This window comes from Phacochoerus africanus, chromosome 2 (assembly GCF_016906955.1).
Source record: "Phacochoerus africanus isolate WHEZ1 chromosome 2, ROS_Pafr_v1, whole genome shotgun sequence".
NCBI lineage: Eukaryota > Metazoa > Chordata > Mammalia > Artiodactyla > Suidae > Phacochoerus > Phacochoerus africanus.
In genome coordinates, this window is record NC_062545.1 from 53,787,379 (window position 1) to 53,859,467 (window position 72,089).

Sequence of the window (72,089 nt, forward strand, 5' to 3'; positions counted from 1 at the left end):
GAGGCAATGCTTTTTTTTCCTTCCAAGGTGATATGTTGCAGTATATTGCATTTTGCCAGAAAACCAGCATTTCAACTTTTACAGGGCATTTGAAGATATCAAAAGTTTTTTTCACCGCAATACCCTCAAATGTTTAAAATAATGCCAAAGTAGATACTTAATAAATATGTATTGATTGAATAAATATTGAAGACAGCAATAAAAATTTCATGATGTTTTGAGAGCCTCTTACTTTCCCCTAAGGCACTGAAGGATGTAGAATTATTTACCTAAGAACAACGTTTCAGGTGTATGGGGAGATGTGGTAGTTTCTCAAGCACTATTAAGTTTATACACCCAAAAAGCATTTTAAAATGCACTTCTGTTACTACTACTTCCACTAAGAATGTGAAAAGGCAGATTTTAAAAGTTCATCTAAATGTCTTGGCCCTCATAACAAAAGTACAAGCAACAAAAGAAAGAGATAAATTGGATCTCTTCAAAATTAAAACCTTTTATGAGGCAAAGGACATCATCCATAATGTTAAAACAGAGCTCACTAATAGGAGAAAATATTTGCAAGCAACGCAGCTAATAAGACTTGTATCTAGAATACATAAAGGACTTTTAAACCTCAATAATTAAAAGACAACCTGAATAAAAATGGGTGAAGGAGGAGTTCCCATTGTGGCTCAGTGGTAATGAACCCGACTGGTATCCATGAGGATGCAGTTTCTATCCCTGGCCTCCCTCAGTGGGTTAAGGATCCAGTGTTGCTGTGAGCTGCGATGGAGGTCACAGACTGGGCTTCAATCCTGAGTTGCTATGGCTGTGGCTGTGGTCAGCAGCTGCAGCTCCCATTTAACCCCTAGCCTGGGAACTTCCATATGCCATGAATGTGACCCTAAAATGACAAAAGAAAAAAAAGATTGGGTGAGGGACCTGAACAGACATTTCTCTAAAGAAGATATACAAATGGCCAATAAAGCACAGGAACATGGGCTCAACATCATCAGTCATCAGGGAAATGTAAATCAAAATCACAATGGTACACTATTCACACCCATAGGATGGCGCTACTCAAAGAGTGATAATAACAACTGTTAGAATATGCAGAATTTAGAACCTTCACGCATTGATGGTAAGAATGCATAACGGTGCAAGCAGTTGGGAAGGCAGTCTGGAAGTTCTACAAAATATTACGACAGGATCTAACAGTTTCATTCCTAGGCACATACTCAAGAGTAATGTAAGCGTATGTCCACACAAAAAATGTGTACACCAATGTTTTTGCCAGCATTATCCATAACAGCCAAAAAAATGAAGACAACACAAATGTCCATCAAGGAATTGATAAAATGTATTGTATACCTACAATGGAATATTATTCAATAAGAAAAATAAACACTGGTGCATGCTACAACCTTGAAAACGTTATGCTAAGTAAAAGAAGCAAGTCATAAAGGACCACAATTGTATGATGTCACTTACATGGGGTGCTCCGTACAGGCAAATCTCTGCATAAAAAGGAGATGAGTTGTTGCCTAGGACTTTGGAATAAAGAAAGAGGAGAGGAAAAAGGGAGGTGACTCTTAATGAGTATGGAGTTTTTTTGCAGGATGATGAAAATGTTCTAGAATTGAATGTGGTAATGGTTGCACAACTCTGATTACACTAAAAACCATTGAATTTTTCACTTCATGACTTGTCCATTTTGTGAATTATATCTCAGTAAAGCTGTTATTTAAAAAAAAAGTCTCTGATTTATTATTAGGTTTTTCAAGTGACTCGATTAATATATTTTTTTAAATTTTAAGTGAATATTTTTTTTAAATTGATATAATTTTTAAATCTTTAAATATAATTTTAAAAATGAACAAGATGACAATGTTGATCGAGTCTTGCATAAATTCAATGAGCTGCAGAGTAATCAACTGTTTTATGTTATTGTATATGAGTCCCAGTATGAATAAAACCCTTCAAAAAGACAAATTCAAGGAGTTCCGGTGAAGGCTCAATGAGATCTGTGGCATCTTGGGAGTGCTGGGACTGCTTGGACACATTGTGGGTTAAGGATCCAGGGTTGCTGCAGCTGCGGCTTAGGTTGCAACTGTGTCTCAGATCTGATCCCTGGCCCAGGAACTCTATGTGCTGCCGGGCAGCCAAAAAAGTAACAACAACAACAACAAAAAAGACAAATTTGAGTGTTTGCTCAGTGAAGATTTAAATGTATTTTGAATGGCTTGGAATGATCTCTAGATGTCATACTTATTTCACTTATTTCCAAAGTGAAACAATTTTATGCCAAGCAATTAAAAGCATCATGAAAAAGAAGCTTTATTAACATTTTTTTCTGTTCACCATAAAATAGCAGATACATTATTAAGTGCAGCTTCCTTTGAATAATAATATACAAAAATGCATCCTAAATATTATAACTAAATAAAGCACAGTTTCACTTTAAAGTAATCCAATGAATTTAAAATAATCCTGGTGGCGTAATGTTCTTTGTAAAGGTAGATGTATATCTAAAATAGTTTTATAAAAATACATCTTTTGGAACTATGTATATTCAAATATATGTATATATCTTCAAAAGATATATTTATATAAAACTATTATCCTACTATTAAACTGAATATTACACACCAAGGTCATATGAATTTAAACCTGAAAGATTCAAATAATAATAACAATTCTCATCCCTGACACTCTTTTCAGAAATAAAAAAACTGAGACTTAAAGTGGTCATGTTTTGTCCAAAATCGTGATGGGGATACCCATGGTTTGAAACTAAGATTTCTAATTCTCAAGGAAATGATATTCTCAGTGTCCAAAAGTTCCAAAAAAAGAAAATTTATGATCCTAAAAGCTAGCAGCATGAAGATAGACACTAAGTTTGTAAACTTCTTTTGGATGTTTCTTTACTTGAGAATGTATATATATGTATACAGGTTCATTTCCATCACTGACAATGTTTTCAGGCTTTGAGCTCCTAGAAGGCTGTAATCATGTACATCTGCTTACTTTTCACATATTCAACCTCACCCATAATTTATCTGAGCATCTCTCTTAAGGAATACTGGTCAATGAGATTAAAATACGATGTGGTAATAATTTAATAAAATGATTAAATTTCCAGTGGAAGGCTTAAGTAAACCTCCATGTAGATAAGTCAACAAACTCTCCATGAGGAAACCCAGCAGAGTGACACTTTGAAATAAAGGATTTTTTATAAACCTGTCTACTTAAAGACAGCATGGCATAGCATCTACCAACTTGACCATGAAAGAAACTCATGAAATTATTCTTAAAGGCTTTATACCAAGTTTGGTTAGAAATCAGTCTTCTTGCATCTTCTCCTTTGCATCCAAATCTTTCCACAACTGTTCTACTCTAAAAATGACTCATTTCTCCTAATGGAGCCTCCGGCTAGCTCTAAAACTTCTGTTTATCTATTTCATACTAAGGTGTGAATTGCTAATATGTTTAAATCTAGGGAGTGAGGTCTCAAGAGAAATTCACATTTTAAAAGTTAAGTGCCTTTTGCTAAAAATTTCACTAAAGAGTGAGTGTGATCCTTTGCTCTATCCCTGTGCCCCAACCTCCTCTGGGGGCCACCAAAGTCTCCTGACCCCCTACATTCCAGAAATCAGGGGTCAGCAACTGGGCGCCCGATTGCGAAAAACTGTTGACCTCTGGGAGGGAGCTTGTATGGAAGCAAGTGTTAATTTTCAAAATGTGACTGGTTGTGATAGCAGCAACCTCACCTCATCACAATGTCTCTTGGAATGTTTTCTGAGCAAGGGGTCTAAAAGTGATCTGTCATCACTGGTCAGTGGTACAAGCAGCTCATTCTTATATCCTTGCCCTTCCCCCCACCCCAGACCTGAAACAAAATATACCACTCTGCCTTCCTCTTCTCATATTTGAATTTTCATGTGTTCAACATTTGTCAGGGCTTCACCTTCAATGACATGGTCAAGGCACCAAGAAATTATATTTAACACATGAAAAATGAATACCAGGCCCATGCCTTGTAATCATAAGCCACAAAATTTGTGTTTGGGATATGCATGTGTGTGCTTATTCTTGGAACAACATTTATAGACACTTCAAATGATTACCCTCCAAAGCCATAAAAGGGTTTAGTAACACACTTTAATATATAATTTCTTAAGCATTTTTAATAAAATACAGATATATAATTATAATTATCAATGTATGTATGTCATTTAATATAATAATAAAAGGCTAGCCTTTGAAGTGACATGATGATTAATATTTACAGTAAAACCTAAAGGAAATAGCATTTGTAAAATATTGCTAAATCAAAAAGAAAAGATTACTTAAAAATTCTACTCGTACTGTGGAGTCATCTCAAATCACGAAGAACAAAAAAGGAAAATTCTCGTCTTATTAGTACATCTAGGTATAGATCATTACTTTCCATGCTTTCTCAAGATGGAAAACTCTTATTCTCCTTAAATTATGCCAAGCTCTCAGGCTGAGATGTTCTGTTCCCAAATCTGTGTCAAGCTATTAAGACCATGCACAAACATCTTACACAGATCTACCTATTGGAAAGATGACATGTGCCTTTGTGCTAATTTTAAATTTAAAGATCAGTGCTGATTTGATGAATGGTTACAGAGTCCATGTAAATTTGTTGGTATTTATAAACAGTCACATCTGTGCAAACTGTTCAAACAGTAATCCCCCTAAATATGTAACCGTCACACTGTTTTAAAGTAAAGAGGCAAATCAGGAGCTACCTCCTTCCCCATCTAACCTAGGGATGGGTTAAATGGGGAACCTGGGTTAAAGCAATTCTGTTTAAGCACTGAAAGGAAACCACACTGCTTTCATTTGGCCAGCACATGAATTGCAATGAGTCAATGCACAAGCACATAATTTTAGTTTCTTAACAGACATGCAGTAATGCTGTTCACCATGCAATCGTAGCCTTTCCAACTCATCTCATGATGCTCTATCAAAGGAATGACTTGTTTTGAAATGGTGTATACATCATTGAAGGAATTTTTTCAAAATAATGCTGCGTTTCATTTTTTTTCCACTTTTGAGGTTAAAAATGATGTTGAGGTTAAAAGTTTTACAGCGCCTTTATCATAATTGGTATCTTCCTCCTTAGTCCTCCAAGAGGGCCTTCATAGTAATGGGCTTTGGCCTTTGCACTGCAACCCCCAAAAGACAGATTGCCGGAGATAACCCCCTGAAATTCCTTACAGTGTCATTTAACACCACGAAGGCCTAGAATCTTTCTGTTTTGAGAATGACTCAGAGGCACAAGGTTCAGGAGGCGGGAGGTTTCAATTTGTAGGAGTTACAAGGCAGAAGTAAGTAGCATGAATGCCTTTTCCCTTACTTAGAGACCACGGATCAGGAAACTCAAAGCAAAATGGGAAAAAAGAAAAAGAAAAAATCCTGAATGAAAAAACCACACTGTAAAAACCTAAGGGATAGCTGACAGTATTATTCCTCTTGATTTAAAAAGTTAGATATTTCTCGCTGGAATCAAAGAATTTGAGGTGGATTTATTTTCTTTTTGCCATTCCACACATATCATATATTCCTTCCCTGGTGAAAACTGGAATTTAAAAACGTTTACAGGGCATGCTTAAATGGTCTCCTTGATACTAATTAAAATGAGCAAAAAAATCCTAAATACTGGAAATCTATTCTCCGCAGATGAATAAGTACCTCTTATACGTCCAATGGAAAGTGAAAAAAAATCACAAACCTCTCCATCTTTCTGAAGAAAATAATTATTGTGGGTTATGAATTTTTACAGAACCAAAGTCACCTAATATCAAAGTTAATCTTCATGATTACAAATTCCTCCAAACTAATGCAAAGATTTCAACTGGCTTTTACATTTTAGGTTCTCACACGGTGCCTAAGAATAACAGACATCACAAGACTCTGTGTGCGCTGGTTATTGCTGGTTTTCAACACTCAAGTACAAAACTGGGTAGAGCATTTTTCTGAAAAATTAAGTTAAAAGTCTTAGTCTGGTTAGTATCATTGCAAGTTTTAAGTTTGCTATTTGTTTCTTTTAAAAGCATAAGAACTTTGGTTAAACATACTACATGTATGCCAATATTCTGTGCAAATGGATGAACCAGGGGAAATAACAAAGAGAGGATGTGATTTTGCAGGCTGCAAAACTCCACATGCCATATACAGTACACGTATATACCATAGATAATTACAATCTCACCATTAGAAAGTTAAAAAACTCAGGGAGCCTTCTTTTTCTATTATATGTACATTTTATAAGCTACTGATAGTTTCTTTTCATATTAGTTTCCAAAAGAAAAGAAAGAAAGAAAATACATCAGTCGGATTTGAATGCAGTTTAACTTAAAGGCTTCATCAGACCATATGTGCAGACACTTGAGATGATGACAGAGTTAAGCTTCCTAGGGTCCTAGAGTCAAAGAAACTCTGTTGACCCCCACTGCTAAGCAGGTGCACTCCTTCCACGGGGGGCAACATCTGCCGATCCGTCATGGTCCCACTCGGCGAGGACCCCAAGAAACTTCCTTGGGAAGAAACAATTTTCTCAGGACTGGCAGCCAGTTTGGGGGATGTAGAGAAGTTATATCCATACAAGGCACAGGGGCTGTGTAACCTGAACGTGTTGTAGGAACCCTGGTGGGTCTGGTTAGCAGCAAAGGCGTTGCTGGAGGGTGAAGGCATGATGTACTGGAGCTGGGGAGACATGCCAGAAATCTGCATGGACAAGCTGGTCTGCGGGCAGCTGAAGGTGTCCCCATCCGTGCCGGCCATGGACATGTTCACCGAGGCGCTGCTGCTCACGCCCACGTAGGAGGGAGTCCTGGGCGGGGCGAAGGTCTCGCCTGTCTGGTTGGTGAGCCTGTTGTATGTCTCCGCCAAAGATGTGCTGTACCGGTTGAGTGTGAGACCCGAGCGGGCGCAGGCGGAATAGTCAGCTGGGGCCAGACTACACAGCTGGCTGGTGTTGGGACCCAGATGGAAGGCGGGAGATGAGCAAGGGGAGCCGGACAAAAGATGAGGGTGGGTGGCCGGAACACCATTCCCAGAACCTTGGAGTAAGGTGGAAGAACTGGTATTTCCTACAAAAGAGGTTAAAATAGAGAGAGCATCTTTTTCTTTCCATTTTGTAAGCATGAGCAACACCACTTCTTACAAGGGGCAGGTACAAAGACAAAAAGGAGATGGTCTCCACTCTCAAGGAATTGTAATATAATTGACTTCAGACTGAAATATTTTAAACATAGATTCTCTCAATATTTTCAAGGAAAATTATCTCCCGGATTTTTTTTTTCTCTTCTCTCTCTCTCTCTTTCTTTCTTTCTTTCTTTTTTTTTTTTTTTTTTTTTCGGAAGATAGGACTCTACCACATAGAATTTTCAGTTTCTCTGTCAATTAGCTTTCTCTCTCCAAGTTTTCTCATTTTTACTCTGTATCTTGTTCCAAAAGTATAACTATCACCTCACTTCTACCCACCTTTTTTCTTCAGCAGTCTGCTCTGGATCAATATATTTTCTTGCAAGAAAAAAAGGGAATTCAAAGAAAAGAGCCAAACAGCTCAAAGATACATCCTGCCTAAAACATACTTGCAACTTCCCACGGACAGCTTGTGTGTGTCAATGACTATACCACACAGGGCTGCTGCAATAAAGCAACTGTCTAGAACTTCGAAAATCTCATTTCCAACCAGAAGACAGGTTGGTGAATCACATGCTCACACAAGAGCAGAGGTCCAGCAAATAAACAGCCCTGTACAACAGAGAGGGTGTTTAACCCTGCATCCAATCAATAATGTGGTGGCGACTGACTCCCCCCTTCTAGATTTGCTGGCAGATTGATGTTTACAACTTGACGGAACTTAGGGAGAGAGAAGAATTCCAACAGGCTGGACAGGTTGTAAAACCTTCATTGCTCTAGCAACAGTGTTTTATATAGCTTCTCAAAATAATCTAAAAGCCCAGTCTGCTCAGTGATAATCATCTAAAACCCAGCAGGCCAAATTCTCACCGGGGTGCTGGACAGGATGAGGCATAAACAACCTGAGTGTAGGAGTGGGCTGTGAGCCCTACCTACTGAGTAGACAAGGAAGCATCAATCCTTTCCATGAAGCTCCCCCTGAGGAAATATCAGCCCTGAGCTTGTAGGAAACACTCAGAGCTGAGCTCAAGGAAGTCTGCCTCACCGTGGCTGATGTTCTCATCATATATCTAACAGGAGAACCCTGTTCAGAGGCAATTCTACTGAAGGAAGAGTAGAAAGAAGCTGGCAAGAAAGGGCAGATGGGGACCAGCGTCGGCAATTTCTTGTAAGGTACACCTGGTACCAGGGCCAACCACTCTACCTCTAATTTTAATAAGAGATTTAAGGGTAAAGGAAAGGTTATGAAATACATAAACAGCTTACAACATCCAAGATGGAACCTATGGCCACAAGAGCCATTTTCCTGGCCCACCACACAGAAAAGAGAGGGACCCTATAATAGGAGAAAGTTGGTAATGAGGTCACCATTTTAGAGGCAAGTAAGGACTTGTGAATTTTTCTGTGCTTGAGCATCTAGGCAGGCCCTGGCTGAATACATGACCTGGCAGATGCTGTGATTTACCTTGCTTGGGAATTCCAGGGATATCTTCAAAGGTGAGAGTCCGTAGTGAAGGTCTCCAAAACGCATATGACTCCACAAGGGCTTCCAAGCCCATTCTAGATGGAAGGGTCAGGATGGGGGCGAACAAAAGAAGCCCAGTTAGCAACAGCCAGAGTTGTAACCAGTAATAAGCAGCTCCGAAAATACCACTGGTATTGACAGTGCCCCCCACATTGGCAGGTTAGAGGCTTAACACAGGCAGAAACAAAGCTTCAGAGATGAGCTACCATCCTGTTGCCAGGAGCACAAAAGGATGAAAACCAGCCAGGATGGTTGAGAACCTGTTAACGGTTCTCAGAAAGCTCTGCAGACCTTGGAGGCTAAAAAGCTGTCCCCTGGGGCTAAGAAGCTGAGGTAAAGAGCGTCTATCCTGACTGATGTGAGTCCAAGGCCTGCTGGGTTCTGGGACCCACCCTCCCTCCCTGTTACATTACTTCCCCCTCTCATGAGGAAGGCTCTGCCATGAAAGCACTCCCCTATAAAGAGGCATTTCTGGCCATCCTTTGGTGCCTGGGGCAGCCGGATGAGAAGAGCACTCATCTAAAGGAAACTCTCAGGGGGATGATCTCCACCACACCTAGGACAGCCAGCGTCAGCTCAGGGGCAGCCCTAGCTTCTCAGCCCCGCATGCAGAAGGATTGCAGGATGGTGATCTCACGGTGTGCCAAGGTCTACAGAGCCAGTATTAGCATCAAGCATTATTTCAAAGCCCCTATATCCACTTAATGAATAGACACTTAAAGAAACAGGATAACTTCATTATGGGCTACTTGCAAGATATATGTATTTCAAAACAAAGGTGACTACTCTAAATACCTATATAAATGTATGTATCTCCTACTGTAAGTGATTCAGAGTCATCCCTTCCTTATAGCAGAAAACTAAGTCCTCTGGGTTCTGGAAATGAGGCTGTTCACTCAACTAGCACATTCTTCTTCTCCCAACCATCTCAGCCCTAAGCAGTTGGTTAATCTAGGTTAACATTTGTGCTTTTCATGAACCACACAGCCCGACTGCAGGCAACGCCTGCTTCCTGAACATCAAACAGTGCTCGGACATCTCTTGTGATTATTAGATACAGTTTTAGGTAGTATAGATCATCTGTACTTAAGGCAGATATCAAAGATACTCTACGTGCTGCTTCCTCTGGATTCCCTGCATCCCCAGGTCATAAACCTTTATGAACCAAGACTAGAGTAAACCACCCCCTGTGCAACACAGCGAAAGCTCTCTGAACACTGTATGTGTGGATAAAACCTTCTCCCACCTGACTTTTCCTTATTCTTTTTTTTTTTTTTAATGGCCTCACTCATGGCATATGGAAGTTCCCAGGCCATGGACTGAATCTGAGACAAAGCTGCTACCTACACCCCAGCTGCCGCAACTCCAGATCGTTTAACCCACTGTTCAGACCAGGGAGCAAAGTGACACCTCCATGGCGACCTGAGCCACTGGAGTTGGACTCTAAACCCACTGCACCACAGAAGGAACTCCCTGACTCACCCTTCTGTTGCAAGGCTTTTCACTCTGAATTTGCTTCTTGAGCATGTTCAGAGTATAGACTCCCTTAATTTGCTGATTTCTGTCATGACTCCAGGAGGCCATGACTACCCCATATTAGTCACAGAAAGAGACTCTCTCTCTCTCTCTCTCTCTGTGTGTGTGTGTGTGTGTGTGTGTGTGTGTGTGTGGCTGGGTGGTAGTGCATGCCCAGGATGCATAAACGAACCATCCTCACATGAGTCCACATGTGGACCTGACCTATTTCTTAGGTTGAGGTTGGGGGTGGGGAGTGGCACTGCTCTGGGAGCACAGCAAGAGCTGTCCTCAGCCCACACAGGTGCTGGCACAAGACTGCACTGCCTCACTCACCTGGGCTACACTGAGCCTGAAAGACAGAGTCTGGTTTCTTCCAATGGAATTGGTGGGCCCCAGAGAGAGGACTCTTTAGTGGTAAGGACACTGGACTGAGGGTCAGAAGAACTGGGCTGTGACTAAAACTCACTGAAACTCATTACGTAACCTTGACTAAATGTTTGACTGCAATTTCCCCACAAAAGTAAGGACTGGAATACAAAGCTCTGAATCCTCTCCTAGCTCTAAATTCATTTGCCACTAAGTGATTTTTTTCTCAAACCAATTATCGTATCTGTGGCTGACTGCAAATCAGAAACAAGATTACTCAATTCAGTAATATTTTCTGTACATTAAAGTATTGATTGGGGAGAAGGTCGGCAGCCTGGTCAATCCCAAAGCCCCACATAATCTGTAGGTCACACTTAGTATTCAACTCAATGAATGGTAGGTGCTATTTACTCTATTTTTAGCTCATACTAATACTCAATTGTTTATGACTTCCTAGAAACAAGCTTTTTTAAGTGAAAGAAGTTAGGATGCGGTTTTGTATAAACTGCTTTGTTAAACCACAGATGAGTTTTCATAATTGTAGTTTTAAATATTAAGGATACCAAAGTAGTTCGGGGGTGGTCTCAAGGGGAATTCACTAAGAGGTAATTAACGAGCACCTACAGAACTTAGAAATTTATTAACTATGGAGATAAGCATCCGTGCATTATTTGCTTTAGCAATGTATTTATTAGACTTCAAATACAAACCCAGAGACCAAATTCTTAGGGAGAAGTTATTGATCCTCACAAACATCTAACCCTAAACGCTAAAGAGATGCTCTGAAGGTGACATACCTACAAGTGATCTGATTTAGAGCTACTGATATTTTTCTTGAGGCTGCTGTTTCACACTGCAAGTTCCAGAAGGGATTTCAGATATTTTGCAGGAAACAGTTATAAAATATTTATTAGCTGAATCTGGACTATTTTTTTAAAAAGCCTTCATTTTCTCCATTAATGGAGACTTTTCCATCTAGTTAAAGAAAAGATAAAAGGCACCTCCTGCAGGAGTGTAGCCAAGGCGATAATTTATACAAGATGCCTTTGAACAATTTCCACGTTTTATCACCCCCCTAATTTATGCTATCAAATGGCCAAGTTTATTTAGTAAAATGGTTATGTTTTTCCTGACGTATTTAAAGAGAAGAAATTTTTGTACCTTCCTGAGTAAAAAATTTTATAGGGTCAACCCTAAGGCCTAACAGAAGAATGAAACTATTCTCAGCACATAAATTCTCCTTCACGTAGCAAATGTCCTGCAGGAGAGCTTTTAAGGGCTGAAGCTACTGATTCCTATAAAATAGGCTGTGGAACCATAAATAGCCAGGAAGGTATAATTTTTAATTAAAGCAAATTGTTTTATAAAGTTTAAAAAATCCCAAGTCCAAGTTTATTTCTTGTCCTGCATAATTTGTTTATTTCATGTATAGGGAAAAATAAATACAGAATGTGTATTAAAAGGCAGTAACAAGACTACAACAAAGCCGGGAGTATTCAGGAAATATTTTGAACTTTTTCTCATGAGCTTTCTTCTCTATTAACATATGAAAACATACCATCCCTCCCCAAGCCCTCAGTACCAGGACACCCTCCTAGTCTCACAGATAACCTGGGCTCTTCTTCTTCTTTTTTTTTTTTTAAGGAAAATAATACATAAGTCAGAATCTTTAAAGCTGACTAGATTTTCTCTTCTCCATGAAGGTGTCTTTTGCCTCTATCAACGGAAAATGTTAAAATCAGATTATATTTTAAACTGGGAATATTGATTCATAGATCGTTAGCATCCCAAAATGAGCACTGAAGACCTTATCAATGAAAAACAGAAGTCATTTTAATGAGGGAAAAATAATGGAACTATTCATTCCACTAGCAAGGAAGCTATGTACAGGCTCGGTATTTTTTCTGCCACTAAGATATTTGAACATTTGGAGCAAAACAAAAATTTTAACATCATTTAAAAAATTTTAACATCATTTAAAAAGTGTTAAAACATAACTCATTATTTTTGACATTTCCGTTACTTTAAAAGGCTCAGAGTCAGGAACTAAATAGTAGCAAGCACCACGGATGCCATGCTTATATACTTCTGAGACAGCCAAAGGGAAGAAAAATTCCTATCAAACCCAGCATTTTGAGCTCAGGACACCAGACAAGAGAATCAGTGGTTTATTTTCACCAATGCCTCTGATTTTTTTTTTTCACTGATCAAATTAAAAAAAAAAAAAAGGCTTTTTCATTGTGCTGACTTATCTAGAATTCTTCCTGAAAACTTGTAATATGTGTCTTATCATTTCACTTCTACGCACAGGCTCATTCACTATGACTATGACCCAAAATAAACCTTTAAAATATTTTTAAAGCTATTACTTCAAAAGTGAACTGATAGGTCCTGCCGTACAGCACAGGGACTCTATCCAATCACTTGGGGTAGAACATGATGGAAGATAGTTTGAGAAAAAGAATGGATGTATACATGTAAAACTGGGTCATGCTGCTGCACCGCAGAAATTAACACAATATTGTAAGTCAACTATACTCTAGTTCTTAAAAATGTTGAGAGTAAATCCCAAAATTAAAAAATGAACCGATAGTAATATACAATATGATAAATATAATTAACACTGCTGATTGTTATATAGGAAAGTTGCTAAGAGAGTAAATCCTAAGAGAGCTCATCAGAAGGAAAAAATTTTTTTCTATTTCTTTCATTTTGTATCTGTATGAGATGATGGACATTCACTATACTTATTATGGTAATAACTGCATGATGTAGGTACATCAAATCACTATGTGTACACCTTAAACTTGTATAGTACTCTATTTCAATTATATCTCCATAAAACTGGAAGGAAATAAAACCCAACGGTGTACAAGCAGTGTGATCCCCCAGGGTCAACAGCAGTGAGGTCTTTCTCCTACAGGAGATCTTGGACATCCTTCCTGGCTGTATATTCTCAAGCCTCAGTGCTACCTTCCTGGCATCTCAGAAATTTATTCTCTGCTAATAAAATAAAATAAAATAAAATAAAAACCCTAAACTAATGCAACCTTAAATGGATAAATATTCTTCTGCTGTAAGCAAAACCACAAGAAGGTTCCATCAAATTATTTGTGATGATAGAAAAGAAGTCATCCCACTGGCTCCTCTCAGACACCTCACCAGGACCATCTCAGCTGCTAAATTATTCAAATTTCAGAAGCTTTTCTGAAAAGTGATGTTAACCAGGAAGTCAATGGAACATAACAAAAACCAAGCAAAGTTCTTCTCCACAGTGAAAGAGACATCTAAAAATGACAGGATCATTGCAACACAGCAAACAACGAATAGTAGGAATACTTGCAAATCTTCCTACAGAATGAAAGAATTTCAGAAGGAAGCCCAGTTAGTCTGTCTTGTTGACCCACCTGTGCTAAGTTAAAAGCTTCTCTATTCATGTTACATTTTAGTTCTCACATCCATCCCATGGTATTTAAATGAACCACTGCATTTGAAGATGAAATCAAGTCTTTCTGCAAGCACTTGATTTATTCTGAAATAAAGGTCTCTGTCTACACCTACCCCGCCCAGTGAATCAGCTGAAAGAACAAAGTCCAGACCACTACCTGATTGTTTCTCTCTACAATTTTAAGTGAAGTTGTCCCTAAAATAAGAAAATTGGGGATTTTGACCACATGTGGAAAGAGCCTATCAATACCAGGTTTTCAAGGAGTATAATAATTTCTGCAGTAAAGTGATCAAAATGTCTCAGATACTTCTTTTTAAAGACAAAATGCTTTTAAAAACATTTAAGTCAAAGCCTTACCCTGCAAGGGCATCTGGAGAACATTAGTCTATTATTACTCTCTATTACCACCAACAGTTATTTTAGAAAATGTTGTGCCAAACTGTACTGGAATAGAATCATACCGATAAATTCAAAAACTCCTGGCACACAGACTAGGTGATCTGCTTTTTTGATAAAGGTAATAGAGTGGAATTCATCACTGTAGCTCTCCCACTTTGCAACACCATAAAATGTGACACTGAAAAAATAAACAAGTGTGTGGCTGTCAGTAGATCCCAGACGAATTTAGAAACTAAAGAACATCAGCTGTCTTGGCTGTGGGGAGAAGTTTCACATTCTAGTTGAAAATCTGATGGAGAACAAGCGATTCTGTCATATTTTGAAGACAGATCAATCGATTGTTGTGACATCACTAAGCAAAGTCTAAACCAAGAGCAGATGTAGAGAGGATTTTGACTTGGGACATTGAAGCCCCTGGGTCTGTAAGGACAGTTTTCCACACGGCCCCTTCGGGGCATGTACAGCATGCACTGTACACCCTGAGAACTTGCATTTTCACCCAGCATCACACATCAAAGTTCACCTTAATGAGCCACAATGCTACATCCAAAATAAGTTTCATCCAAGACCCAATGGTATTAACACATTTAAATCCTCTTCAGCAGTGATTTCAAAACTATGTCAAGTAAATTTAACTGTTCACTTTGTAATGAAAATTTCACAATAAAAAAAAAATCCAATATATTTATCACAGCCTGAAAGTTCTTCACTAAGACTCACCTGTTACGCCCAGAGTCTCGGAAGCCTTTGGCAAAGGGGTTCCTATCTATCTTCAGGCGAGTAATCTGCAAAGTAGAAAAAAAATCACACTTTGCAACACCATAATTGCCGAGGAAGGTTATTAGAAACGGAAATGATGGAAGAACTATAGGTAATTCCAAAATGAACTGTCAGAAGATTCTATTGTGTTCCTCTCCCCTATTTCTCAGGTATTTCATTATCTTAGGAGCAAAGCTACAAAAAAAATTTCAGAAATTATCTTGACATTCATCTGATATGAAAAGACATTCCCCTACCTCTAGTCAAGCTCTGTAATAGATTAATTTTGTTTTGCTTTTAATATCCCTGGAGAAGGAGATTCCAAATCATCTGTTGATAATTTGCCCTTTGTTTGACACTCTCCTTGAACTAAAGTTTTTTTCCCTTTAACTCTGGGATGTGTGTCTATTTGTCCTGCAGTAGTGGTGTGGGGAACAGCTAATACCCAACTTCTACTGAACAGCCATTTGGATGCTTTAGTATTGTTAACCTATTCCTCTCTTCTTCAAAAAAAGGTAACATACACTCCTTTAACTTTTCTGCCTCCCTATTTTTCTTTGTCTCTCCTTGAATCATCTCCTCTTTCATCTGTGATGAGATGTGATTCTCGTCATCTCTTTCATCTGTGGAGTTGTGACCGGGTGAGAGCACTACAGTGAATGCCTAACCAGAGGTAACCACTACCGGAATATTGAGATTCAATCTTATACATGTAGAAGGAATAAATACTGTCTTGATTTTAACTACACTTCTAATTTGTTGACTCAAAGCTAGATTTTTGCCCAATGAGACCATAAGATTTGAGGGAAAAAATTTACAAATGGTCTAATTGTCTCCATTAAAAACAATTTTTTTAGTTACGTCATCTTGAAATTGACACTGTTTCTTACCAGAGCTCCACCTTCCCCAAAAGAATGTACAGCCTATTTTATAAAAAGCACATCATGCTTTGTTTTCTGTGTTCTTTGGTGTGGTGGAATCTACAAAGTTAATAAACATGCTTCTGAGTGTACGGTTTTGGCTAAGGACAAATAAACACTATTGGATGACACTAAGGCAAAGAGAGGCATCTTTGGAAAGTCACCTGCAATCTCCCTATGTTGTGCTGTGTTGCTCTCAGTCATCTGCCAACCTGCCATGTAACACCTGAGATAGGTGTACTCCAGATGCCATTGTCTTAGGTTTTGGATAAAATTACATTATAAATGAGATAATATAATTTACCATGTCTGCCACTCTGCCACTGAAAGAACTCTTCATAATTCATTGTAGCTCAATTCTCTATTTATTCAAATAATGCTTAAAGAACATTTAATAATTTAAATGTCCACTTAAAAATGTGCTTTTTAAAAGAAAACAGACTTGCACAATGGTGCCTTGTCTAAATAAACATATATCACAATTACTATTATCGTTACTTTTATTACAATGGATGTGATATCTATTGAGTATATCCCATGCGTGCCGTAATACAAGTTTTATGCATATCATTTCATCTAATTCTCATAGCAACTTATATGTAGTTGCTATCACAATTTTATGTTTTCTTTTATACTGGCATAAGCTTCCTATAATCATAAGGTTACTTGGCCATAAAACTGGGCTGGGACCCCCAAATTTTACGGCCCATGCACGGAACCAAATTTGCATGACTACTTACCAGTTTTCCATGAGTTCTTCAGAATGGTAGCTGGGCAGTTTTAAAATGAACATGTTTGCATTTTATCACTATCGATTCCATTTCGTCTAATTTTTCCACCCTCTTAATTGATTTGTCAACACATGGTAATTGGTATTAGTCACCAGTGTGTACCAAAGCCGAATGTATCTTATTTATTGTATCACAGAGGCTGGGAGAAAAATACATACTTAACATAGTTACTGGGTGTGTTCAAGAGAGAAGAGAGAGACAGAAAAAAGATGAACTGGGGTTGTTTAAAAGGTACCAAATGGGGAGTTCCTGTTGTGGTGCAGCGGAAACAAATCAGACTAGTATCCAGGGGAATGTGGTTTGATCCCTGGCCTCACTCAGGGGGATGGGGATCCAGTGTTGCCGTGAGCTGTGGTGTAGGTCACAGATGCGGCTCAGATGCTACGTGACTGTGGCTGTGGCTGTGGCCAGCCTGGGAACTGGGAACTTCCATATTCAGCAGGTGCGGCCCTAAAACAAAAAAAGCAAAAAGCAAAAAGAAAAGGTACTAAATGACTCTGCTCTTTTCTACTCATGCACTATGTTTTTCCTTTAAAAAATTCATTTTTCTGCACCTAACATATTTTAAAGAAATCTTCCTAATTATCTCCAGCCTTTTAAAGGTCAATTTCATGTTCCCTTCTAAAAGTCTATAGAAAAGTATGACAACGTGAGTATGAGAGGCCAGGACATCCTCAGCCATGGGACTGGTGTCACTACATGGAAGAGAGATGAGCCACTCAGTCCTAAAGGAGGACACACAGGATAGGGTCCCAATCTCCTAAGAAGCTTTAAAACAACAGGAAACACAATGGAGAGATTATAAAGCCTTAAATTGTTAACTGAGATGTATATAAATGTAAATAGAAGCAGAAGCCTAGAATAATTCTGCTGACTATTGAAATTTTTTAAAAAAGCTAATACCAACCACATCAGCCTCAACTACATTGCTATTTCTTATGAAAACTGGCCAGAATTGCATGGACCAAAAAATTGCCTCATTTCACTTCTCCAAGTGCTTGACACAGCCTTAAAGAAGTACATAACCTGGAGTGCCCATGTGGCACAGCGATAACAAACCCAACTAGTATCCATGAGGATGAGGGTTCGATCCCTAGCCCTACTCAGTGGGTTAAGGATCTGGTGTTGCCAGGAGCTATGGTGTAGGTCGCAGATGTGGCTCAGCTCCCATATTGCTTTGGCTGCGGTGTAGGCCTGCAGGTGCAGCTCCAATTCGACCCTTAGCCTGTGAACTTCCATATGCCACAGGTGTGGCCCTAAAAAGACAAAAAAAAAAAAAGAAGAAGAAGTACATAAGCTTATTCATTTAGAAAAGACATATTTCACTTCTCAAATTATTTCTAATTTTATAAAAGGATTTCTCCACAATTGCTCATCTCTGACTATAAGCTTATGCATCATTCTCTATCACAATTAAAGGCATGCTTTGAAAGAAGTGGATAGACCTTTGTATACATACCAAAATAACTATATGTGATAAATGCTTCTGAAATATTTGCCATAATAGCTGGATTGCACTTTTAAAATAGAGTGAGCTGCCAAATTCCATGCCCAGTGATACAGCTTACTCTTCATATGCTCCATGTCTAGTTTCTAGTCAGTACACATGTTTTCTAAGTTTAATTATGACATCAGGGCTCCGCATCTCAAAACAGAAAGTAAACCTACACGGCCAGTCATGAGACACATTCTGGTCTAAAGAAATCCCCACTAGAGTAGCTTTACTTAAGGAAAGTTACACACACACATTCACACACACACGCACACACACACAAACACACACACGCACACACTGAGTGTCATAAATGGCAAATGCTCTATGACAATTCATAACACTTAGATACAGTGACAAGGATGGCTAGCTATCTATCTGCACCTGAGATAAAAAGTCTAGATACCAATTCTCCTAAGATACCAATTCTGAGAACAGTACCTGCTGATTCTGATAGGCGGTGACAGTGGTGAAAACAGTTTCTGGAAAGGAGAACGCCTTCACTCCCTCCCCAGATGGGACAGGCTTGATGGGAGAAAGATCATCCCCACAGTCTTTACGGATGACATGGACTCGTGGTTGGTATTTGTGCATAGAATGAAGAATAATCTACATCAAGGAGAGAAAAGCCAAATTTGTCAGCAATTTCTACCCAATCTCAACACTATGACTAACTATTTAATGTGTAAAACAAATCCATGTTGGAAATAAAAATATCCAAGGATGTGAAAGTGCCAACTTAATAAAGTATATCAAAATTAGAATGGGACAGCGTGGAAGTTATTTGCAAACTGTGCATAAAAATACAAAAAAAAGAAAAGGAAATCATTACTTTGGTGGAAGCTTGTGTACAAGCATCTGAATGTAATATCAAATTTCTGTTTCTGAAAACACAAGAATAAATTCATAGGCATTTTATTTATAATGAGCCAAATGGAACACAGAGTCCAAAACAATAAAACTAAAAATGAGATTGAAATGATTATTTGAATTCCACCACACCCATCTCCTAAAAATAAGTATTCGCACACCAAGGTTTTCTTCAGAGAACATTTTTCCTCTGTTGTAACTACAGCATGCCCACTCCAGGGCAGAGGGATTTTAAGGTTACCCCAGGGTTTGCCTTTATGTGTGGTTCACAAAGTCTCTGGTTTGCCTGCAGAGCCAACCAGAGTCCGTGCTTGCATCACAACAAGGCTTCCAAAACCCAGATGCCCCGGGAGGAAAAAGCTCTCAGACTCAGCTAGGGGAATCTGATGATATGGTTCAACTGCCTTCTGTCCAATGATTCCACTTCTGAGAATTTATCCTAAGGAAATATTCCAAATTCAGAAAAGCATCTCATGTCCAAAGATGTGCAGTGCACCATTTATAACAGTGGAAAAACTATAAACCACTCACATGAGTTGATCAGTTAGGTAAATGAAAGTCCACACAATGGGATACAGCATTATTCAGCCATTACTAATGCTTTTAGGACATTTTTAAACCACATAATGCAATGCTCCTTTTTAAATCTTAAATTAGAATAAAGGATCCAAGTTGTTCTTAAACTTACCATAACTACATAAAAATAGACAGTAAAAAGGACCCTTACAAAGATATGATCACCTCTGGATGATGAAATTGTGGGTGAACGTTTTCTTCTTTATTTGTTTCTATTTTCAAGGTTGATGGAGTGGGGTAAAGAAATAGCAGGATCTAATAGGATTTTCTCGTTGCTGCCCAGAATCCGTGGTCAGGTATTCACTAATGAGTTTAGGTAACAAATCTATGTCTTTCCTCAACTGTACACCTTGAAATCGGGTTTTGAGGTGTTAGGAGTTTGGAGAAATGCTTGAACAAAAGACTGGGTAAAACATGGTGGTCAGCCTGCCTCATGTTTTTCAGGATGTGCACAGTTTAATAGGCCCAATTCTGAGCCATTGGTCAGCCCAAACACAAATAGCCCTCTACCTGCAGGGTGCCCCAGGAGTGTCTCCTTGTCACATAAGGATGTCTTTACTCTCTGTTATTAACCAACAGTTTGGGAGTTGATTAAACTAAAATTTTCTTTCAGTGGAGGAAATGCCTGTATAGCAGAGCTAATGATGGTGCTCACCAGACATGCTTGAGTATAAGGAAAGAATGAAGGGACAACAGCCTGGGGACACACAACTTTCCAGGTCTAAAAAGGAGAGAATTTCAGTAACTCATTTATAACTCACAAAATCAATTTAAAGTGTTGCAATTGGAATTTTTTAAGATAAAAACTTATAAAATAAAGTAGAAAAATAGAGTAGGCTGCTTGTGGTAAGGGTAAGTATCATTTGGCAGAATACTGTATTTTCTTTGTGTGTATGTGTGTGCACAAAATCCAACATCTGATGTATGGCTGGCTATGAGTCAAAAAAAAGTTTGAAGAAACAAAGTTTGATTCTAATGATTCTAATGATTAGCAACTTCCAGAGCAGAAGAAAAAATGGAAGAAGCCATTTTACATTCAACAGAGCAAAAATGAAGTGCATGGCCCATTTCAGAAGACTAGAATGAATTTAGAATGAGGAAAACAAAAATTGATTTGGGTTTCTGTTTACTAGTCAAGGAAAACTTGGTTCTCGTTTACTAAGTTTTTGTTCTCTCAAGCAGATGTTTCTATGTAGCTACATCAATTTTAATGTTGTCTATATTCTTACAGAATTTCTAAAATGACTTAAGGTGGGCTATATGGGGGTAGGGTGCAAAATAGCTACGGCGTGCCGATGTTTGTATGTTAAAGGGTAACTGCAAAGAGTAATCTGAAAATTATTCAAGTGAAATAATGTACTTTCAATATTATCTATAGGAATTTAGCATACCCCTGGAGATTGTTGGGGAATGCTAAATAAGCCTCGCTTTTTTATAAAATAGCATTATTTTCTTTTTAATGAACTACCGAAGTTATAATGACAAGTGGTCAGTAATATTTTGGTTATTTAATATAACTAGGGGAACCACTGGCTTTATAAATAAGGAGACCACAATGAAAATGCCCATGACTGAAACTCAGATAATTATAGCTGATCTGCATGTTCCATGCCCTCTGTTCTATTTGGATAGAGGATTTTTTTTCTCTTGCGCATTACCTAGGAGTATAGACAAACACACAGACCTTTGTCCACAAATACACTGGGTGCTTTCCCATGTACAGGTTAATACACATATTTTTCCATGTTAAAGACAATTTGAGTCAAAAGAAGCATCATATTACTTATATTTTATCCGATGGGCCTTAAGTGCCTATAGTTTGACAGACATTTCAGCTGTGCCTTACAAAACTGCTCAAAAGAGAAACACCACCTGCTGATTCTGGAAATGTTCTAGATGACCTAAGTGCCAGTGTTGGAACAAGTCAAGCAAAGAACCCAGAAGGAACAGATAACAAAAACCTGGTTCCCTGCAGTTTAGTGATACAAGGCACTGACTCGCTTTAAATGGAGGGATCAAGGCAGATACATCTGGTCTTAAGCTCAACCGCAAAGTAACCTTGGTTTTATTTCAGGTGTGATGCTGGATATGAAGCACTCCTTACAAATATGGACGTTAAAATTCATCAGCACATTTAATTCACTCAAAATTCTCTGGTTCCCGTACAACCCATGCAAAAACCAAGACTCAAAGAACAAAGGTGATTTGCTCATGAACTAATGTTCGACATCTAAGCTATGGCAAATTCCTTCCATCAGGGAGATCTCAGCGACCTCCCCTGTGATCTTTTGCTTCCTCACCTGATTCTCAAGCAGAAACAGGAAGAGGGTGAGGACAAACTCAGAGCTAGGATGACTCTGTATCAAGGAATCCTCCGTAGCTGGAAGAAGAGACCCTCCTACAGGTTCCCAGGCTATGGCTGCCTGACTATGCTTCCCTCCAAAGCACCCCAGCACTATGGGTATAGTCCTGTCAAGGTTTAAGGTGCACCATTACCTGTTACATGCCTTCTGTTCTGCAGGGAAATGTTCATCTAAATGTTTCCCTCTGGACAGCAAATCCCAGGTAAAACATGCATGTGGTGAGAAGGAAATACCCGCCCCCCCACGCCCCAAGCATGCTGACCACCTGCACAGAGGTAGCTCGAGAACCAGTCCTGGTTTGTATACAGTCCAAGATAAAGCTGACGATGAGTTACCCAAGGAGCAAGGGGGGATAATAAAGTCTTTACGATATTCAAGATCAGCTTTTGGGTGGTGGGGTGTTTCTATGTTCTAGAGTCTCACCCATGTTCCTCTCTAAACAATCCCTGTTATTTGGAAAAATGAAAAATCACTTTGGGGAAAATCACAATGGTGCACAATATCATGTTTCATGCCTTCCTAGGCCCACTCACAGCCCTGTGACAATTTGATTCCTCCAATCTCTCTGTGTTTAATAAAAGTCCTATATCTACATGGAGTTCTTAAGTCACCGTGATGAACACTTGTACGTCTTTAACAGAGTAACACCTGATACTAAGAGGACAGAAAAATGAGAAAGTAAATTAAAAGACAAATTAGAAAATCAGGAGTTCCCATTGTGGCTGAGTGGGTTAAGAACCTGACATAGTGTCTGTGAAGATGAAGGTTTGATCCCTGGGCTTGCTCAGAGGGTTAAGGATCCAGCGTTGCCACAAGCTATAGCACAGATCACAGATGCGGCTCGGATCTGGCAGTTGCTGTGGCTGTGGTGTAGGCCTGAAGCTGCAGCTCCCATTTAACCCCTAGCCTGGGAACGTCCATGTGCTGCGGGTGTGACCAAAAAAAGAAAAAAAAAATCATCTCTCATTAGAGTCTACAGCTTGGTCAGAGATTAATGTCACTTCTTTTAGAATGGGGGAATGTGCTCAACCATATAAGGGCAGTGGGGTGAGAGTCCCTGAGAGGTCTCTGCACCAGGAAAAGGACTGCGATTAGTCCCACCACAAAGTACTGCTGTCTTCTCAGACCCTGAATCACATCAACAGTAGAATAAGATACAAATTCCGGAGTTCCCTTCGTGGTGCAGTGGTTAACGAATCCAACTAGGAACTATGAGGTTGCGGGCTTGATCCCTGGCCTTGCTCAGTGGGTTAACGATCTGGCATTGCCATGAGCTGTGGTGTAGGTTGCAGATGTGGCTCGGATCCTGTGTTGCTGTGGCTATGGCGTAGGCCAGCAGCAAAAGCTCTGACTGGACCCCTAGCCTGGGAACCTCCATATGCTGTGGGAGAGGCCCTAGAAAAGGCAAAAAGACAAAAAAAAAAAGATACAAATTCCTAATCTCTAATCCAACCTTATTTGGGGTCATCAAACTGAGCAAGTATCACAACAGACACCTTCTTCATGGGGCCTTCCAATCTCTCCTGGCTGGAATAGTGTAGGAGCTGACAGCACGATCATCTGGGTGCCTATCTTCTCTCCTCCTCTAGGCTAGAAGATCACTGAAGGCAGAGACTATGACACTACACAAAGCCTTTGTTTTTAAATAAATAACAGACAAGAGAATTTTCCCTCCTACATTCTCTTCTAGTGTCAAGTGATGCATACAAATACAAATTTGCAAAGGCAATTTCCTTGCTTCCAAAATGCACAGGTACATTTCTTTCTCTCCTGGTTCCCCACAAACACGAAATACTTTCCTTTATTAAAGTATTATATCCTGTCACCAACCTTGAAAGAAAAATTTTACTGGAAGATGACACTTCTTCAGATGTTGCCTGTTTTTTGATTTTTATTTTTCTTAATAGTGAACCATTATAATTATTTAGGTATAAACAATTGTGGTTCAAATTTCAAACTGCTCTGTATTTTAAACAAATGCTGCGTGATGATTAGTGTTATGTGTTAACTTGGCTAGGCCATAGTACCGAGATATTTGGTTAAACACAAGTTTTGATGTTGAATTGAAGGTATTTTTTAGTTAAGATTAATATTTAAATAAGTAGATTTTTAGTAAAGCAGATTAACCTCCATAATGTGGGTGAGTTTCATCCATTCAGTTGAAAAACTTAAGAGAAAAGGATTGAGGAAGTCCCCTGAGGAAGAGGAAATTCTGCTTAGAGAACTAGGCTGCAAAATGAGCTCTCCTCGGGTCTTCAGCCTGGCATCTACCCTGAGAATTTCCAACCTACCAGCCCCCACAATTGCATAAGCCAGTTCCCTAAGATAAATCTCTTGATGTTAGATAGATAGATAGATAGATAGATAGATAGATAGATAGATAGATAGATAGAAAGATAGATAGACTGATCGATCAATTGATCTGGATAGACAATATATTCCATTGGTTCTGTTTTTCTAGAGAATACCGTTTTAAATAGAGTCTACTGAAATTATGAAGTTAACATCATGTAGATGGATAAATTACTAGATATATATCTAATATTGTAGATATGTTAGGTATTAGCTATAAAGCCAGAAATTTGTTCTGAAAGAACTAGAATTAAAGAATGGCTGTATTTGTTTAAGTTGTTTAAAGGAGTTTATACTTTATATGTGACAGTGTATAGTTTTTAAACCCAATTATCCCTTTAAGTAAATATTCTCAAACTACAGAACTCAGAAAAGTGGAGTATATTTATATTAAAAACCCCTCAATGGATGCACTGGTAAAATTTCACAGTTAGCTCTCTGAATAAAACAAAAGAAGCAAGTGTCAAGTGAAAAATAAGTGCGACAACTTGAAGATGTATATAAAGGAAAAAAAAAGGGATTCAAAATAATGCACTAAAATATAGGGCATGACCCATATGTTCATAGCAGCACTATTTATAATAGCTAAATCATGGAAGCAACCTAAATCTCCATCAACAGATGAATGGATTAAGAAAATGTGTATATGTTGCATACACATATATACATGCAATGGAATACTACTCTGCCATAAAAAAGAACGAAATAATGCTATTTGTGGCAATATGGATGCAACTAGAGATTATCATACTAAGTGAAGTAAGTCAGAAAGAGAAAAACATATACCATATGATATAATATCTATAAGGAATCTAAAGTATGGCATAAATGAGCTTATCTACAAAATGGAAGCAGACATGGAGAACAGAGTTGTGGTTACTAAGAAGGAGAGGGGAGGGAGAGGAATGAACTGGGAGTCTGGGGTTAGTAGATGCAAACTATTACATTGAGAGTAGATAAGCAACGAGGTCCTACACTATAGCACAGGGAACTCTATCCAGTCTTTTGGGATAGACCATGATGGAAGATAATATAAAAAGGGGAATGTGTATATATATATATATTCATTTGAGTCATTTGGCTGTACAGCAGAAATTGGCACAACACTGTAAATTAACTATAATTTTTAAAAATACCAAAAAATAGGGTGTGAAGTTGAATTCAGAAATGAAATGTACTATGTTACCTTTCTGATCCTGTTTTAAATCATAAAAGGCAACAAATAAACAAAAGCACGGGCAGTTTGAGAGACATGAGTCTTAAAAATCCAGATACTGCATTTGTACCACAACAAAATTTTACTTGAATATCTTCATTAAGGTCAGTTGCTTAAGATATTGTCTAGCAACTTACAAATCACATCCTGTCATCACTGTTTTACTAGCTTATAAGAGTTTGCATTTTTTTTAAAAGATTTGCCCGAAAATATCCTATCTTATGTCACCTCTTTGAGAAATGAAATAGTTGGTAGTCCTTTTATATACATTATATCTTCAAAAGGCATTTCAATCCTGCCTCAATCGAAACCCTCTCAAATAACAGAAACTCAATAGAAATGTCGGCATTGAATGGAAATCAGCATGTATCCAGAGTTACTTACTTATTAAAATAACAATGTAGAAATCTTGCCCAGGAACAATACTGCATAAAAGTTAATAAGGTGTTAAAAACGACTGTATTATTGAAATGGCAGACTTTAGCATATACATATGTATGTATGTGTGTATATATATATAATATTTCACCAGTTTTATGACAAAAAGGAATTATCATTATAACATATTTTGACACATTGGATGTCATTACAATACAACTGGGAGCTTGCAGATGGAACACACAAATAGCATAAGCCTGGACTATTACCGAGAAGCAATAAGCCTCAGATGGAAAAGAAGTGGATGCAGGCAGGACATAATAAATCATTATACCTGTCCATCCAACTGCCAAGAACTCATATTCAGAGTATACTACTTGGCACTCCATGGGATTTCAAACAAATGTTTGGGCTAAAAATGTCTCCTCAAGGTTCTTTCATTCCAATACAAACACAGTTATCTAGTTTTACCTATTAAATGCTTCACAGAGTAAAGCCACTGCCATAGTCTCTGATGAAAATATAACCTTGTTTTTGCATTGATTATGCACAGGCTGATGAACCAGAAGAGGAAAATTACAATTTCAGAAAAGCTCGCTTCCTCAGGCAAGTGCAGTATAGATATGGCTATCCCATCCAATGGGGGCGAATTAGGGAGGCCATCTACTCACATGGCCTTGGTCGTCCAGTTCATTGTTGGTGAGCTTCAGCTTGTCAAAACTGATCACTTGTCGCATCCAAGTCTCCCCTGAGGCAGGTGAGTCTGGATGAATATAAACCCGGGGTGGCACAGGGGAGTCAGCATTACCAGCCACCATCCATTTAGAGCTGTGGTAAACATACCTAGAAGGCAATGACAAGGCTCAGAATGTGGACTATTGCTTTCTTGGAGTTTCCAACCCAATAGACTCAGACAAGACGTGCACCTTTTTTTAAGTCTAAAATACAACAATTTGCTCTTTACAGTCAATGCATATAAAATAAGAATTCAAGCGTGTCTTAAAAACTCTGAGGCAGTGTGGCCTATTGACCACTCAAAGTGGTATGTTAAGGATTTAATGAAAAATATGCACACTATCTCCACCATAAATGCAAGTATCTGCATTCTTATGAATCATATTTATTCATGTTAGACATTCTGTCTGCATTCTGACATTTTTCATTTTTCATCTGGATATTCAATTGATATGAAGAAACTGCAAGTGGTCAAGCTTCCCTTTAAGTAAATGCCCAAAATATCTTAAAGTGTCCCACATACTTTATCACTTTCCATTTTAGGTTATGTACAGACTGATGAGATAGGTGGTAGAAAGGCAACCGGAAACTGTCAGAAGTTTCAATGAATTTATTTTCATAGGAGAAAAAGTTTCACCTATTACCATTTAGAATTTTTTTTCTAACCCTATTACACCATAAACTGAGAATATTCAGCTTAATTTTTAATCTGTATAATCCTAAAATGTAGGCCTTTATCTCCCACATTTCTTTCTTGACTGTTGTAAGAAAATTCTTTTAAATTTTTTATACCACTAATTAAAATAAACATCAAACGTTTAAAATTTTGGTATACCTAATTAATACTGCCTTTCTAATTAAGAGACAAACATCCTATTCTATTTATTTATATATGTCAACTATATTACTCTGTAACAATATTTAAGTAACAATGTTTCAAGTAATATATAAGACCATAATGTTTAATCATATTCAGATTATCATTTCTTAATGTTAATTTCAAATACACTAATTCAAAAACTAGAAACTGGTACGTCAATATTTGACTTTGAAAAGAGTAGAAAATGAAGTCATAAACTTAGATGTTTTTCTTCCATTTGTGTTTTAAAATATGGCATACAATTTCAAGCAACAATTTACAAATAGTCTCAGAGAATCCTGCCAGTATAGCATGGAAATTTCTTTTTAAAATAGCATGAAACATTTTTATAACATCTCTGGTGAGGCCCACTGTTTCAATCATGGTCACATATTTCATTCTCTTTTTAGATCAATAAACTTTCTATTCTTTAATTCCTTTTCTTGGGGAAAAATACATAATCACAATAATAAGAATAGGAATAAAACTTCCTTTAACTGATACAGTGTAATTTCAATAAATAAGTCCCTAAGTGCATGGGCTTTTGTGAATATTAATTTTATATTCTAACAAATCATAATCTTTTTAAATTGACCAAATACCACTCTGAAAGGAGAGAATATGCCAAAAACAATGCTTCTACTATTGCTGAAAAGATTGGAAAATACAATGCAAATCTTAGAAATGCAAGAAAAAGCAGCACTCTGGATATAGCTATTACCAAAAGAAACAGAGTAACATCTCTTTCAAATCCTTGGAAAATTATGCATATTGAATCATTTAAAAATCCACACCCACTAAGGGAATAAACACTACATGTTACATATTCTCTGTGAAGCATTCTAAATATAAATACTAAAACAAATTTTCTCTTGAGATGCAATATTAATGAAAGCAAATTTATGTTTTACAATTTTCTTTTAAAATCTGCCATCTTAATACTTAAAATTGTTCTTGCTTTATGTGAGAATAATAAGAATCAGTTTAGTAAAATAAACCATCCGAAATATATAGGAAAGTTTTGGAGAAAGAAATAGGAGACAAACTTAGAAGAGAAAGGAATATTTTCTAAGCTCATTAAGAATTACATTTCTTCCTCAGCACAAAACCCAAATTAGAATATGCATTTTTAAACCCAGCACATTTAAAGAATAAACTTCAATGCCTTGTAGCTTCTGTCATGTAGTAGATAATTTTAGCTAAACTCCCTAATGAGTTATTTAATTAAAATAAATGATACAGCTTATATACAAAACACAAATAAAACTGTCCTTTATATTACCCATTCTTTAGTATTTCATATGTGCCTTACTAATTAAATCAGTATACTTTTGACACCATAAACCTGTTTTATAAAAGGAATTACCAACTTTTAAAAAGCGATAAAAGCCAAATCTGATTTAATTTAAAAACTTACTAAATTTTCTAGTTGTTTATATTTTAAGAAGAAAGAAGACCAAAATTTAAAGTGACATCTTTTGATCTTCCACTCAAAGTGTCCTTTCTTTAATATTAACATTTTTAACTCCTCAGGAAAATGAAAAGAATTGTCATTGAAAATCGCTGACTTGCTTACATGCAGAAGGAAAAGCAAAGATTGGTCTGATACTGAAGATTGTTTCTTTTACGACTTGATATCCAATAAATATAATTCTCTCAAAATCCAAACATTACAAAGTTTTTAAGAAATTACTGTTAACTATCAACTAAAAAAACAGCATGGTAACAAATTCATTACCAGTTTAAAAATGTTTTCGTATTGTAATGAATTTTGAGATTTTGTTATTCTAGATTGTGAAAAATCTTCAATAATTTTCTCAAACTAAAGGGAAAAAGCCTGCACACAGATATGATTTTGTACATAACAAAATAAAGGGAACTTATGTAAAGATGAAAAAAGCACAAGGACAATGAAACAATGTGTTCAATATTATGTATATCTACAAACCATACTCAACATTTCCTCTCAAAATCCTAATCGAAATGTGAATCAATGGAAAAGACACATTTCGTTCAGCAACAGGAAACTGGCCCTTTGTTAAAATTCCTCAACACTTAAAGACATTTCTGTATTTATTAAAAGCAAAGCAAAAAATAATTTTTCACATTTATTGCAAGAGAAAGCACAGTCTGGACTACTGGAAGTGACAGGCTTGGATTATGGATCTGAGACTTCTGCAGGCTTCTGGAAACAAATATCAGCCAGCACAGATCAAACAGATGTAGCCTATAAAATCCCTGCATTTCCTTTTTCCTCTGTACCCATCCAGTCACTGTACCTGTATCTCTTGTTGTCCACCGGCACAATATCCATGGCAATGTAATACTGCTGGTGAGGATCTAATCCAGAGATCTTCACTCTCATTGCTGGAAACATGCGCCTATGTATAACGGAGGGGAGGAAAGAGGGTTTTGGGTTTTGTTTGTTTATGATTACACTCGGAGAATGAATAAGCACAGAAAACTCTTGAATCTGTATTTTTCATATGACCAAATGTATAGCATTCACTTTGGTAATGTCATTCAAAGAATACAAGGGCAGGACATATCAAAACCTGAGCCACTTAAACGTAATTTGTTGTACCCCGTATTGCATTCCATGTTTACTGAAATGTCAGTATAGCTAAAAGCAAAAGAAAAAAAAAATTGCACACTGACATATAATGGCACAGAAAACACTTTATTTTTTAAACAAAAATCAGTAAACAGACTAACTTTAATACTACAAATAACAAAATGTTCCAAATAGTAGAAATAGAAAATTTGAATTTCTAAAAGTGATCAAATATATTATAATGTGAAATTTTAAAAGGGTTATAAAAAACCACAAGGAGCCAATGTGCCATGCCATAACCAAACAATATGTTCTTTATTGAGACAGGACTTCCTGTCTGCAGCATGGTAAAGGTGAAGTGCAAAAGTTGCTCTAAATTTGAAAGGTATAGTAAAACTTCTTTATTGAAAGCAGAAACTAAACACAATGTATATTTACCAAATCATTCCTTCCCCACCATCCCCTGAAAATACTTTTTTTTTAACCACACTTACTCAAAATTTTGCTAATTAAAACAAATGAAAATTCACATTTTTCTTAGCTTCTCAGAGAGGCATATCAAAGGAGATGCTAAAGTAAATGCATCCATCTTTTAAAAGGGACACAGTAGCACAGAATACAACAGCAAATTATTGTATATAAAAAATAAATAGAGCAGTTGTTTCTTCTATTTTTTAACTTTCATTTATCGATTTATGTCTAGGACCCTCCCAGTTAATCTAATTTTTGCTAATTTAACTTTACAACCCAAATTTTAGTGCTATTATTTACCAAAAAAATGTTTCCTATAACAACAATGCCATTAAAGACCACTTTCAGAGAAAAGAAAGTCCATTATTCCTAACTAGGCATGAGAACAGTTTAATATGCTGGCTGTTTTAGTGTTATTTCAGTGCACCTGTAAGATAAAGAGTAAAGGTCTTTAACTACATCCTTTATAAGACAACTGTTGCTTTGTGTTGTTGAAGACTGAATTTAGATCATTAATAAAAGCTCTGTGAAAATGTAGAAGGTAGCATATGGATTCAATAAAATATGTTTTTGTAATTTCTAATAAGTTTGGATACTTTTATGCTATCCAGCTTTCTGCCATGTGTACTCCCTAAAAGAGTTGTGTATGCTTATTCTTAAAGAAATGTTTCTTTAAGAAAAGATATTATTCATAGATTTCTCTGCACCAAATGAACTGAAAATTTTAGAACGCAAATATTTCTGTGCCTCCGTCGAATTAACATGATCTGTGCAACAAATCAATTTATTTTACTACCTGATGGATGTGCAAATTTCACACTTTCAAAAAACAGATATAACTCCTGACACCTTTTTTAAAAATATTCCTCGGCAAAATTAGGCTGATTTGATGGATTTCATTCAGGAAAAAAAATTAACCATGTAACTGAGGATCTACAAACAATGTTTTTTCAATCAGGGCAATTATTTTTGCAGGCTGTATTGCCAGTGATTTCAGGAATTTTCATCTTAGTCTGATATCAAAATAGCATAATACATCACGTTCTCAAATGCGATCAAATCTTCTGATAAAGAATCAAATGGAAGCTTCAAATCTAAAAAAAGCAAATGATAGCTGGCTAAGGAGTAAACTGCATTTTAAAAAAGGGGGTACCCGTTATCTGTTCTATAGTTCCAGGAACATAACTAAAGCCTAAATACATGCCCGAGCATTTGCTAAGTATGATCACGAATCTATTAACTATCATGCACGCTAAATAGCCGCAGTAACCGCCACAGCCTCCGCGGCGACAGCGATCGCCGCGCTAGCATCCAAGAAGAGCATGGCGGGCTGTGCCCCTCACCAACTGCATTCAGGGTTAGGTAGGCAAAGCCGGTCTCAAAAGTGAACCGCTACCCAGGGCCTTGTCTAGTCCGTAGAAACTGCTAACCAGAGGCCACACAGCGCTGCAGCCCCTTCTTCCTAACCCACCAAAGAGTAGGGTGAAGCCAGGGCCAGGGCCGTTCGCGCCAGCTTGTCCTTTACCTGCCCGCCTTGGTGATGATCATCTCCGTGCCAATCTCATGAAAGCGCTTCCAGAGTTCAGCTCCCTGCAGATCCACCCGCGGGGTCTGCGGCGAGGGCAGCGGGGTCCCCGGCCGGGCCAGGGCCGGCGCCGGGGACGCCTTCGGGGAGCCTCCTGGGGACGCCAGCGGGGAAGCGCCGTGCAGGAACCCGTCCTCACAGCTTCCTGGGCAGCAAAAGTTAGAGAGGGGTAACGGGTGAGGGCTCGAGGTGGGAAGCCTGGTGAGGAGACAGTTACACCCGAGGGCGGCTGGGGAGAGGAAAAAGGCCGGAGGAAAAGGAAAGCTTTCTTGCCGTCGGGTGCTTATAACAAACAGGCCCGGGGTAAACAGCCATTCTGCCAGCCAAAGTGACCAACTACGCCCGACGCTCAAGTAGGGCCCACCCCACCCTCCTCGCTTCAGACGGGTCACGGCCGGCCCCCAAATAAGTTTTGTGCCACGGCTAGAGTCTGGGATGCTTTCCCAACTGAGCCAGAGATGAGTTCCCAAGTCCGGATCCCCAGCGCAGGCCTGGAGAGCGCGAAGCAAAAGCTCCTTGCTCCCGGGCCCCAGGCCCCTGGTCCCAAGCGCCCAGGCCTCCCTTAGCAATAGGCATCCAAAGCGCCTTGTTTTGGGCCCGGCGGGAGGCATCCTCTAGAAAGCTCTTCAGACACTGCTCCTGGCAGACTTTCCAGCCTTCCTGAGCTTCTCAGCCTTGGGAAAAGAAGAGCGCGAAAAACAAGCCCACGATCTCTGTCCGCCCTGGCAGCGGGAATCCAGAGGAGAAGGGAAGGGAAGCGATCAGCTACCCCTCGGGAAACCACGTTTGCAAATAACGCTGTCTTCTTCCCGGTTTGCCTAAACGTTTTAGGAATTCGTTTCGGTTTGCGGTAGGAGGAGGTGTTATGCCTTAGCTCCCCCCACTCCCAGGCTTTTAATGGTTAGGAAAGAAAAAAAGAGCACCCGCGGTCTTGAAACCCCAGGGGAGGCAGATGCGGAAAGCCCAGATCTGTACCGCGGAGGGCCGCAAACTGCAGCCGCTGAGGGCGCGAGTCTCCAAGTGGGCAGCAGCCTGAGAAGCGAGGCTGAAAACAGCATTTTAACCTTTGGAGGGTGACTCGAGTTGCCAGGCGAGAGCGGCCCAGGCAGCAGCGAGCTTTGCGCCCTGACACCCACCGGTAGTGCGTTAGTGGCTGAGTTGCCTCGGGTATGTAGGGACACCGAGCGCGCGCGCGCGCGCGCACGCCCACAACTCTCAGAAGTTCAGGTTCTCAGCCGCGGGGCTGGCCGGAGGGACTGGGAGGGTACGCGTGGGGAAGAAGTTGGGTGGGAAGGGGCCGACTCACCCGCGGTTCCGCGAGAGCCGCAGCTCCGCTCCAGTTCTGCGCAGCTCCGGGTGGGCCCGGACGCCGCCCCCGCCGGCGGCGGGAGCGCAGTACCTTCATCCCCCTCAGAAGAGCCTTTTTCGCCCTCGCCGCCGCCACGGCTGCAGCCTCCGTCATCTAAGGCCCCAGCCACCTCTTCCGTGCCCAGCTTTCGTCGCTTCTTCTGAAGCTGTTGCTGCTTCTCCGCGCCGATCAATGCCTCCACGGAGAAGGCGTGCGCCTTAAGGCTTAGCATGCTGCATGGCGAACCCCTCCGCTTCTCGGCCATTCCCGCCGCCCGGCGCCCGCCGCTCACTCATATACACACACACAGGCACACGCACACACTCGCTTTCCTTCCCCGACCAAAATCTGAAGGACTCTCAGGGCCTCCCGCAGACCGAGATCTGCCCCCTGCCCCGCCGCGGGCAAAAACAAATTTGGCGTTTCCTCTTTCGCGCTGGTGCTGGGATCCGAGGAACCAGCAACGCGCCCGCCAAGTTTCCTTCCCTTGGTCTCTCGCGCGCGCTCCCTCACTGATGGACTCCTTCGCTCCCACCCCCTCCACCTCCTCCTGCTGCTCCAAGATCTGCCTCGACTGATGCGCCAGAGAGGACTAACATGGGTAAAAAACACTCTGCGGACACAAATTAGAGATTGTAATTGAAATTTGTTGCCTTGATCTGTCAGCACTTCCAGGCAGGAGAGCGGTGGGAAGAACTTGCTCATTAGTGTCAATAAAGGGGCGGAGGCGGAGTTCGGGCTTCTGTCAGTCACCGAGACGGCTCGCCAATCAGGAGGCGCCGACTCCGCTCAGCCCGCGCCCACTTCCTTACAAGGTCGCGAAAAACCTAAAGTGAAAAGCGCCGCCGTCTGGCTTGGAAGTACCAGCCCCGGCGCTGAACCCAGTCTCCCTGCCTCCCACAGCCCAGTTCTGCTCGGGAATCTCCAGCTTTCCTCACCGAGACCTGACGCTCCTGAAGGCCGAAGAAGGCCGAAGCTTTCTTCTTCAGCATTAAACCGAAATGATCCCCACGTTAGAATATCAAGAATCTTTCAAGACACCTGAAATTCCCTTCCCACTCCACTATCACTTAATACCGCTACAACTCAGAATTTTCTGAGGAGTGGGGAGAACTCACAGCCAACAGGCCGTCTTTTCTCATGTACACATTCCTGCATTTAGTAGGGTCCACTCTGCTCCGGGGCGTGGCATTAAACTTATTTATTTAAGTTTTACCCCGTAGATTTTTCTTGGGAAGGAAGAGAGAATTCAAGATATATTTAAATCCTTTACATTTAGGAGAACAAAATTTTACATTATTGCTTAGTCCTTTATATGAGATAGCCAGAAAAAGCACGCTCTTTCCGGAGCCTTCCATTTCTTTTAGCCCATCATAATAGTTAATTTAAAACTGGGATTTTCATTTTTATGTTTGTAATGATAAGGACTTAGTTTTAAGACCCCTAAAAACTTCACAAAGTGAAATAAGTTTTAAGATGCAATAAAATTTCCATTGCGCTTAAAAAAAAAAGTCTCAGCGATTTAAAGTAACTTCGTACTTGTACTTTTCTTGACAATTTGCTACTTCTTTTCCCAGGCCAAAGTGTTTCTTTAAAACAACTATTTAAAAACGCTTTTTAATTGAATAATACTAAACATGCATTTACTTGTTCAGTTTGTTCTATAGTGTCAACTCGACTTTATGTCGGGATTAACAACAACAACAAAAAAAGGTGTGGTATGGATAGAGCAAATCTCTTGTAGAATAAAATACACGACAAAGAATTGTTTTGTTTCTCTCCCTCGCTCAGTTCAACCTCCACGCTGTAGGATGCCCGTTATCTCCGACTTCGCTCTTAGCTTTCAGTACAATAATTCAGGCAGTAGCTTCGCCCTGCGATCTTTTTAACCGTAGCTCCGAAGAACTCCCGGTTTCTCCACCGCACCCAGAAAAACAGGAACCTGAGCGGGCGGTGCTCAGAGGTATCCACGTACTGGCCATCCAGCGGACCCGGCAACCTCAGGGTCAAAAACAACTCCCTAGCAACCTGCCCTGGAGGCCCACTTTTAAAAGCTGGAGAAACAGACTCGACTGGGAGGAGTTGTTTAGCCTTTGTAAAAGAAGGCTGTGCGAAAGATCTGGAGCTGTCCGGACCCCGGAGGGCCTCCAAACTCGCCGGCGCCCTAGACGGATAGTATAGCCTTACATGTAAGCGTAAACCCGGTTACTGAAGCCCGCCCGAAGACGAGGGCGAGCCTGGGAGAGCGAAGGGGCCGCCTAGAGGGCTCGGCCAGGGGGATGCGGTGGAGGCAGGGCCGCAGACGTGTCAGGAGTCTGCGCACCGAGCTCTGCTCGGCTAGGGATTCTGAAGCCAGCATCCTCAGCCTGCTGGGACCGAGCGGCCCGCTACAGGCCCAGGCTCTAAGTGACTCCAAGGACGAGCGACCTGATGCTTCTCCAGGCCACGATTGCAGTCTTGGAGACTTGGAGGCCCTGCGGCCCAGGGGTGGAGTCGCCCCCAGCGCTTGGGCCTACTTGGGCCCCGCCTCAGGGGAAGGAGGAGCGGCTCCTCTGAAGAAACCCCAGGCCGCCTGGGAGGATCTCGGCTTTCCGGACGCGTAGCCTGCTTCGTAGACGTGTTCTTATCCATTTACATGCCCCGCAGCTCAAGCTGATTTAGAAGGGACTACCCAGGCCTGCTGGGAGCTCTGAGGGTCTCGAAGCTCCAAGGCCTCCTGTATCCCTCCATCACAACTGTCTCTTTTACCCAGGGCAGCAAAAGGTGCTGCCCCTCGCCACCGGACGCCCGGACATCCGGGGACTTGTGTCTACAACCTGGAAAGTGCGGCCTTACAGACACCCACAATGTCAGATAGAACGTGCCCCTTAGCAATAATCCAGGTGTGTCCTGGGCCCCCCCGGACAGGACCAAGGCGCTGGTCTCTTTAGTCCAAGTCCAGGCTGGGCTTTGGGGACCTTAAAAGCCCTCATAGCGTTGAATCGTGCTTAGGCTCCTGGACCAAGCAGTGACCAGCAGCCCCTATCCCACGAAGCAGAAAGTCACAGACCTCAGCGCAGCCCCGACCTTCACTCTGGAGAGGGGGCGCCTAGTGTGGCCTGGGCGCAGGAAGAAAAGGAGGTGGAATTGGCGGGCTGGCAGTCTCGGCCTTCCGAGTGCTGACGAAGCCATCACCCTAACCAGGCATTTTCTCAAAGGTGTGGCATGTGGGTGCCACCGCCAAACCAGAGCCCTGCACTTCGAGAGTGAAGAGAGCAAAGGAAGAAGTGACAGGGCGCGAATTGATGGAAGAGAAACTTGATGGGGTGCTTGTGCATCTTCATGTGCGTGTGGATGGATGTGAGTGCACCTGCGCACGTGTAAACATGGGTGGGAACAGTGTGCACCGGGCGAGAGTGTGCCTCTTGTCACTTTAAGAGGGAAAATGTCTATTCTCAGTATGAAGTATGTTAAAGAAATGATTAAAACTGAATTAAACTGTCAGGCCTCTGGCAAGAATAGCCAGGCTCATTTCAAATAAAAGTCATCCAGGGTAGAACATTATCAGAGTGGGTCTGTTTCAGGAACTTGGACGGGGTGGAGGTGGAGGAAAGAACACAAGGGCTTTGCGAATGGCACTTAGTGGAATCTGTGTCCAGCCAGTTAGCAAAACTAAGACAGTTAGCAGGTGGGTGTTGAAAAGCATGGTGGGTTTCTTTTCCTTATTTTTTCTTGTTGCAGTTTTAAATTGGGCAGTTCCAAAAGATTCTTTTTTTAAAGCTCATTCTCTCTGTTGGTTCCTGCTCTGCTTTCCCAGTCTAGAGCCTGTTTACACTATATACAGTGTAAAATACAGGCACATATATTTGGACAGAGCTTGCTATTTCTGCTTACCTGACATGGCTACTTGTATTATATTTGCTTATTTTTAATTATAAATTTTAAAATCCTATGCGTCTGGATTTCATTCTCCATTCTCCAGCCATTCTCCAGATAGACCTTTTTTTTTTCTTTCACACTTGACGATGGTCATAAGCTTTTCTAACACTTTTGTTTAATTTCCCACACTAGAGACCTGACACAGGAGGTGAGTCCTGTCACACAAGAAAGTCTGTTCTTGGCCCTTGAACTCCAGGCACGTCAGGTGGTCCCCGAATCTCCAAACAGGCTGGATCCAGACTTCCTTCTCACGCATTAAAAAAAAAAAAAGTTTATTCATAGCTAAAAGATTAACAGAAATGGATGGGAGAGTGAGAGTGAGCAAGGGCCCAATCCTGGCCCCAAGAAGGGTACTAATTTACCTGCCTTAATTTGTAACCTAATCTGGAGAAAAGCTACATCTGAATTGGGGGCGCAGACTTCAAAGCGGTAAGGAGTAACCCACAGCACCTTACTTTGTAGGCTTCGGCTCCCCCTCTCCTCCCTATATTCCTTTACCCTCTCCTACTGTCTTCCTTCTCTGCGCATGCTCTTTTTCTCGCCTCTGCTTCTGATTTGGGTAAATAAAAATAATAAATTATAACCTGTATAAGTTTTCGAAGGCTACAAGGTAAATTCAGGCGGCCAAGGGCTGAATGGCTTCGTTCTCACGGGCCTCCTCCCGGTCGTGTCTCCCGCTGCAGCTGCAAACCCAAGCCCCAGGGAGAAGGCGATCCAGAACCGCCACTCGTGGCTCGAATTGTCGCGAATTTGCACACACAGACTGCACCACCCCACATGTTGGCGACTGTTTACCATTGTCTTCCTCCAACAACTAGTTTGTTATATATTCTGATCAGCTGAGACTGAGTCTCCCAAGGAAAGAAATCGCTCAGACCGCGAAGTGGTCTTCATGGCTCCCAAGTGCCCAAACTCAAAAGATTCCTTCTAGCGCCGGTTTTTCAATCAATGCTCATTTCTAGCTGGGGCTTAGGGCAGGTGCTAGGTTTGGGAAGAGTGAAGGGAGTGTACTTTGATGGTGAGCTTGTCACCACACACCCTCCCCCCAACCTCCACTTTCTGCACTTTGGGGAAGGGGAAGGAAAGAAGAGGATTCTCAGACCCACCACGCGGAGGGGAGGTGAGGACGTAATGAACCTTGGATGTACACGGAAGAAAAGTCTCTTGGTGGGGGTGTCCCCATGTCCAATTTCCAGCAATATCTGCTCAACCTCCAGACATTGCTGAAATTATTTTTTACCTTGTGCGTGGAAAACCGCCCCCTTCACTTCATTTATTGACCCACATTCTTCTGACAACCTTACTATAATAAGGGGTTAGTAACAGAAATGTCCAAGAAGGACACACTTATCTCTATCACTAATACCTGATCCAAATATAAGCTGGCTTGAAGAAGGTAATAAAATGAACACCTAGATGTAAATGCATACCCAAAGATGAGTAGTTAGACATTGCTGATACCAATATTGCAACTGGCCGAGTGGACATAAATCAAACTGTGACAATGAATGGGGAAATTAAATAATATTCTCTACATATGTAAAGGGTATCTTGATAGTTAATGCTTTGTAAAATGATGCCTAAGTTGCTAACTAAAATATGCAGCTTCATATTCTTTGAATTAAATGTTTAATGTTGTTTTTACCCATAAACGAAGACCATCTTGAGTTTGCTAGTTTAATAAAATGAATTGAAAAGGGAACTGAGTCTTTGTGTAGGCTCCATTTAAGAATCACAATGTATAGTGTTTAGTTTTTTATACAACTTATTAATTAGCTGTAAATTGGGCCCTGTTCTCATATTTTACAGTTGTAGATACCCACAGTTATTACACAGTGGAAATTTTGCTCACATTTATGTAATCTGCTGAAAGTATAAACAATAAAGAATGTGGCTGGAATTTATTCATCTGTACTGACAGATGAAGCATTTCAGTTTCATCTGAATGAAAGGATTTTAACAAATTAATTTAATGGTAGCACTAGAACTACACAAATAGAAATGAGCTATTGAAAAATAGTATTACGATTAAGAATACATCTTGAATTTAAACACAGGAGCCAAAAATTTGAGAACAAGCTCTGACTTTTCTGTATTACTTTTGGTTTGGTTTTCACTTTTAATTGTGTAAACTCTCCTTTAGTGAGTGTAAGGTGAACAAGTAAAATAGATGAAAAAAACATAAGGCTTCCCCCCCCTTTCAGTATAAAAATACTAAAATTTGTCTCAAATAAATAATCTTACTGGAAAAACACTTCCAACCTGGGTTTTCAAGATAGAGCCAAATGAGAATCTGTGAACAAAAGTATGAAGACTAGCAATAACAAGAGAAATTCTACCAAAGCATTTAGACATTTTGGAAATGTTGCTTGCAAAGAACCCTCAGCAAATACAATACTGCACTTCAAAATTCAGTTTGAAGAAGGTGGTGGTGGGGAAAGCTCTCTCAGGCCATGCACAATAGGTGATGCAAATTTTGAATAACTTGCATTTCTAGAAAGACTTGTGCTTTTTTATGTTAACCTTTAGTCTTTGGTGTGGGTTTCTTCTCAAATTACATAAAATGTACTTTAAGAAGCACTCACTACCTGCTACAGATGTCCAGGAAAAACTGAATTATGGAAGTCGGAAACATATGGCAGTTGCCTATTGCAAAAGGAAGGTACATATGAAAGTTATAAATTTCTTTCTTTAAGTCAGCATTGTAAACGCATTTTATAGGGTTCACAGTATGTATTACATCTGTAGATTTAATTTTGAAATATACATTTTTTGGGGGGAGATATTTGTGGTTTGGGATTCTAAGAGAAAGACCTCATCTTGATGTGTTAGAAATAAAGAAAACACAACAAATAAAAATAAATATGCGGAGAGACAAACATTTTTCTTTTAATTTCCCAGCTGGTTATACTGAAAAGGACTTCAGACCATCTATTGGCAAAGGATTACTCAGGACACAAGAGTTGCCCGTCAGCAGAGCGTGCTGCTTTTGCTGAGTTCCCACTCTGAAGAAGCAGAGATGTCAATTTGAGCAAAACCAGCTTGAGGTCGATATGAAAACCACCAGATTAGAATTGGATCACACAAATGTCAAAACCACACCAATTTAATTTGCTTTTGTGAAAAATTTCCAACTACCCCCTGATCTTTTTCTCCGTCAAAATATTATATTTAATTTTATTTCCTTTAACGCCTTAGAAACCACGTTTTGATTGCAATCATAATTTAATATTATGCATTAGGTATGGATAGAAGGCACTATCAACTACTAAGGAATCTTCCCTTCAAAGTTATTTGAAAATAATCCCTCCAGTTTTCTACATGAAGCCCCCTGTGGTATCTTTAAATTTAATTTCAATTTGTAGATTTTAAGAGTCACAGCTCTCCTGTTCCAGTTTATTTGGAGAAATGTTAGAGGCAAGCTATGTGAATGGTCTTCGTAAAAAAGGAGTTTAAGCAAATATATTCTTGTTTAATACCCAAAGAGTGGGGCAGGTGCCTACATTTAAGGTCGCTTTGGGTTCGCGTTAAGAAAACCATCTTCAGATTTCCCTTGAGGGAGTCAGGGAAACGCTGAGGCTGGTGTCCATTTTGTTGTGCTAGAATGAAATTTACTTGCGGGGGTGGGGATGAACATTGGGGTTGTAAGGAACGATGCAAAAATAATAGCAGATGCTCCCCACACTGGCAAAACTTTTTTATTTGGTTGTGTTTTAAGTTCCCCAGAGTGATCAATTGTTGAGTGGTCGCCTGTGTGGGTTTTCTCTTCTCTGCCATACTGAAAGGTTAGTCCTGGCTAGGTTTTTGACCACTCGGTCTATGAGTGATCAAAAACCTACAGTAGTAGGCTTTCAATACTTTCAATACTGGCGGCTTCCAAGAAATTGAGCTTTCAATACGGGCGGCTTCCAGAGAGGTGAGGGAGAGGAACGCTTGAAGCCAAAAGACTATCAGATTTTTTTTCTGTCTATTCACAGATATTTGGGAACAAGGAACGTGCCTGGGAAATTTCTGATTTCCTTATTTTTAAAGTTTCAGATGGCTCCCAGAACTCCCACCCTGTCCTGCCCAGACCATTCTCGTTAACATTTACAATTAGAGCTTTTCAAGGGCCCCCCCGAAAACAGCATTTATTATTTAATAACAAAAACAGAAGTAACAATAAAAAGAAATATCAGTCCAGTTTCTGGGGGTACTTAGAATCCCCTAGGGCGGAGGCACCTTAGATTCCCCCCAAACATTTAGGAATCCACATTCTAGATGAGATCCAACGCCTAAAATTAAAATCTAATCTGGGTTTCTGAAGCTCGTTTTGCTTTGGTCAGTATCTGCGTTTTCTTTCATTTTGTTTCCGTTTCCTCCTGCGTTTGGTGCCTGTGTTATTTTTTTTCATTGCCGAAGACAATCTGATTTACAGTTTGACTGAGAGTTGCATTTCTGTTTAGAAGGTGAAACGTCCAAGTCAGTTAGCCAAATTATTCCCCGACGGCTCCGATATTGCGCCAGAGTCCCAAAGTCAGTTATTTTTATGTCTGACTGTATTTCAAATGTGCAGGGTGATAAATAAAACTCGCCTCAAGCTGCAAACTATCTCAGTGTGATGAGGAACAATTGACAAAAATTAACCTAGCCAAAGCGTTGGGGTTCTCGCGAGCGGCACAAGCATAAATCAGCATCGCAGCGGCTTCGGAGAGCAGCGCGCTCGAAGCCGCGCGCCCGCTGCAGTCGCAATTTTCCAGCAACCGCTGGGCTCGCCAGGCTGAAGTGAGTGGGGCTCGGCCACCGGGATCCGAGCGGAAATAGGTTTCGATCCTGAGTTCAGAGTCGTCCCAGGAAAGGTCGTGTTGGGGGGGAATGACAGGGCAACGCCTAAGCGACTCCCTAATCTATCACTGAGACTTCTCCAGGGGGTTGTGAGTGAAGTCAAGAGGACTAGGGAGGCAAACTCCGGGTGAGGGTTGGGGTTTGCCAAGGAGTAACAACTTCCAACTCTTTCTGTATTTCAGAGGAGTTTTTCTGATTGCCCAAGTCACCTGACAGGGTGATTCGTCTCAGCTATTAATTAAACTCTTTTTATGGAAGCTCAAAGAAGGTGCCCAGGAAAGCGCTTTGCGTCGGTACTTTAACTACTCGAAGTCCGGAGCCCGCCTTGCATATTCACTCCCCAATGCAAACGCAGGGCCGACCCTCGCTTCCCTTCCCCGGAGCGAGGTGGCAGGCCGCAATATCTAGGAGGCTTGGGTCAGGCAGGGCGGAAGATGTCCCAGTCTGTCGCCGCCGGCCCTAGCTACCAGTTCGAAAGATCAAGCCCAAGGTCCCGCGCCGCCGGGCGGACTCGTGCTCAAGGGCCACAGGAAGTCACGGCTGCGGAGCCGCGGGTTTCTGTTGCTAAGAGCAAAGAACAGCCCTCACGGTGCTAAGTGCACAGTAAGTGCGAAGAATAAATACATCATCTCCCTCGGGGAGGGCGAGGGGCGGCTCTCTAGAAAAGGCCTCTCAGCCCCTTGATGTGTACAGCCCGCTGAGGATTATAGATGAGTGTGGGCGCCCATGCCGCGCCCTCGTCTCCGCTTGCAGACTGAGAAGGGTGCGCTGCCCGGGACACCGCGCGCCAGGGCGCAGTGCTGGTTCTTCCTAGGGGAACTATTAATAAAGAGCACCAAAACCCTCAGAAACATTCCCAGACCCCCGAGATAGCACGACCACAACAACCGCGGCACCCAGGATCGCCCTACCCTACCCCGGCAGCCTGTGGTGTGCGTTGCATGTGCGCATGTGTACGTGCGTGAGCGTGCGTGAACTTGCGGGTGCGCCGCCGCCTGTCAATTCCGATGGCCCCGGGAGATGGAAGGCGCCTGGAGTGGGAAGAGAAGGCTGCTGTAGTCATCTATAGCTTCGAATTAAGAATCTCCTTTTAAAAATGGGTTAAAGAACAAAGTGAGTGAAAACCTAAGGCCCAGGAACTGGGAGCTCCAGTTTCCAGGCGGCGTGCGGGAGAGGGGCGCCCATCGCGTCCTCTGCCCAGCTTGGGCCTCTTTGCGGCCCCGAGGCTCCGCGGCGCAGGCTCCCCTCGCGCTCGGAGCGGCGTCCCTGGGCCCCAGACCTTGGCAGCCGCGCCGCCCACCGCTTCCACCCCCGAGGATGTAAACCTGAATCCACCCGGGTCTCGGACCTCGGCCTGCGTAATGGCCCGCGGCCTGCCGGGCTCCGAGGATTCGGGGCGGGAGTGGAGGGGGGAGCTCCGCTCCTGACGTGATTCCACATGTGTGATTACGCACGTATTTGTTTCGGGACCCTGGCCATGTCCTGGCCTTAACCTGGTCGACATTACAACCGGGATAATAATCCTTGCTAGGCCCGCCAGCCGGGTGGTGGCGGATAATATATTCCGGTGGAGGAATGAGGGGAGTTGGCAGAGACTGTCAACTATCCCGCTGAGTGGTTGTTCACAGCCCGCCCAGATTTGGGGGGTAGAGGGTGGGAGTAGTTCAGGCCCTGGCCTAAGGCCTCCCCCCGGAAGAAGGGGACTCGTGGTCTTTTAGGTTCCGCAGAGTTTGCCACACTTCCGGTGGGGCCAGGTGGCGCCCTTGGAGGCGGTCAATGGCACTGTCCCTGAGGCGGGCCTGTACTAGGCTTTGCGCGGACCCCTCCACCTCGCAGCAGGTAATAACCGAGGGAGACTCTGGAGGCCCTGACCAGAGCAGGAGCTGAGTACAGCAGACAGAACCCAGGCTTCAAGGGAAACTCTGTAGGTGGTCATGATCTGTGGGCACCGTGGAGGCGACCTCCTGTCGCAGGAGAACCAGCCCAGAAGACACTGGCCTCTGATGGTCAGACCTCCACGGATAGTCTCAAAGGAGGAAGTGCCCCAACTCTTTACAAAACTATAAAACCATCTAGAAAAGAAAGCATGGATGGAGGGAAATAATTGGAAGTAAAAAAGTAATTAGAAGGAGGAATTTGAAAGGAATATTAATATAAATTTTCTTTGCACTTGAGTTCATGTTAACCCCAGAGCTTTAATGGTGTAAACCAAAGAACCCTCAAAAAAAAAAAAAAAAAAAAAAAAAAGGCTTACATTTCCCCAAGCCCTGGACCTGCTAGCACATAGTTCCAGTCCAGTTCTCCTGACCTGTTAGCACTATCAGTGCCCCAGATTGTGGGCAAGGAAGCTTCTTCCCCACTGTCATTTCCATTCAAAAGCATAGAGAGCTCCACTGATTAACTTTCTTGACTGTTCTCATTAGTGAGGTTCTCCTTGGTTTTTGTTGTTGTTTTGTTGTTTGGAAAGGCACATTTCACAAGTTTATAAGTAATTCAGCTGTTGAAAACTATCTCATCTTGAATCATATAGCAGACCAAAAAAATGAGTCAATGAGTACAAAATATGTACCCCTGTATATGGGGTAGTGAGCTAAGATGGCTATGGACTCTCAGTTGCATCGTTATTTCTAAGAAGACCTCATTTGAAAAAATGAAAAACATTTTGGGGGCAGTTACAGTTACATTAGTACATGTTGTGGAAATAAGCTTGCAGTTAGAGAAAAATTATTAGAAACAGCTGTGATGTTAATGTTTCAAAACCCAAAGTACTCAGTATGCTCAGTATCTACTTTTCATCATAATTTTTTCTTGTGCATCCACATAATGCACTACTCTCTGTGTGTAATACAAGACACTTGTTTAATAAAGCAAATGATTGTCTGTGTCAGGGAGATTTGGTCCTCTCTCCCTCTCCCAGTTCCACGTGCAGAGCAGATCAAAGACCTGATTACCTCTCTTTCCAAAGGCACCAGATGGTGTCTTGATTTTTTTTTTCTTCAGATATTTTAGCAATAGAATTCAAAGGACTAAAGAGTCTGTGTGATGCTACAGATGAAAGCTCTACCCAGGTAAATTATTTTTTAATTAATGTCATGCGTACTGTACCTTATCCACTAAAGTTTTGAGGAATCTCATGAGAGTATATATAATGAATAAATGTATAAATGGCGAGTAAATGTTAGAGTCAGGTAAAATAGAAATCACAGTCTAAGGTCAAGATGGGCAGAAAATAAGAACTCATATGCATGTGGAGTATTGGACAGTCATTGAGGAGGAACTTTGGATTTGTCTCTGAGCTTCCTAGCAGCAAGAGTAAAGAGCAAAACAAGATCCTCTTGGTGCAAAGGAGAAATCAAATCTGTTCCTTATGGTAAGCAATATGTTCCCTTAAGTGATGATGATGATGATGATAGTGATGATGTTAGCAGCAGCAGAAGCATCAATGGTGTGTTTTAGATGCTGCTCCATTTAGGAGACCTGGCATCCTTCCCTCCCCACCCCACAACACACTCGGATACTGTTTTGGGGTTATTCTTACTTTGTTACAGTTAGGCTAAAACTTTTTCTCTACATAGAGGCAGTCTGGTGTTTAGAAAGGCTTTTGGAATCAGAGAGATCTGAATTCAGTGCTGGCTTGCAGTCAGAAGAGAGAGGCTCCAGGCTTTGTCGGCTCTGTCACTGGCTCTATGAGCTTGCATAATCACCTAACATCTTTAGCCTCTACTTGAAATATTTAGATGAGATGATCTCAATGGTGCTATGTAGCACCAGCATTTTATGGTCCTGAATCCACTTCCCAGCTGAGAGTAATCTCATCCTCCTCTGAATTAACATTCATGTCATTTTATTTCTCCTCTTTTAGGCATTTACATTAAAATTATTGAGAACTATTTCTTATCTTCTCTATTAGAGCATATGCCTTATGAATGCAGGAATAGTATTTACATCAGCATTCTCCCAATAAAGCTAGTCCAGTGTTGTGCACCACTGTACTCAATATACTTTTTTGAGTGAATTAAATCAGTCCCTTTATTCATAACCTCCACTAATTTGGTGTAAAAGGAGGGCAGGCTAGCACTGGGCCATGTGTGGCAGAGACCATTAAGCTTTGGGGGACTGGAGCATATAGGCTTCCTTATCTCTCAATTCCTGCTGTCTTGTCTATTGTCACCCAGGGCACACCCAGTCATGCTTGTGCTTGTTTGCGGAGTACAGGCCAAGTGATCCAGAATATTCAGCACCTTTCCTTAGCAAATGTACAGAATATGACAGAAAGGAACTAGGCTTTATGATGGCTTTTTTTTTTGACCATGCCTTCAAGCATGCAGAAGTTCCTGGGCCAGGGATTGAGCCATAGCAGTAGCCCGAGCCATAGCAGTGACACCACCAGATTCTTAACCCACCAGGCCACCAAGGAACTCCTATGATGACTTTTTATGATGAAATTATTTATTCCCACCTAATAAGGTAGATAGTATTAGCACTGTGGTGTGCAGCAAGCAATGGGGTCCATTTGGTCCTGGGAAGGGCTTCGGAGAGGCCTTCCTCTTTCTATGGCATGGTATTCATAGCCACGTTTGCCTGAAGGGGAAGGGTTTTCCTAGCCATGTTTCTCAGGGGAAGGGAAGGGAGTGAGAAGGCAGTTATACTGTTAAAATACGTGCGTCTGAATTCCTCTCTTGATTTTAATGGATTCCAGAATTAAGGCTGCAGGCAGAACCAGTAGACTGTTTTCTAGAACAATCCTGGTAGGAGAAGGATACAGTAAATTCTCACAAGAAGGCATTTCCTTGCTTTCTCTCTCAGTTGAGTCACTGGGTCCACAGCCCAGTCCCTCCCTCAGTCCTTTATGCTCACCTTAAACTGGAGCACCTCCAAGCAGCCCTTCATACTGTGACCCACCTAGAACCTCAGCCTTGGCCAGCTGGTACAGCACTCCTAAACTTCCTCCCTAGAAAAATGGTACTTCTGGAGCTTCTGCTGCTATTGCCTGCTGACATCAAATTGCTGAACTTGCTTGTTGCCTTGGTTACTATCTCCATGATCACCCCAACTTCCCATCACTGGGCCTGCCAACATGCTTGGGCCTGACATGTTGGAGACCCTGCTAAAGTGAATCCTTCTTGTCTGTATGGAGTTGAGCTGGGATGGTCCAAATGACTTGCCTTTTCCTCCTGCTGTGAACTCTTCCTCTTTCTTCCTTACCTAGCTTCACTCCCACACACCCATAAAAGTGAGCTAGTGCACTCTGGCCATTCCTTCTAAAGGGTCCCTCTTTGACTGGCTGGCACAAAGATGTAGAATGGTGTGACTGTGCATGACTCTTTGTGGCTGCAGGCAGTCCCCATGAACCCACATATGAAGGCTGGTGGCTGTTCCCTTTCAGGCCAGTTAGGTTTCCTTGATTTCAGTAGGATGTACATTCAGCCCTGTCAATTTATGATGCATTTATCATATGTCTCAGGTTAACTTATTTTAGAAAATATTTAAATTGTTGGAGTTATATATATTATGGAAGTTTATACTAAGTGCAGTATCAAATAACCCTTGAATAACAATGGAATAACTCAGTACTCACTTGAGAGCCCCATGTGGGTCAGGTGGCATCTTTCTTCCAGTGGTGACTCAAAAACCCAGGCTGAAGACTCCTTGTAGCTATGCCACCTAGAACTTGACTTCCAAGTCAGCTGTGGAAAGGAGAGACAGAGTGTATGGGGAAAGCAAACCTATTCTAATTATCTCAGCCTGGAAGTGACACTTATGACTTCTGTTCACATTCTGCAGACCAGAAATCAATCCCAAAGTCCCAGGTACCTTCAGAGGAATCTGGGAAATGTAGTATTTCTCCCCCCCCACCCCCTTAGGAAAATGGAAAGAAAACAATTTGATGATTATCTAGTTTTTTCTCTGTCACAAGTTTTGAAGAGAAACTTCACTTTTTTCTGTACTAGGGAACTTCCATAGCTAGTATGCCCCAGACTCAAAAAGGATAGAAAAAATAGAATGCACTGTTTAATCAAGTATAAAAACTACGATGAGTGCTATTGGCCAATATTTGGTTTTGCTCTTACAGAGCTGATTCAAGGACAAAGTTCTCTTTGAGGTCAGGGAGAATTACATTCCATGGAATTGAAACAAGGTGTCTGGAGGAAGATGAGGATGTAAAGAGCCAAAGGATCTCCACTTATTGTGGAAACAGCTGTATCAGTGTTAAAAGCCCTAAATACATCTATTATAGATCTCCATTGTGTTTTTATTGCCAGAGTAGTTTCCAGTGACTTGGAACCTGGGGAGGTTTAGCCAACAAGCTATAGTGCTATTCCAAAATCCAGGAATTAATCATGTCTTTTCTGGCCTTTTACGTTTAGTCCTAATACATGCTATCAGCACTCTCCCTTCCTTCTCTGTCTTGGTTAACATTTTATTTGTACCTTTAATGATTTAACAGATGTCAGACTTTGTTATGGGTTTGACAAGGGCTGACGTTGCTCGAACATCCTTGCCCAGGTCTGGTTCATTTATGAGGGGATAACAGACCACTGATGTCATTTTCATGTGCTTTGATGGAAGTTTTAGTGTCCTAACTCCCCTGTGGATGGAGTTTTACACTTCTAAAGTGGTTGCAGCCTTCTTGTTAAGTTCTTTTCCCAACTCACTCTTGCATTTTTACTTTCTCACTGAACAGTATATTGCAATACAATTTAGGATAGTCGGTTTAACACCAGAATGCTCAAATTTTCCAGATGAGAAGTATAGTTTAGAGAAAAAAACTCAAAAATCTCCTCTTTTTAGAAGAGATGATGGACATTGCACATTGATCTGTAGGTCTAGTCTTCAAAGGGAGTACAAAAACCTTTGTGCTGTCTGTTCTTAGAACAGGTGAATTAATCATTCAAAATAGCCCAACTTATTAGTCTCATTCCTGAACTTATGTGTGAGGAGGTCATAGAAGTCCTACCAGAACCTTAGAAACTGCTTGACTGGTTGATGTTCAGGTGTTCACTGGCCACAGTCAACCCAAGGAAGGCTCTGGTTAAGAGGGCAACTAAATAGGGATAGTTGAGTGCCAGGAGATGTATGTCATGGACTGTACTGACCACAGACAAGACCTGGCCTTCCCCTTCAAGAGTTTATAGCTAAATGAACTGTGTGAAAAGTCAAAAATAAATTAGGGCAGGGAAAGCATGGTCAGAGGCAAACCACTGACAATACCTAAAGGAAATGAAAGTGAAAATATTTGGCCGACATTCTTTCATGCAGAAATATTTTTTAAAAGTCCAGGTAGGAGTCAGAGCCAAGTGAAGGAGGAAGCGTTGAGAGGTTGTTTCTGGTGTATATCTTTAACTTACTGCCTATATGACTTTGAGGGAAGTTCTTTAATTTTTATGAGCCTCTGTTTCCTCAACCAAAAAATAGAGTAATGTGGACCCTGGCAAATACATTAACGGATTGCGTGAATCAAATGAGACAGTATATTTGAAAGTGTTTCAAAGTGGTGAAGTGCTACATACTGGTAGCTCGCCATCCCCATACTCACACACAAACTGCTGTGGCTCTTCATTGCAGCACAAGGAAAGAATGCCACAGGAAACAACACTTTTGGGTGGAGGTGGTGTCGAGGTGCTTGTTTTTTGGTATGCTTTTTGGCACTGTGGGTAGATGTCAAAACAGTAATTTTGGTGGAGACCATTTTTCCCCCAAAGTTTATTTCCAGCTGCTAAAATCATTTACTATGTGATTGGAAACATAATTTAACTACAGTAGGATGTAGCACTTGGTGGTGACTCCAGATCAGTTCTCTGAAAGTCAGTTTGCCAAATTACCAATAGCAGGAAAACATCAAGCTCACGTCTTTTACCAGGTAGAAAAGGTTTGTAAAGAGCCTTTTCACTACCAGAGGTAGAAGCAAGGGCAGGGCATAGACCTGCAGAAGTAGGAAAGACTGTGAAATGTATTCAAAGGAAAACTCATGAATCCACATCTTAAATACTGAGTCCCAGAGAGTTGGTTCAGCATCTGAAATGTGAATCACATGGGAAACTGAGAGCTGAGATGCCTTATCCAAACATCTGTGAAAACTCCTGGTGCAATCACCGAAACTAATCTTTTGAAAAAGCTCAGCAGTAACTCAGTGAATTGGTCATTCAGCAACTTGGTCATACCAGTAAAGGGTGATCATTGATTCACAAGAGAGTGGGTTGGATCTGAATTGCTTTTGCCGTGTGTGTGTGTGTGTGTGTGTGTGTGTGTGTGTGTGTGTGTGTGTGTGTGTTGAGGGGGAGCACTGCAGTAGTGACACTTAGGCACTGGAGATATTCAGAGCTGGATGAGAAACTAGGCTCTTAGTTTTTTGTAGTTTATTCAGTTTAGAGCAGCATCTGGAATGGTGTTGAGGATAAGATAGGAGTGGAAGCAAATGCTGGGAGTGAAACAGCCCTTGGAACCCAGGTATACAGGGCCCATTCCCATGAGTATTGGAGTTCAGACACAAAGAAGCCAATCAGATTTCAAAAGCACCCACAGTGGGTTTAGAGCTCTGGTTAAGAAATGGCTCGGGAATCCTTCATGTGATCAGAGATGCAGGTTGTTGACATCGGTCTCAGCATCTGAAAGCAGTGACGGACTAAGGTAGCCAGTACTGATACATGGTCCTGGGGTACAAAACATATATTCAGCTTGTACCACATGTGACTTGCCAAGTGAATTGGATGACGCCCCAACTGGTTTATACGCTGTTCAATGAGGTGAATATACTACTGATCATAGGCTTGCATGTTACAGACATATCAAATTACTGTTAAGTTTTTAAGTGTTTGTTCTCAATGTTTTAACACTTTATGAACTAATAATAGTGACAGACTTTCAGTGGAGTAGATGGTCTCAAAGTTGTTTTCTACTTTGATTCTTTGTAAATGCAGATGTGGGAGGGGCACTAATCTTTCAAATTCGTCGATGGGTCACTACTGGAGAATGAGAATGTGAAAATGCATATAGAGGAATAGTTCAGAAAATAGAACCTTAAAGTACTGATTAAGAGGATACTGGTTGTCTTGCAACCTCCATTTCTCTTTCTACTTTAGTATTAGAACCCACAGTCGTTGGCTGGACTCATGACCCTTGGAATAGAAACTGCATTTCTCAGCCTCTTTGCAGCAAAGTGTGGTTATTTGCTAAGTTCTGGACAATAGTATATAAGCAGAGGTGGTGTGGCAACTTCTGGGAAGACCAAAAGGAAAAGTCCTGGGATGTGGATGTAATTGCTAGGGCTCCAGCACTGATATGTCTGGCTGTCTTGGGAGTGCAGGCCCTGTAAAGCACAGCAACAGGAGAGATGGAACCTTGGCCCCTTTCGCTGTGGACTCAGAGTGCCACATCACCACCAGCTGCAATATCAGATGGAGATGGGGTTAGGAAATAAAATTCTGTAGTTTCAAATGGTGTTTTATTTATTTGTTGAACCCAGTCATTAGCGACATGTGTAATTTTAAAATCCTGACATTAAAATATATTTATTTAATAAAAGACAACTTATTTCCCTTGTCCTTAAACAGAGAATTTAAAATGCAACTTAATCTTTTTATGATTAACAAGCATCCTCACGAAGAGCTATAACTATATGTGCCATCATCCAGGAGACCTCAACTGCCCGCTAATGAGGATTGTGCTTATAAGATCGTTTTCCTTGTCAGCTCTACTTCTTCTACTCTCCGTGTGCCTGCATCTAGAAGGTAGGACTAGCTTCCTTTAAAATTTTCTTCTTCCAGATGATTGCAACATGGAAACTAAAAGTATTAAAACTGGGTTAGATCAATTCCATCTCTATTTATTAAACACCTATTAAGGTGCCAAGCACTGAGCTGGATGCCAGGCATTCATAAATGCACTAATGTAATCTTTTTTTTTTGTCTTTTTTTGTTGTTGTTATTGTTGTTGTTGCTATTTCTTGGGCCGCTCCCACGGCATATGGAGGTTCCCAGGCTAGGGGTCTAATTGGAGCTGTAGCCACCGGCCTCCGCCAGAGCCACAGCAACGCTGGATCTGAGCTACGTCTGCAACCTACACCACAGCTCACGGCAACGCCGGATCGTTAACCCACTGAGCAAGGGCAGGGACCAAACCCGCAACCTCATGGTTCCTAGTCGGATTCGTTAACCACTGCGCCACGACGGGAACTCCTCACTAATGTAATCTTTGATCTCAAGTTGTTTAAAATCCAGTGGGGCATTGTTGGTGCCATAGACAAAATATTTTAGGAGTGTTAAAGAGGGAGTATTAATTTTGTCTGGTTGTGAAGCAAGGTTGTTAGGAGAGACGAGAAAGGCTCACAGACAAGGTAGCATTGGCGCTGGGTCCTGATGTGGGATACTGCTAGGGGAAGCAGTCTTGATAAAGTCACTCTACATGGGGACAAGGCAGATTGCCAGTGGGTAGCCCAGGGAGGCTGGGACATGTAGCTGGAAAAGAGAAGCTGAAGCCACATTTAGAAGGATTTTGAATGTTTTATATAAGAATTCAGTTTGTGTGGGCAGAGAACCGTTGAAGTGTGTTGTTTATTTGTGTGTTTTTAAGCAGGACAATGATATGACAAAAATCTCTAATCTTAGGGAAATAGATCAGACAAGACTGTGAAAGAAAAATCAAATGGGAAAAAGAATATAAAAAAGGTGAGGGAGTTCCCGCCATGGCGCAGTGGTTAACGGATCCAACTAGGAACCATGAGGTTGCGGGTTCGGTCCCTGCCCTTGCTCAGTGGGTTAACGATCCGGCGTTGCCATGAGCTGTGGTGAAGGTTGAAGACGCAGCTTGGATCCAGCATTGCTGTGGCTCTGGCATAGGCCAGTGGCTACAGCTCCAATTAGACCCCTAGCCTGGGAACCTCCATATGCCGTGGGAGCGGCCCAAGAAATAGCAAAAAAAAAAAAAAAAAGGTGAGGAATCTACTCTAGTATAATATATACCACAATCTACTACAGTATAGATCAGAACAGGACCTAAGACATTGGCCAAGAGGGAGGGAGATGCTTGTGAGGCATATTTTTAAAGAAGCAAAAAGACTTGGGGGGGGGGGGCGGTTTATATGTAGGATGAGCAAAAGAGAGATAGTTTCATTGCTACTGATGATACTTTTTTTTCCATTTTTTTTTTTTATTTTCCCACTGTACAGCAAGGGGGTCAGGTTATCCTTACATGTATACATTACAATTACATTTTTCCCCCACCCTTTCTTCTGTTGCAACATGAGTACAAAGTTCTCAATGCTATTCAGCAGGATCTCCTTGTAAATCTATTCTAAGTTGTATCTGATAAGCCCAAGCTCCCCATCCCTCCCACTCCCTCCCCCTCCCATCAGGCAGCCACAAGTCTCTTCTCCAAGTCCATGAGTTTCTTTTCTGAGGAGATGTTCATTTGTGCTGGATATTAGATTCCAGTTATAAGTGATATCATATGGTATTTGTCTTTGTCTTTCTGGCTCATTTCACTCAGGATGAGATTCTCTAGCTCCATCCATGTTGCTGCAAATGGCATGATGTCATTCTTTTTTATGGCTGAGTAGTATTCCATTGTGTGTATATACCACCTCTTCTGAATCCAATCATCTGTCGATGGACATTTGGGTTGTTTCCATGTCCTGGCTATTGTGAATAGTGCTGCAATGAACATGCGGGTGCATGTGTCTCTTTTAAGTAGAGTTTTGTCCAGATAGATGCCCAAGAGTGGGATTGCGGGGTCATATGGAAGTTCTATGGATAGATTTCTAAGGTATCTCCAAACTGTTCTCCATAGTGGCTGTGCCAGTTGACGTTCCCACAAACAGTGTAGGAGGGTTCCCTTTTCTCCACAGCCCCTCCAGCTCTTGTTATTTGTGGATTTATTAATGATGGCCATTCTGACTGGTGTGAGGTGATATCTCATGGTAGTTTTGATTTGCATTTCTCTTATAACCAGCGATGTTGAGCATTTTTTCATGTGTTTGTTGGCCATCTGTATATGATGATACTTTTAACTGATATCAAGCTCAAAAGGAAAATTAAGTTTAGGGAAAAAGGTGATTTTAATAAATCAAGTCATGTTGAGATAAGGCCTATAGAACATCAAGGTTTACTGTTCTACAGGCATTTACAAATTTTAATTATCTGCTTCTGAGGGCAAGGACCATGCTCATCTCTTTTACTAGGGTATTCCCAACAAATGGTGCTTGACTATGCCCTCTGCATTGTACCAAATACATATCGAGTTAATGACTAAATAATTAAACTATTAGAAAGATCTAGGGAGGAGATAAAGGATTTGAAAGTCCACAGTATACATAGGATGCTTGGTCTATGGGAGTTGATGAAATGAACATCAAGAGTATAAATAGAGGGGACAAGAGAATTTAGGAGCCTTAGGAAACCTCATTAAGGAATAAAGAGAATAGTGAGGATGTCTCAGAATGGAAGACCAGATAAAAATGTGTTCTAGAAAACAACATAAGACAGTTTTAAGATTGAGATAGTGGTGAATTCTATTAAATGCCACCACAGAGGAAAGTTTCATGAAGGTTAATGTCAGTAGTGGATTTGGAATTAAGAATGACAGAGACCATTTAGAGAGCAATTTCTATAGAGTGATGATGCTCAAATTTTAGTGTGCAACAAAATCATCTGGAGGGCTTGCTCAGTAGGTCTGGGATATTTGCATTTTTCACAAGTTGCTAGGTAATTCTACATCGTCGCTGGTCCAGGACTGTGCTTGAAGAACTACTCTCTTCAGAGAGAGAAAACAATTGGATTCTCTGGGGATGAAATAGAGATCGTTTACTAAAGGAAGGGTTGCTGGAAAGACAAAACAAAAACGAAAACACACAAAAAACCCACTCTACTCATTAATTAAGACTTCACCACTTTCTGGCAGAGAAGCATTAGAATAGATTTTTCTTTTAAAAAAATTTTTTTTTGGTCTTTTTGTCTTTTTTTAGGTCCACACCCACAGCATATGGAGGTCCCCAGGCTAGGGATCCAATTTGAACTGTAGCTGCCAGCTTATGCCACAGCCACTGCAATGCAGAATCCGAGCTATGTCTGTGACCTGCACTGCAGCTCATGGCAATACCAGATCCTTAACCCACTGAGCAAGGCCAGGGATCAAACCCGCGTCCTCATGGATGCTGGTTGGGTTCGTTAACCACTGAGCTACAACGGGAACTTCAAGAATAGATTTTTCTTAAATATTTGAAGCTGAAGAACTTTTGTTAAGACATTCAAACTCTTATGACTTCAGTTTCCTATTTCCTATTTTGTATAAATAGGAGTAATAATAAAATCTACCCCTGTGTATTGTTCTTAAGAATAAGTGAAATAATATATTAGTGATGTGATAGCATTTAGCTCATGTTTAGTGCTCACATAATGCTGAATTTGAGGATATACACTATTTATCAAAGGCAAAATATCCCGTACAGAGTAAATGTAGGGTAAATGTATCTGGCAAAACTACTGTCTATACAAATTTCCAGCAGTCCTCCAAAATATGTTTTTTATAATTGGCCCTCCAGTGCCATCTATAAATTACAAATTGAACAAATATAAAAGATTTGATGACTGTTTTCAGGGACAGTGGAATTTAATACTATGTATCACAAAGCCTTTTCTCTCTTTCTCTTTGAATATGTGCTGAAATATTCCATCTCCTGAAATATTTTCCTCTGGTCACTTTAAAAAATAAACATTTAAATTAGCCATTCAACATTTCTTTCATTAATGTGATGAGTGACTATAAATCACTAAAACATGTTTGAGGAAAGACTACAAAAATCTACTCAAATAAAAAATGTGAATGTTTGCCAAAGAATTTAATAGGAAGCCAAAACAAACTCTGTCAATATTCTTTATTAAACAAATGAAGTATTCCTTTAATTCACACTATGTTTAAATAATGAATCCACAGGACTAAGGAAATAAACCAGGATTTTGAGAAATAAAATTTAAATATGTTTTATGAATATTCTAATCCAGGAATTACACTTAAGTAAGCATAATTAAGTTATTGAATGTGCTGGTTTATGGTTATATCATAATAATATTTTAAGGTTGTGTCTGTATATTAAGAAAAGGCAAGTATTTATTAATATCAACTTTATATAATTATTCTGAAGATTAAATAATAAAATATTTAGATTACTTGGAACAGAGTAAACATAATAACAATAATATACATGATAGCTGTCATAATTTTTGTCTGAAATTATTGTCAAGTTATTAGTATATTAGCCTAGTTTAATCACTATTACCTCAATATGTAGTATGTATTATCATTAACCTTATTTTATAGATGAGGAAATTAAGCCTTAGTGAGGTGAAGTAACATTCTAAGCACCACAGCTATAAGTAGTAGAGCCAGAATTAGAACCCAGGCTCTCTCCTGGAGAGCTCTCTCTTTCCCCCACTACAAAAACCACTACGATATAACACCTCCATGTGTTGATGTGTACAGTGTGATGAACCTAATAGAAATGTTGATGAGGCAATATGTCATACTGAATATGTATACAATGCATTTGATTTGAAGAATTTAATTATAAAGCATGCTTAAAGTTAACTTGAATACAAGAAATGTGTCTAAAAGGAGACTGTGATCACGTAGAGAGTTACCAAAATATGCCAAATAAAATGCTATAAACATTTAGCAAATCATATATCTGACAAAGGGCTTGAATCTAGAATAAAGAACTCTTACAACTCAATATGAAAAAGACAAACAACCCAATTAAAAACTAGGCAAGGAACCTGAATAGATATTTACCCAGAGAAGATGTATAAATGGCCAATAAGCACAAGAAAAAGGGCCATTAGCCACCGTTAGCCATTAAGAAAATGCAAATCAAAAAAAAAAAAAGAAAATGCAAATCAAAAAATTCAGAGAGATACAATTTCACACCTACTATGATGGCTAGAATTAAAATGTCAGGTAATAACAAGTGATGATGAAGATGTGGAGAAACTGGAACACCCATACATTATTGGTGGGAACGTAAAATAGTGTATAGCCTCTACAAAAGATAGTCTGGCAATTACTTGAGTGAACGTAGAGTTATCATATGACTCAGCAATTCCACTCCTAGATATATGCCCAAAAGAAATGAAAATGTATGCCCATCCAGAAATTTGTATATGAATATTTATAGCAGCATTATTGATAATAACCAAAAGATGGAAACAACCCAAATATTCATTAACTGATAAAATACAGTATAACCGTACAATAGAATATTATTTGGTCATAAAAAGGAATGAAGTATTGATACATGCTACAACATGAATGAACACATGTTCAGTGAAAGAAGCCATATAAAAATCAATTGCATTTCTATACAGTAGCAACAAATTGTCTGAAAAAGAAAGTATTAAAACAACCCCATATGTGTATCATCAAAAAATACTTAGAAATAAATTTAATGAAGAAGGAGAAAGTTTTTGTATGTCAAAAACTATAAAACAGTGATGAAAGAAATTGAAGGACACAAATAAATAGGAAGATATCCCTTGTTATTGGATTGGCAGAGTTAATATTGTTAAAATATCCACACTAGCCAAAGCCATCTATAGATTCAGTGCAGTCTCCATCAAAATTCCAATATTTTTCACAGAAATAGAAAAGAAAACTATCCTAAAATTTGTATGGGACCACAAACACCTCAAAGAGCCAAAGCAATCTTGAGAAAGAAGAATATAGCCGGAGACATCACATTTCTGGGTTTCAAAAATATTACAAAGCTATAGTATTCAAAACAGTATTTTAGTAGCAAACGTAGGCATACAGACAAATGGAATAGAATCAAGAGTCCAGAAATAAACCCTTGCTCATACAGTTAACAAATATTTGACAAAAGAGCCAAGAATAGCCAATGGGGAAATGACAGTCTGCTTAATAAATGGTGTTGAGAAAACTGGATATTCATCTGCAAAAAATAAAATAAAATTGAACCTGAATCTTAACACTACTCACAAGAAATAACTTGCATTGAATTTAATACTTAAATGCAAGACCTGAAACCATAGCACAACTAGAAGAAAACACTGGAAAAACTTGACATTGGTTTTGGCAATGATTTTTTTGGTTATGACACAAAAAGTACAAGCAACAAAGGCAAAATTAATAAGTTGGACCATATCAAACTAAAAAGTTTCTGCATAGCAAAGGAAACATCAACAAAATGAACAGCAACCCATGAAATATTTGCAAACCATATATCTGATAAGGAGTTAATATCCAAAACATACAAAGAACTCATACAATGCAAAAAAATAAAAAATAAAAAAAAATCCAATTAAAAATGAGCAAAAGCAGATTATCCATTGTAGGTCAGTGGGTTGGGAACCTGTCATTGTCTCTGTGAGGATACAGGTTGAAGTTTCAATCACTGGCCTCACCCAGTAGGTTAAGGATCTGGCATTTATGCAAGCTGCAGTGTAGGTCGCAGATGCAGCTAGGATCTGGCAGTGCAGGCCGACAGCTGCAGCTCCTATTCAATCCCTAGCCTAGGAACTTCCCTGTGCTGCAGGTGCAGCCCTAAAAAGCAAAACCAACCAACCAAACAAACAAAAACCAAAAACCAAAAACTCCACTGCCATATGGTACAGTAGTCCCCATTTCTGAGTATATATCCAAAGTAAAGGAAATCAGTATCTCAAAGAAATATTTGCACTCCCATGTTCATTATAGGATGTTCATAATAAACAAGACATGGAAACAGCCTAAGTGTCAGCAGAGGAATGGATAAAGAGGATGGATATATATATATATATATATATATATATATCCATAAAACATATATATGCATGCAGTGTTTATATGTATTATATATGTATATATATATAAACACAATGGGATATTATTCAAAAAAGAAGGAAATCCTGTCATTTGTGACAGTGTGGATATACTTTGAGGGCTTATGCTGAGTGAAACAAGTCAGAGAAGGACAATACTCACAAATACTCACTTGGAATCTAAGAGAGCCAACCTCATATAAAGAAAGAGTAGATTAGTGGTTGCCCAGGGTGATGTTTATTACTGAAGTTTCTAGAAAAACCTTTAGTATTTAACCATAGGGGACATTTAATTAAATTAGGGTATGCAAACATCATGGAATAATATGCAAATCATTAAGTGAGAAGTGCAATGACTATTTAGCAATGTAAACAAATGATTATGATGGCATATTAAGCAAAACAAATAAGCAAACTTCAGAAACAAAATTTCCACCAGAATATAAACTTAACTACCTAAAATTATTATATGTATATGGACAGGGGTTAGTTGGAAACACACAAAAATTAAAAGTTTGACTTGTTGGAAAAGAAAAATATAGGTAAATGTTTTTATTTTCTTTCAATTTTTATTAATATAATGGGCAGAAAATAAGATATATGGTGCAGCTGAGATAAAGTGCTATCAGTTGTACTTACTAAGGCTGGTTGCTATGCCAATGGGTAAAGTAAAATAGGATTTAAGATACAACGTGAATCATTAGAGGTGTCTGATAAAGTTTTTCAAACGCTAATTTAAATTAAACCTTTTGAAAAAAAAAAAGAAGTTTGAGGCATTTTAGGAAGGTTTTACCTTATTGTTCAACTCCTTATCCCAAGGCTAAATATGGGCCAACATGAGAACATAGACTGCCTAAAAGCATCAGATAAAAGGGGAAATAGCAACATTTTCAGGCCCTTCTCCACAGATCTCAAGGAGTACTCACCAAAAACAGTGCAGGTAGCATGAGAATACCGAGAAAGACATCCTGGAATCTGGGCGAGGGGAAAAGCATCACAGTAAGAAAGTCATGAAGACCTACATGCGTCCTTCTCTCCTATTTTTTTCTAAGGAGCAAAAGTCTTACACTGCTGGGGAAAAGGCAGGGACTCCTGTGGCACTTAGGGTACTGGTAAAGACACATGGCAGCTGGTAGCAAGGAACTGAGAAATCTCCTCTACCTCTGAGGGGGAGCAAGAACACTCCTGGTCTTAGAACATTAGCAGTCTTCTATATCCGGGGACAGGCAAGATCACAAGAGGACCCCACTCCTGCAACCCAGGGACAATTCCTGCCTAAAACTAAAGCTTAATTAGAGCAGCATAGTAAGCATTCCTCTTCCTCTTCCCCAAACCAAGACTCAGACTCTTTAAGCAATAGCTAATAGTAGTCTACTGCTGGGAGAGGGGCTAGAATGTGCAGAGGGACCTGTCTGAGGCACAGGAACAAAGGAAAATCTAAAGCTGAGGGTGGCACAGAAGTTGAGGAAAACTCTGACAAACCAACTACTACAATAAACACAAAGTAATTCTATGGGAATATGAAACATATGATGCACTGAGAATAGCCTTAGCATCAGCATCTCCCAGACCCATTTAAATTTCTGACTAGATTGATTCAACCTTCCTATACCAAAGGCCTAGCTGACAAAGTGTTCTGACTATTTCCATACATAAAATCTATGTACCTTTGTCTCTACTGTACTATACGAGCCATGCAACTTTCAACAAAAAATTATAAAGCATACAAGAAAGCAAGAAAAAATATATATAACAATTTGAAGAGACAAAGCAATTATAGACAAGACTCAGAGGTAGCACAGGTACTAGAAGTATCAGATAGGAAATTTAAAATATCTATTACTAATGTATCAAAGGATCTAGTGGAAAAGGTGGACAATATGCATGATTAGATGGGTAATATCAGAAGAAAGATAGAAATAAGAAATAAGCAAATGTAAATGCTAGGAAAAATCACGTTAAGAGATCTACATCTACACTGCCCATTGGAGTCATCAGTAGAATCAGTACAACTAAGGGAGGAAGCAGTATGCTTGAAGATAAATTGATAAAAATTACCCAAACTGTAAAAGGTGGAGAAAGAAGAGGAGAAAGGGAAATAGAGCATCCAAAATCAAAAGTCTAACAAATGTGTAATTGGAATACAAGAAGAAGAGAGAGTAGATGGGACAGAAAAAATATTTGAAGAAATAATGGCCAAGAATTTTCCAAAATTAGCCGGTTTCCAGTCAACATCCAAGAAGTTCTCAGATATCACATTGGAGAAAAACAAACACAAAACGCCCAAATATAAACACCTTGTATTCAAACTACAGGAAACCAAGGACAAAGAGGAAATCTTGCAGGCAGCCAGAGAAACGAAAGCAGTGAATTACCTACAGAGGAACAAATCAAGAATAACGACACGTTTCTTATCAGAAACTATGAAGACAAAAGAGCCACATCTTTAAAATTCTTGACTATTCCACCCAGCTATGGTCGAATAGGACCCAGAAAATTCTGGCTTCCCAGATAGCTGCATGGGAGGGCCTGGTAATATATCCAAAAATGTTGGGAAGTTAACACCTCTTGGGGCAGTCTTTGACCAGTGGAAGAAAGGAAATAGAAATGAACGAGCAAATAAATTACTCACTTTCCCCTTCCTACCTCCCCAAAACAGATTGTTCCAAGTTGTTACAGTTTCATGTGGACTCTCTAGAGAAATAACCATGTGAATAATTTTCAACCTGTGTTTTCTTTTCTCTTCTCTTCTCTTCTTTTGAGCAGTTAAATGAATCTGCAATGAAACGTCCTGCATTTGCTTTCCCTTTTTTTCCCCTACCTGTTTCCTTCTCCCATTTCTCTTGTTTCACTTGGATTGTATTCTCCAAAAAAGTAGCAGCATGTTAGCTTTGCTTCAAGATCTGTTTTAGTGTAGAGAAAAGTTTTTCAAATGTTGCTGTTCGTAGGACCTACCTAGGGAATTCAATAAGATGCAAATTCTGATTCAGTACTCTTGGGTTGGGCCTCAGATTCTGCATCTAACTAGCTCCCAGGTAGTGCCAATGCAGCTGGTACATGAACCACAATTTTGAGTCACATAGCTATAGAATATATAGGATAAGATAACTGGCATGAGAAGTGTTGTAGTAACAACCCCTTGTACTGTGGCATTACAATCATGAAAGCTTTCACTTCTTGTTAATTGGTCTGAGGTTTAGGTGAATGGCCAGGTATTAGGATATTGTGTCTTCTGTACTTGAACATTATGGGACAATGATAATTATAAGGATTATGTTGTTGAGTGGCTGCTTTTGACATCATCAGAAGCCTTGAAAAAAAAATTATAGGCTCTAGACAATTGTTAACCTATGTCATGCTATAAGAGCCAGAGGACGTTATGGCATCTTTAGAAAAACTTTCATCTCCTGCAGTTGCAAGACTGACTAGGTTGAAATTTAAGCCTTTGATCTGAGTGGTAAGTTTGCAGAGAAAACTAAATGTCCAGCCTCCGTAGTTCTTCTATGTCTTAAGTCATGGCTCTGATTGGGAAAGAATTGGAATCCTGAAAATTGAAATAAGAACATTTGTGTGAAGGAGCCTAGAACCATTAACCCCCAATTTTTCTGAATTCCCTGGTCATTGGCATAGGCCAGGAGGCCATTGCCTACTTCTTGAAGAGGCCAGGAGTCTCCCCTTACCTGGGGAGTACTCAATTACCTCATCTTATGTGGGTGCCTCAGAGGATGGTCCTTGTTGTCATCAAGGTCTGCCCCTCACCATATTTATTGCCTCCAGACAATAACCCGGGTCAAGTTTCAGCACAGCCTGAGCAGGGAAGTGCAAGGGTGCTTCAAGAAGAAGCAGTTACATACCAAAAGAATTGTAGTATCGAGATATAAACACCTATCAGCAGAAACATGGGAATACCTTAAGATATTGAGGGAGCTAACTAGAGGAAGGTACAATATATGAGGGGGTAAGAGAGAATCCATTATCATGGAGATTTCACCTATGACTCAGGATTCAAGGTCTGGAAGTATGTCTACTTCTGGTCTTAATTTTCAAGATAAACTCTTGAAGCTTAGATATAGCAATGACCTACAGGAAATAGAATTTTCTTGGCAGAGGATTGAAGAAGTAGTCAGAGGGCTCAGTATAGTGGAAACCTTAGAATAGGTGGATTCACTATGTGGAACACCTGACCATGTTCCTAGAGAAGCAACATAGAAAAACCCCTTCTCTAAAACAATAAGAAATCCACTGGTGAAGGGAGCCCCATAGGTCGTTGAGAAGCTGGGCTGTGGAACTTGGATCCCATGGTGGGACTTTATGACAACAGATGCTGGTGACAGCATTAATCACTGGAGTTAAGGGGACATAAGTACTGTAATGAATAGCAAGGCAAGAGTGAGCAACAAGTGAGCATTGATCTACAAATCTATGGTGATGGCTAATAGACTACAGATTTCTTAGGGCTAATATAGAGGGGAAGTTGACATGGGTGTTACTTGATTTGTATAATAAAAACAACTCATACCAGCAAAAAGAAGGTGATCTCAGTTACAGAAATGAAAAAATCATGGTACGTTACCATTGTTTGCAGATATAGGATAGTTTACAGAACTAGAGTGTACTAAAAAAAAGATCAGTCTTCTTGAAAAAGAACCTGATATGGCATTTCAAGTACAGTATGGTAGTGGCAAAAACAGACATATAGACCAGTGGAAGAAGTCCTTCCCTTAATGGCCCTGTGGTCAAATATAATGATCCTCTGTGGAATATCAGACTTCTTGAGTACTATTAAATATGAGGGCTGAGCTTTTACTGATACTCAGAGACCGGAAATGCCATGCTGGTCTTCTGGTAAGAGTAGGGATATATGGAGGTCAGGTAACATATAGACTCTTAGCCCAAGTTTTCCTCATCAGGAGTCCAGTGGCTTTATAGATCCATCTGTGGCTATACTCCAAATTATATACTTAGCAGCTGATAGAATTCTCATACAGAAGGGCCAATCGAAAGCTACTGAAACTAACCCCCCACTCTTCCTGGCCAGGATAAGCATACTAAGAGGCACTGAAAAAATTAACATAACTGTCACACACTTAAAAGATGCAAAGCAGTCACCATTAGGTTTCCATTAACTTACCTACCAGACCTCTGCAAAATCCATCATTGATGAATGTGAACTACTGTGAAGTTAATGTTCATGTGTGGTAGTGGTAGGGGGATATTGATAGCTTCACTGTCAGCTGCCAAGGCATTAATAAGACTCTGACACTTAGTATGCAGCTATTAATTTGGGGGAATGCTTCCCTTTGATCTCTAGCAGCAGGAAGAATTAAAGGGATTTTTTGGTTTCTGTAACAGAGATAACATTATGCCTCCCTTATCTCCTTTCATAGATATCAAACCTGCACTGTACACTTTCACTCTCTATCCCTGTTCCTTTTCCCTCTACTCATCACAGGCATTCTCCCCAATTAAAAAAATATATATACGAATAATCGCATTTTGGAGGGCGATATTTTTTGGATGATCCAAACTAACATAGGGTGGAAGTAAGTTTGATCCTATTTGCCATCATTCTCAGTTATCCGTTTATGGAATTTCTGGTTCCTCTTCTTGCAACCTTAGACTCTATTGAGTTATAGTTTCTTGGTCATAGATGGTGGGGTACTTTCTCCAGGATACAAAATAAGATCCACTGAACTGGAAGCTGTGAGTACCACTTGGCCATTTTGTATTAAGCATCAACCAGTTGGAGTTCCCTGATGCCTCAGCAGGCTAAGGATCCGGTGTTGTCAATGCTGTGGCTTGAGTCACTTTTGTGGCTTAGGTTTGATCCCTGGCCTGGGAACTTTCACATATCATGGACACAGCCAAAAAAAAAAAAAAAAAAAAGTCCTGAGATAATTAACTGTAATTAAAATGAGGAATTCATATTAGGACTACAAAATAGAGGGTATGGGAGAATTATATCTGATATCCAAGGAAGTCACTGCATTACCCATTGGTGCTTTTGTGGCCAGTGATAAGTGTGAATGGGCAATTCTATCAACCATGGCAAGACAATTCAGGGCTTAGACCCTTGGGAATGATTATCAGCCTAACTCCATTTAGTACAATGCAGGCCAAGGGTGAGGAAGATCTAGAAAGAGGAAGAGGAGGGGGATGATAACTATTAATCGTGACCCTAAGAGCAACTGCTGCAACATCAGTGATTGTACCTTAGACCAATAATATCACTGAAGTCTATTTAGGAGATTGCAACTGACCATTAATTTCAAGGATGAGACATACACCTTTTCTCTAAGGGAGGAAATTAGGACATATTGCTCTTATATGAGATTCAGTCATGGTAAAAGGGTGAAAACAGATCTGAGAGGTACGTGGGGTGCATTGCACTGGACCAGTCTGTGCACCAATCTCTATTTGCTCAACATGTCTGTTCCCTGCATCTCAGGTGTCACTTGGCTTTCCAGCCTGAGCAGCCAGAGTGACAGCTTCCATCAGTTCACTTCATCTTCTAATACCACTGTTGTTCTCAGCTTCCCCTGAGGGGTGAGAACTGTTCTGAGAGGCAGTTATTCCAAACAGCCTCTTTAGAAACATCTCACATGGATGACAGCCAGCTGTGTTTTCTTTAGAAACTGGCGAATCTGGGTAATGCACTTCTTAATATTTGCTTCCTCTTTTTCCCTGCCTTACTTCCTACATCTTGCCTCAGAATATTAGCACACAACCTTCCTCAGGTTTTATCTTCCTAGGAACCAGGCTAAGATAGCCAAATGTAATAGCAAGGCTTTTAAATTGTACAGTATATGGAAGTTGTCAGGCTAGGGGTCAAATCAGAGCTTCAGCTGCAGGCCTCTGTCTCAGCCACAGCTATGTGGGATCCAAGCCGCATCTACGACCTTGCAGCAACACTGGATCCTTAACCCTCTGAGCAAGGCCAGAGATCAAACCTGCATCCTCATGGATACTAGTCAGGTTCCTAACCTGCTGGGCCACAATGAGAACTCCCAGAGCTTTTAAATTGTATTGTAATTACTTGTTCTCCTGTCTCTCTTCCATTTTAGATTGATGCTTCCATGAGCAAGGATTGTGTCTTAAATCAGGGTTCAGCAAACTATTTTTTTGAAAGGGCCAGGTATTAAATATTTTTTGCCTTTGTAGATCATTCTGTCTCTATTGCAACCACTGAACTCTGCTGCTATAGAGAGAAAGCAGTCAAAGAAAAAGGTAATTGACTGAGTGCAGCTGTATTCTAATAAAATTTTATTTACAAAAGCAAGCTATTGCCTGGGTTTTGAACACAGACCTTAGTTTGCTGACCCCTGTGTTATATTAAAAGCAACATGATGTGATGAAAAGAGCTATAGTTTTGCAAAAAAAATAGATCTGGATTTAAACCTAATCCTACTACTTCCTACTGTGTAATTATGCAAGCTTTTTTGTTTCTCTGAGCCTCAACTTTCTCATTTGTCACATTAGGCCTTGTAACATTTCCAATTTTGTAATAATTAAATGAGATGATAAGGTCATTTTTGCAAAATATTTGGTATAAATGCTCCATAAATTGAAGCAATTGCTTTATTTTATTTTATTTATTTTATTACTTTTTTTTTTTTTCTGAACGGAACCTGATGTATAATCCCAAACATTTTAAGTATTCAAGAAATGCTGGTTAAAGAAATAACCAGCAGACTGCTTTCCTCTCATGATGGGTTGCCTAAATAGGCTTTCCTAACATCTTTCTTGTCCTTTATATGAATGCACAGATTACCTGTGCATGAGCTGAATACTGTACTTCTAATAGTGAGTCAATAGATTGGGATATTGGTCTAAATATCGACTTTTTTTTTCTTTCTTTCTTTTTTCTTTTTTTTTTTTTTTTTCTTTTAGGGCCTTGGCATATGGAGGTTCCCAGTCTAGGGGTCTAATTGGAGCTGTAGCTGCCAGCCTACGCCAGAGCCACAGCAACACCAGATCCAAGCCACATCTGTGATCTATACCACAGCTCAAGGCAATGCTGGATCCTTAACCCACTGAGCAAGGCCAGGGATCGAACCCACAACCTCATGGCTCCTAGTCGGATTCATTTCCGCTACGCCATGACGGGAACTCCTCATGACTTATATTTATGTGAGTTTTCTGAAAGTCTGATCACTAGAGAAGATCACTGCTGTTGCCACTTGAAACTCTGCAAATCAAATGTATTAGAATATAAAGGCTGCCTGAAGATCTCTCTTCTCCAGGTCTTCTCTAAGTTTGAGAGAGCCTAGACTATTTCCAAGGCTTGCAGCACATTAAACAATCAAGATGTGCCAGATAGAGTTAAAATAGTGTGGTATATTTTAAATGTTTACATGAAGTAAAAGAGCTTTTAACCCTAAAAATAGAATGTATTATGTTCCCTTTTTACTTTGGCTGTCAAAGGTCTAAATATGAGGCCCATCATGATTGTGAAACTGGGGCAAATGGACCTTTGGGTTCAATTCCTCTGAGCTTGACCCAGCTCAATTCATAAGGCTTCTAACTTGTTGGCACTTTAAGGCATTTTTCAACAACTGTTTTATGCTTCTGAGAAACAGTTCTACACTTCCATAAAGTGCACCTGGAAATATTGGTGCATTTTGGATAATAGCTTTCATATTTCAAAATTAGACCTGATAACTTACTCAACATGAAATGAGAAAAACAGATGCTCAGCCAGAAGAGATCCTATAAAATGTAGTTTAGGTTAATATACCTAAAACCATGCATAGGTAATAAGTAGTGTCATCCAACTTGGGGGAATACATTTTGGAAGTAAATACTATTCTCGTTATTAAATTTAAAGAATGATAAATGAGTAGGAGGCATTAAAAGTATATATCAGTGGGAGTTTTTAATTGTGAGTTGGTATAAATTATCCTTAGAGTCCTCTAGAACTAAAATATTTTGCAGTAATCTTTATGAGTATGCCCACGGCCACAAAATTGTGTAAAAAGGACTGTGGAAGGATCATAGGCACAGCATTTTGTTGTAGATAAGGGATTCAGAATGTATCTTCTTTGCAGTTTTATGCAGTTGCACTTCCTTCTGGCCATTAGAATTATATTTCTAGCAACTACTTTTTTTTTTTTTACTTTAAAAAATTGAAGTATAGTTGATTTAAAATGTGCCAATTTCTGCTGTTCAGCATAGTCAACTATTTGTAGAGCAATATATTATGGTGGGCCTCTGCTGTGAATAGTCACTTAAGACTCCTTAGTAATGATTATTGTGTCTTATTCATCACTGCAGCCACAATGCTAAGGACACAAGTAAGAGCTTGATAATTATTTGTGGAATGTTTTTGAATGGATATGCTATCTTATTTTATCTTTACACTGACTCTGTGACATATAAATTATAAACTCAATTTTGTAGATGAGAAGCTGCAGTCAGGTAGCTAGTAAATAGTAGTGTTAAGATTATTTTGGCACCAACTATGCTGAGATGTCTGGAGGGTCAATTGTATTCATTGTACTATGATGACTTTTTATAAGGGACTTGAGCATTTGAGGAGTTTAGTATCTGTGGGGGCTCCTGGAACCAATTCCCCATGAAGACTGAGGAACAACTGTATGGTGACAAGTGTACAGAATGGAATTGTCCTAATTTGGACTTTATTTGCATATAAAAAAGCGCATTACCTGCAGAAACCTGCCAAAGAGGAACACAGATCTGGGGCCAGAAAGGTGACTCCTTGGGGAGGTTTGATCCAGCTGAATTTAAGTGGTCATGATGTTGTTACTCCATAGTATCTATTCTGTATCAGATACTGGGGTAGACTTGGCTTATGTTTTTTCCTAATTTGTTTCTAGTTATTATTTCCCTGATGTTTTCCCGGAAACCCAGGCCGAGCCTTTCCATAAGCAACTGCAAGATTGCATTTTAATTATTTTTTTCTGTCTTTTTTCCCATCTTTAGCTATTCAAAGGGAAAAGTCCTGCCTTATAATGAGAAGCAGCATGATATGATGAAAGGAGCTCAAGTTTTGCAGTTAAATAGATCATCTCATTTTATGGGCAGTGCAATGGAGGATTAATGAGATGAAGTAACTTGTCACAGTCATACTGCTGGTAAGGAGCAGAGCCTGGATGAGAATATAAATTAGTATAATTCAAAAGCCATATTCACCTCTTTCCCACTCCACCCCTGAACAATGATGGAGGATGCAATTATGATGGTGATGTTGTCTGGTCCTAATGTATAGTTGGATCCTTTTTGCACTGGTAAAGACATGCTTCTGGATTTATTGATGTCTTGTATTTTTACACTTTACTTGGACAACTAAATCGACAGTGGGAGCAGGTATAAATGAGTAACCATCATATTAGTTGCTGTGTAGAGATGCTTGAAGGTTCAATCACTTATGTTAATTGTGCTGTAATTCTTGGCTTTCTTTTAGTGGTACATTTAGATCCTTGTTGTAGCTTTGATTGCAGGAGCTCCTTCTTCCAGATAGCAAGATCGGGCTTGTGTGTGTTGAGAGGTAATGCAAAATTTGACCTACAGTAGTTTTGGTCAGGTCGAGCTACAGCTGACCATACTGCTATGTTAGAGCCTTCTCTCTGGCACAAGGGAACCTGGTAAATTGATGCTTTAAACTGAGTGAGTGAAGCACTGCTTCACCTAAAGGGACTTTTGGCAGACTTGGCCCCTCTGTGGCAAGTGAGCCAGATATGGGGCTCTGGCCATACCCACAGTAAAGAATGCTACTGTTGATAACTCATCTGACCATCTGTGGAGATGATTATGCCAAGAATTCTGTCCCGAAGAGACCAAAAGCTGATGTTTCAATCTGAATACAGAGACTGGTCCTTGCTGGGTGGTCTGGAGCAAGGTATCATTCCAGATCAAAAGAATAAATTGGAAATATGCCTACCTGTACATTCAAAAAACAGTCTCATGTGTTCTGGAAGAAATCTGTCATAGAGTGCTGCATTCTGAGGAACTGGTACACAATCCAAAGATCAACAGAATATTTATTAAATCATTTGTTCCTTCATTCAGCAAGTATTTATGGGTGCCAACCATGTGCCAGTCACTGTTCTAAACCACTGAGAATCAAAGAGGAATGAGATACAGTCCCTGCCCTTGAGGAGCTCACTGTCCAGTGGGGAGAGAGAGATTAATGGATGATTATAAAGCAAGGTGAGAGATTATTGGCGAGTATAAAACTGCAAGGCATATTACTGGAGTACCAAGAAAGCACTGCTAAACTAGCCTGGTGTGTGGATCCATTTTCAAGGAGACCTTCTGGAAAAGGTAGCTGTTGTGTTGAGTCTTAAATAGATGCTGTAGTATGCCTGGCACAATATAGGAAAAATAGTAGTCCATTTAGAGGAGTTTGGAGCAGCAAAGCAAGCAGCAATGTGCCTTTTTGGAGAACGTCATGGGCTTTAATGGTCACAGTTATGATGATTATTATATGTAGAGAAAGTAATTTTCTTTGTCTAAAATTATAGCCATGTTGCCCTCTCAGGTTCTAATTTGGTGTCATCTATAGGTATCAATAACTTGAATACTAAATCAGAGTTCAAATGATGAAATTTGAGTGCCCAATAATCATTACAATAAAATATGTGTGCACTGTTTCTGCATAAAGATGCCTAAGTCTCAGTGGGATCCATGTGGTTTCTGCAGGGACCAGACTCCCAAGTTCAACAGAAATATAAACTGGGGCACTATCCCTGTATCTTTTAGGTTTTAATGGTAGCACTAATCTCTATCATCCCTCCTGGTATGTGATAGTGCTGGGTTTTTGTTTGTTTGTTTTTGTTTCTGTTTTGTTTTGCAAGCCAGCAAAGTCTTTATTACAGAAAAGCAAATAACTCCCAGGGCTGCTGGGAGAGGGGAGAAGAGCCCCCTGCATTGTTCTATAGGGAAGTTTTATCCCTTAAAGATGGGGGGTACCAATCTTTTATCCCTTAAAGATGGGATCCAGAAAGGTACGGTTTTCTCCCATTGGCCCAATTACCTATATCAGTTCTTTTCCAATAGGGTTTTAGGGGTGGAAATTTCCCATAAGTATCATTTTTTTTTTTTTGCCCTTTTCTTGCCATAAACAGAGTCACAGGGGTTTAAGGATTAATGCCCATCTGGGCGTAGGTACACTCCCTATAGTAAGCAAGGATGTTACTCCCTGGAGCCCTTTAGCCACAACTGTTAATCAATAGCTATATCAAAGAATGCATGGAAGCCCATGCTCCTACACTGACCACCTGAGTTATTACTCTGCCTCAATCCCCCCTTCTAGAGTTGGAGACTCTAACTGCAGGGGAAAGGGGCAACGACCACTCCAACTGCTTCCTGCTGACAAGGGGCATCATTAGGGGAAAGCAGTTAGGTCTCTACTCATGGGGCGGAAGAGTGGGCTTCAGTACATTACATTAGGTACCCCTTCTATCACCATTTGAAGGTTTATAGCTTCTAATAAAGATGTAATGAAGCTAAAAATACAGTTAATTACACAGGGTCTGAATAAAAGAATCAAGGTCACAATGATGACTTTGGTGAGGAAATATTTCCACCAGGAGGAGAAAGTCAAGCAGTTCCAGAGGGCAGCTCCAAAAGCTGGAGCTGGATTGGACATCTTATCAATGTGCTGCTGAAAATCTAGCAGGGAATCAGACACATTCTGTGAATAATCAGGAATATAGACACAACATTTAGATTTTATAATAGCACAGGTACCTCCTTGAGCTCCACTGAGTACATCTAAGGCCATTCGGTTTTGTAGCACTACTTTTCTTATTTGTTGTTCCATATTTAGGGTAGAAATAGCTTCTCAGTATCATTAAGAGCTTGCTGAGTGAAATTAGTTAAGGCTTCCACCCGCAGCACT

At 40.2% G+C, this 72,089-nt stretch overlaps 1 protein-coding gene across 2 annotated transcripts; it reads right to left on the reverse strand.

The window, feature by feature from the left end:
- Nucleotides 1-4,120: 4,120 nt before the first annotated feature.
- On the reverse strand, nt 4,121-34,349 carry TBX18 (T-box transcription factor 18). Of its 2 annotated transcripts, XM_047760518.1 has the most exons (8): nt 33,639-34,349; nt 32,273-32,477; nt 30,002-30,103; nt 26,800-26,971; nt 18,815-18,982; nt 15,132-15,196; nt 8,621-8,715; nt 4,121-7,100 (listed from the first exon to the last, which is right to left on the reverse strand). In XM_047760518.1, the coding sequence occupies exons 1-8, from the start codon at nt 33,943-33,945 to the stop codon at nt 6,376-6,378; spliced, it is 1,839 nt and encodes a 612-aa protein (XP_047616474.1). In that variant the 5' UTR covers nt 33,946-34,349; the 3' UTR covers nt 4,121-6,375. The 2 variants fall into 2 exon arrangements, with proteins under 2 accessions (XP_047616474.1, XP_047616465.1); XM_047760509.1 differs by lacking the exon at nt 33,639-34,349 and having other exon boundaries at nt 32,273-33,176.
- Between the last annotated feature and the right edge of the window lie 37,740 nt (nt 34,350-72,089).

What these genes read in the sequence shown, in the direction of transcription:
- TBX18 (XM_047760509.1), bottom strand. Translation starts at nt 32,943, where the DNA reads ATGCCTCCCGCCGGGCCCAAAACAAGGCGCTTTGGATGCCTATTGCTA. An exon ending in GTGGACAACAAGAGATACAG is followed by an intron (nt 26,972 to 30,001) that starts GTACAGTGACTG and finishes ATTGCCTTCTAG; the next exon opens with GTATGTTTACCACAGCTCTA. An exon ending in CCGCCTATCAGAATCAGCAG is followed by an intron (nt 15,197 to 18,814) that starts GTACTGTTCTCA and finishes TCTACTTTGCAG; the next exon opens with ATTACTCGCCTGAAGATAGA.